A 55,480-nucleotide genomic window follows, 5' to 3' on the forward strand; every position below is an offset into this window, starting at 1 on the left:
TCTATTGTTCTATTATTCATGTTTAGTCTAGAAAAATAACTGAAGCTAAAGAGGACTTTAGCTTCTCCCTTGTTACTACCTTTGTAAACATATTTGTTGGATTGTCATCTATATGTATCTTGTCTAGCTTTAACTATCCATCCTCCAAAACTGACTAAATGAAATGGTACTGCAACTGTATGTGTTTGGTCTTTGAATGCAGAGCTAAATTCTTTGCAAGGTGAATGGAAGTCTAGCTATCTATAAAAAAATCATTATCCCTTTGAGGGTGTCTCAATTCTTCCAAGAAGAACTAAAGCCATATCATATCCTTGGCTACCCCTGTAGCAACTATGTACTCTGCCTCTATAATGGATAAAACATTAACCTGTTGTAACCTAGAAACCCAACTCATGGTTGTCCAACCAACAATAAAGACATAACCTATAGTACTCCACTCAATATCCCATGCCAAATCTGAGTCAACATGGCCTTGTAATTCAGTAGTAGAGCCCCCAAAGTGTAAACACTTATTGGATGTTCCTCTCAGATATTTGAGAATCCATTTGACTACACTAAGTTCTCCTTACCTTTGACTACAAATCCTTGTAGCTGAGCCATATATATCTCTTTATCCAAATATCCATGAAGAAAGGTTGTTTTAACATCAAGCTGCTCTAAATGAAAATCTCCAGTAGCCACAATACTTAAAATATTAAGGATAGAAGTCATTTTAACAACAGAAGAAAATATCTCATCAAAATCAATTCATTTTTTCTTTGTAAATCCTTTTACAACTAACTTGGCTTTAAATCTTTTCTTAACTCCTTCCACTTCTTTCAACCTATAAGCCCACTTATTGTGTAAAGACTTTTTACCTGCAGGTAATTTACATAAATCTCAAGTCTTATTTTTCAGCAAAGAGGTCATTTCTTCTTTCATTGCATACTCCCACTAAATCTTAGTATCCACCTACGCAGGTTCATTATACCATTAAGATTCACTAGCATCGATAAGTAAAATTGAATACAAAGAGGGAGAGAATCTTTTTGGGGGTCAAATTTTCCTTGTTGACCATCTAACATTCACTAGTGTGTGTGGTATTTGTTGTTATGGTTATTACACATCATAAGGAATGGCTACAACATCAGCTTTTGGAGTATCATCTAGCACTACATAATCATCTTGTTTCTTCTCATGTTGCTGCAATAGATCTTTGTACACACTTTCTCATTGAATATGACATCCTTGCTTATTACAATTTTCTAATTTTCAAAATCCCAAAGCCTATAACCAAACTCATTAATGCCATATCCAACAAATACACATTTCTTTGACTTAGCTTCCAGCTTGGTTCTATTTTTAGAATCTATGCTCAATTAGGGTCAACTGTATTCAATTGCTTTGGGCATAGCTCATGGAATTGGGTATTGGCACCAAAATTGTAGCAGGCATTGTTGGGTGTGTATGTGAAGCCCAAAATTCCTTCATTTATTACTTTCATTTATTATTATTTCACTCCAATTTTTGTCTCTTCATTTCTCTTGAGGCACTATATATGTGTATTGGAGGTTCATTATTTCATATTGTATTCAAAGAGCTAAAGCTACAACTATGATCTAAAGTTCAAACTTTAACATTAATAAGAGATCTTCCCTACAGTGTGGACATAGCCACAATTTATGGTGAACCATGATAAAATTGTGTGTTTGTGTTTCTCCTCTTTCTTTTTGTTCTGTTCTTAGTTTTCACTTTGAACAAACTTCATAATTGGTATCAAAGCTTGGCATAGTCGCTGGAATTAATTTTAGTGTTTGAAAATCTAGAGTCATGGAAGATTTGCAAATGCACAAATTCTCAGGATAGAGTTTCAGTTTGTGGAAAATTCAGATGCATTCATCGCTAGTCAAGCAAGACTTGGTTGTAGAAATGGACAAAAAAGAAAAGAAACCAACTACAAGAAAGGATGAAGATTAGGATAAAACTGATAAAAATGAAAAGGTGATAATATTTATTTCAATATCACAGAATGTTTTATTCAATGTACACAATGAATCTACAACCAAGGAAGTTTGGGATAAACTTCAAAGTATGTATGAAACAGCCTCAACTACAAATAAAATATGCATTATAAAGAAGCTCTACAACCTGAAAATAAAGGATGGGACTATGATGCCAAATTATATAAATGATTTGAACACTTTATTATGTCAAGAAACATTTGTTGGCATGACACAAGATGATGAATCTAAAGCTATCATCTTGTTGTGTTCCTTACTTGACAGTTAAGATCCAATTGTTACAATAGTTAGTATTTCTAATTCCTCAAAGAACAAGCTACTATGAAATGAAGTAATGGCCACTCTACTTAGTGAGGATATGCAGAGAATCAATGAGAAATCCTCATCCAATGAAGCCTTGGTGGTGGTCAACATTCAAACTAGAGGAAGAAGCCAAAATAGGGGAAGAAACAATCATCATAGAAGATCAAAATCAGCTAGACGCTCAAAGTCAAGTGAAAGGAAAGGAGGAGACTATTGGTTTTGTGGTGAAAGTGGTCATGTGAAAAAGGATTGTAGAGGTTATAAAAGAGCACAAGAATGAGTGCAAGAAAGTCAAGCCAACATCGTCTATGACAAAGATGATAGTGTACTCATTTTATCTATAACTGGGACTACTTCAACCTCATGGGTTTTGGATTCTAGCACATCATTTCACACCTCTTCATGTATGGATTACTTCTCAAATTATCAAGAAGGTAAGTTTGGTGAAGTATACTTGGGTGATAATAAAGCATGTAAAATAGTAGGCAAAGGGATCCATGTTAATTGTGAAAGGAGACAAGATTGAGAGTTTATATATTGTAGGAAATATCAATGAAGTGGGGGCTGCCATGACAATTGAAGATAGCAATTTAAAACTGTGGCATCAAAGGCTGGGTCACATAAGTAAAAAGGGCCTTGTTGTTATGCATAAAAGGGAGTAATTATTGGAGTTGAAATTAGTTGACATACAATTTTGTGAACATTGTCTCTATGGAAAATAGAAGTGGGTCAGCTTCTTAAGGAATGGACATGAAATGAAAGGCACTCCTTTGGCACTTGTCTATTCTGATGTGTTCGAACCCACCAAGGAAAGTTCTATCAGAGGAGCAAACTTCTTCCTCACTTTCCTTGATGATTGCAAAAGAAAGTTATGGATTTACATATTGCATAAGAAATTTGATGTTTTCAACAAGTTTAAAGTTTTTAAAGCTTTAATTGAGAATTAGATTAGTCACAAAATAAAATGTTTGCAAATGGATAATGGCAGAGAATTTTTCTCATTGGAGTTTGATTCATTTTTTGCAGATAACGGTATCTATCAAATTAAGATTACTCCATTCATTGTGCAAGAAAATGTAGCAGCAGAGAACATGAATAGAAAATCCTTGAGAAAGCTTGTTGTATGCTTTCTAATGCTGGTTTAGGCAAGGATTTTTGGGCAGAGACGTGTAATACAATAGTCTACTTAATCAACTGAAGTCCCTCTTCTCAGTTGGATTTTGGCATACTAGAGGAAGAGTGGCTGGGAAAGAAAATCTCATATTCTCACATCTGGGTGTCTAGATGCAAAGCTTATGCACATGTTCCAAAAGAGAAAAGAAGGAAGCTTGATCCAAAATAACAAAGAACCATATTTGTGGGCTATGGTAAAGACTAGTTCAGTTTCAAAATTTAGGATATAGTTGGGAAGAAAATTATCAAAATTAGAGATGTCATCTTCAATGAGAAGGTATTTCCAGCTCTCAACATAGAAGAAAAATATGTGAGTATATCTATTTCTCCATTTTTTATAATATTAATCTTCGTAGAAATCAAAATCTTATCACTCCAAATGTATTATCTATTAGAGTAAAGTGTTAATTTAATTTAATTTATTAAATTCACTTTTCCTTTTTAGGTTACCCTTTTGGGTTTTGATCTCCTTTTATAAGGATTGATCTTTTGTAATTGTTTTTTATCTCTTCCATTTTTGAGAGTACATTTACATAATTTTTAGAGAAAAACCCTTACCTCCTCTAATCTTTTTCTTAAGTGACAGGTTTTTTCGCATGCAAATGTTTGAAGGCTTTTTGGATTTGTATTGATCAAATCCTTCATGGTATCAGAGCTACAACTATGTAGCTTGTCCATTATTTGGAGAAAAAGGAGAATAAGGATTTGACAAAACAGATCTAGAGTTTTTTGTGTATTTTTGTGAAAAGACGGGGGTCACTAATTTTTGAAGTAGGTTAAGACCAAACAAACAATAGGATAGATCCATAACGTGTCAAAACCCTTGTTTCCATATAAAGTTTGTCCATTTTTGATAGTGTTGATCCAGTAGGAAAATTCTTTTTTCCCAAAAGGTCATACGACCTCTTGGACATGTTATGAGATGATTTTTAAAAAATCAAAAACACACAAAATTATGTTTTCTAGCTCGCATGCCCTTACCAGTGCTGAAAAATCCTTTTCTGATGTAGTCTTGGCCTTGACCCGGCTCCAGCGCTCGCTTTTTCAAACTTGACATTGGCTTTCCTTTTTAACTGGCCACCCCAGCTTAGCTCCACTACTCCGCCACCAAGAGAGATGCTCTACCACCACTGGCCAGATTTTTTTTTTAAAGTCCTTTTATGATTTAAAAATAATAATAATTTATCTTACTTTTGAGGGCCTATTGGTTTTTTACAATAACTCGAGCATACAGGGGTCTTTTCTGATTCGAAAGAAGCATCAAAAAGTTGGTTTTGAGACAGAGATAGTGGAGAAGAAATTTTTAGGATTTTTTTCTAGATTGATACCTATTTTGGCACTTGAAGTCTATTGATGTCTTCTATCTTCACCATAACTTTTTCATTCTAGCTCTATTTTCTATTATAATTAAAGTGTCAGAAAGCTCTTCTCAAGAACTTTCCAAATTCTCAGTCAATTTTTTATTCATATTTGAAGCTTTTTTGCTCTTATCTCATTTACGCAATCTATTTGTAAGTTGGGGTCCAGTTTATTGCATTCTGGGGGCATTTTTATATTATTTTCTGTTATTATATCATTATTTTATAAAACATAACAAACCCTTTCTAAAACAATGGCTAAGGTCATATCTTCTCTAGAACTTCTGACCCCTCACAATTATCACACCTGGAAGACCTCAATGAGTTGACTTCTCTGGTCAAAAGGGTTATGGTCATGTTTAGATGTTGCCCAACCTATTTTTCAAAGGCCTTTTGAGATCATGAAACATCAAAACAAAATAGATGAGGCAAACAGATTGATTGCATTATAGGTATTAGATAGTTTATAGTTTCATTTCGATGGGTGCAATACTCCTCTAGATATGTGGACCAAACTTCATGGCTTGTTTGGTATAGTGAATGAGTTTAGGGCACTTCAGATAGAGACAAATCTTACATCACTTGTATTGGATACCTTTCTAACTTTTGATGACTTCTTGATGAAGTTTACTCAATAGAGATCCTTGTTATAGGGTTGTGGAAAGATGAAGAATGATATTGAGTGCATCTATTTGATTCTCTCTAAGCTTTGAGGAAAATTTTGAATATTTTCTTCCACATTCTATTCCACCAAAGATCAAAATCACACAAAATTATTCTTAATTCATTCTTCTAGTTTTATGATTGTAAAATAATAATCTATATGTCATAATGCTACTAAATTTTATTTAGATCGGTAAATTGCAATCACTTTCCTTTAAGGTTTAATTGTGGGAAATCAACTATGTCTAGTTCTGCTCTTATGGCATAGTAGTATGCACTTGTATTTGCTTATAAGAAGCTATTCAAATAACTAATTTATATAGGATGTGCATACTGATCTTAGATGATTTTTTGGGGTGCTCTCATTTCCCTTCAATTGGTATTGAGCTTAGTTTTGTGAATTGCATATTGCTTGCATGTGAGGATTCACAAAATTTCTGATTTTGGGTATTTCTTATGTTAAGATTTCTTCATTTGTAGAGCTTGAAGAGTTCTTTTGAAGAATTTGGCTAATAAGTAATCCCTCGATGACTGGAAGTCTTGTAGTTGATTTATTTTTTAGGAGACAATAGACATTTCTTGAAAGATGGTGAAGATAGAGAAAATAGAGTTGGTCATGTTGAAATGACATTGATCTAGAGTTCTTGGTTTATTATAGAATGATTCATGATGCATTGGTATTGGAAGATGTCTCTTTTGTTACCTAGAATGCATAGAGGTTATGAGTTTATCATTAGATGATCTAGAAGCTTCTGGATAGCCTATCTCTCTTAGATGCATGTAGTAGTAGTGGTTGTGGAATTGGTCTACAAGTGGAGCTAGAGTTCTAGTACTATGTTTTTCCTCTTGGATGCATACATGCATGGCTTGGATTCTTGTTCGTTGGATTTGAGAGGTTTATAGATTTTCTTGAAAAATCTATGGTGATGTTCATCTATGATAATCCATTATTCTAGGTTCATTTGTTTGGTATTTTTTCAGACTTTGAGTCTTCCAGATGAGAAGTGGGTATGGATGTGCATGGGTGTTCTATATACACTATTTTTTGTAGGTTTGGCATGCTTAAATAAAAATTTGTTTTTTTTGGTGGATCTATAGAAGAGCTATTTTCTTGACCTTTGTTCCTTTAGAGTGGTACCAAATGAGATAGTTGTAGTTCTACATGCATGCATTCTTTGTGCATGGTGAGAGGAGGTGTATTTATTACTGTACATGGATATGTTGGTACATGATTAGTCACTCAACATCTTTGTGGTGATGCTTTGTTGGATTCCTACACTATGGTGATTGATGTGGACATGATTGGCAAATCAGATTTGTGCTTGATCTAGTGTTTGAGTCATATTGTCTACATGATTATTCTTTTTGATCTCATTTGTATATGTCACTAATGTGATAATGGGTTTACATGTTGCAATGATTCGATCTACAAGTTATGTAGTCAGGTGGATAGGCCACTGATTTAATTGGAGTGGGATAACTTGGATGTAGACTATCTATATTCACCAAATTTTATTCAGTGTTGGTGCAAACTTGTTAACTGGCCTTTTTTGTGGTCACTTGTGCATTTGTGTGGTCTCTTTGGGATTAGAGGGTAGATGATATTTGAGTACTTGGATAGTCAGTTATGGAGTTCTAAAGCATGGTGAATTTCCTTAGTGTGGAGATTTTGGTTTTACTCGGTATGATGTGTGGGCTTGGATGATTTTCAAATTTGGAGGATGGTGTGGCATATATGCTTAGATAACTTGGTATCATGTTTCAATGGGAGTTTTGGCAGTGCCTGTATTTTTCCATCATATAGTGATGGATTATATTCTTTAGTGTTTTAGATGTTGGAGGATGCCTTAGATCCTATTATTGTAGAAGGGTCTTTCACATTTATTGGTTCACTAGTTGGAGATGGTATCTTCATGTGATTGGAGATGTTGACATCTTTAGGATTCAAGGGGTCCTTGGTAGAGATGTTGTTTATGCTTTTATTTGATATGTTATCATGGTGGCTTTTATATCATGGTTTTCTCTTTATTACTAGTTTAGAGTTGTGACATGATATTGTTATTTGATATGATCAGATGAAGCATGTTATCTTTTTGGAGGAGATGGTTTAGAGCATGATGTCATGTTTATGTTCTTAAATCCATGGTTGGAGCTTTGACATTGATCTTGGTTTAGTTTCTCGGTATTGAGTACTTTGATCATTTACTTGATACTCCATGATAGTTCTATGTTGTAGTGGATTTTTGCATGGAGTGATTGATTACAGGTGCTTGTGGATACTTGGAGACTTAGGTGAGGCTAGAGTTCTCTTGACATGAGAGACATGTTGTTGAGATGTATACTCTTGATGAGATTTCAACAAAAAGTCTAAGGAGCCTACACCTTTGTTAGATGTGAGTTCAATAGAGACCTATGAGGAGATTATTCTTGGATAAGTCATAGGGTGACTTGCATATCTTAGAGGAGAATTCTCGTTCCCTATTCTTAGTTTACTCAGTAGCTTATCATGTGAGAGGTATTTCTGAATGTTACTTTTAGGTGCTTTATCTTTCCTTTCATATTCATGGATCTTGAGCTATAAATAGATGGTTTCAGAGGATTCGCTATGAGATAACATGATTATCTCCTTGAGGTTTATTTTCATTTATGATGACAATAGGAGATGGTAGTGGACTGATTTCCTAAAATGGGAATGGAATTGTTTGATCTTCTTTGAGAGGCTTACATCCATGTAGATTCATGATATAATGTTATGTTTGATCTCTTGAGGTTGAACAGTTTCAGATTTTGTTGTGGCTTTTCTCTTGGGGTTGTAAAGGAGGTGATACTTGGTATAGTTGACATTTAGAAGTGTTTGTAGAAGGACATTCTAAATGCTTATGATTTACAATTTCCTTCTTTGGTCTTGGTTATCTTCTTGGATGTTTTGTTTCACATAACATTGTTTTTGAGATTTTTTGGAGCTACTGTGGTCACCCTTTTGTGGTCATTTGTTATCACCTGTACCTCTTTTTTTTTGTGATGACAAGGTGGTTCATTTATCTATTTTCTTTGTTGGATGTGGAGAACACAAGAGAGTTGTGGAGACTAGATGAGAGAGATGTTTCTTGCAGTATTTTTGCTATAGGATATACATGTCTTTGTGGATGGTCCTTGGTACTAAATGGTTGCACTTTCTTTGTATTATTATTAGTAGACTTAATATGCTTTTTATTTCTCAAATTTGACACCACCCATATAGTGGGAGTTCTTGTATGTGTTTGGTCTTCATCGATTGGTTTGCACATAGAGCTTGAGGTTGCAGTTCATGGGTTGGTTATATTGTTGGCATGAGTTTTCTAGTGTTGGATACCTTTTGAGGTATGGGTGATTGGATGAGTTAGAATTTATTGTGGATGCTATTTTTAATCTCGTGGGTTTATCAATTGGATTGGATAGATCAGTTTTGTTATTGTTTTGGTTGATGTTTTATCTTATTTTAAGGAGGACGAGTTTACAATTTTGATGTGCTAAGAAGTTGATGTTTTTTATGCTTCTATGTAGCTCATTAGCACAATGGAGCGGTGGTATTGTAGTGTAGCCTTTGTTATCACTAGGATCTTATGCTTGTGTTATTTAGATAGGTGTATAGTTGGAGCATGAGAGTATGTGTTAAGATTTATGTGGTTTCAGGAAAGGCTGTGATGATATAGTTTCATTAGCTTGAATCTTATAAGGTATTTTTCAAGTGGGAGATTTTTGGTATAAGGTGACTAAGCATTACCATGATTTAAAGATGGATTCTTCCACAAGAAAAGACTTGGAGTATAAAAATAGAAAGTTTCTATTTTGTGTGATTTATTCTCTTATGCTTTGTTTTTATGCAAGGGTTTGCATAAGGAAGTTTCTAAAATAATTTGTAGATGCATTGAATGTAGATTCTTTAGAAACTATTTCCTCATGTATGAAAACTCCATAAATACAAAGCATTGTTGTAGAGAATTAAGAGAGAGATGAGAAGTTATTTGCACATGTTTATGCTACTAGATTTCTCTAGAATGGAAAAAGATGTAAATCTCCATGTGAAGGCTGAAAATGTATTGTAACATGATGTTAAATAATACATTAGCTTGATGGTTTGAAGGGTGTGGTTTTTACTTGGAAAGATTTTCTCCACATATATCTATGTTCTCTATTCTATCTCATTCTTCTATTTTTATGATTGTAAAACAATAATCTCTATGTCATAATGCTGCTGAAATTTGTTTAGATTGGTAAATTTCAATCACTTTCCTTTAAGGTTTAATTGTGCGGAATCCAACTTCATTTAGCAACTTTCCAAGAAAGAACAAATAAAGCAATAAATCATGGTAAGGTTGAGTCACCTTATCTCAACACTTTGACCTACTAGTCACTTGTTTATTTTCTCCACATTCCCTTTTCTACCTTTCATTCAGCATGTGTTTTGAAAATTTTGGTTTTAATTTGCATCCATCTATGCCAGGATAGGAGCGAAGAGAGTAATCTACCAAAACAATGGAAATAAACTATTCTATAAATAGATTTGTGAATAGGTGAAGCCAAACTGGAGGAACATAAAGTTATGTGGGTTCCACGAGCCATCATCCCCAAGTAGTTGTAGTGGCCAGTTAAGCCCAACCCAAATTTGACTATTTTAGAATGTCTTAATTATTTGACTTTGGATAAAAAAAGTGTAATTAGAATCATGGTGCATCTTGAGCACATTTAGATAACTTAGTATTATCTAAATAATTGGCTACATAGCCATTGCCTTCACTTTTCTTGATCACCAGATAATTAAATCATAAATGCTAACTCATTTTGATTCTAATGAAACATCTCAGGATTAAGCCTCTCTAATATTGAAGAGCCTCTTACCAACAACAAATATGTAGCAGTTGTGAATCAAGCGGTGGCTTGTGTGGGTTTACTATTCCTTTTTCTTGGTAGTTTCTTTTCTTTTGTGAAGTTTTACACCAACAAAATACATTTTCATTAGGTACTTGGCTCAATTCTCTTTATATTTTCTTTGAAACATCAAATTAAATTTAGTTTCCTTACAATTGGAAAATGAAAAATACAAAATTGAATTATCTTAGCTTCATTCTAGAGAATCATTATTCACGTCTACTTACCATATTTAGATAGGAAAGAGATAAAGACATGGAAGAAGATCAAGTCATGAAACTATCAAGCAAAGCTATAGTAGGTAAAGACTAACCTTTATGTTTGAATTTTAAAACTCTTCTAGTTTTCTTGTGGTGTAGTAGCTAATTAATCTATATTACTATGCTTGATTTCCAGGATTCGCTATCATGGCAAGTGCTCACATAATAATAGTAGCATGAACTCTCATAGTTGTCTACTAAAAGATGTCCTACTTCTTTAAGTTTAAAGAGGTCCAAAGTTATGTTCCAATCGAACCTATGAATATATTGACGATTGGCAAAGTGGAGAGTTTCCTCTAAAGTTATAAACATCAAATGCCCACCAAATATTCATTCTCTTAGCTAGAGAATATCACCAACAACTTTGCAAATAAATTGAGAGAAGGGGGATTCAGTGTGGTTTATAAAGATAATCTTCTAGGTGGCAGTTTATTGGTCATCAAAATTCTTGATCAATCGAGATAGAGTGAGAGGCAGTTCATGAACAAGGTTACAACATTGGGAACCATTCATCACATCCATTTGGTTTGCCTCATGGGTTAATATTTTGAAGCCTTTAGGAGTGCACTTGTATATGAGTACATGGCAAATGGATCCCTAGAGAAGTTTCTATTTGCAAAGAAAGGAAAAGAGCAAGTACTCAATTGGGGTCAACTGTAGTCAATTACTTTGGGTGCAGCTCATGGAATTGCATATTTTCACCAAGATTATAGTAGGAATTGTTGGGTGTGTATGTGAAGCCCAATAGCCTTTCATTTATTATTTACATTTATTATTATTTCCCTTGAATTATTTGTCTCTTCATTTCTCTTGAGACTCTATATATTTGGAGGTTCATTATTTCATATTATATATGAAGAGCTGAACCTACAGATTTGATGTAAAGTTTAGACTTTAACAATTAATAAGAGATCTTCCCTACAATGTGGACATAGCCAAAATTTATGGTGAACCACAATTAAATCATGTGTTTGTATTTTTTTGCTTTCTTTTTGTTCTATTTTTTTCTGAATTTGCACTTTCAATGAACTTCACAATTGGCATCAGAGCTTGGCATAGTCATTCGAATCAATTTCAATGTTTGAAAATCAGGAGTCATGGAAGATTTGCGAGTCTACAAATTCTTAGGACAAAATTTTAGTTTGTGGAAATTTTAGGTGTGTTTATTTCTAGTCAAGAAAGACTTGCTTATAGCAATTGATGGAAAAGAAAAGAAACTGGTTGCAATGAAGGATGAAGATTCAGATAAACCTAATGAGAAGACAAAGGTGACAATCTTTCTTTCTTTATCACAGAATGTTTTGTTCAATGTACACAATGAATCTATGACCAAGGAAGTTTTCTATAAACTTCAAAGTATGTACTAAACAACCTCAGCTACAAATAAAATATTCATTATGAAGAAGCTCTACAAGTTGAAAATGAAGGATAGGACTGCGACACCAAATCATAAAAATGATTTGAACACTTTATTATGTCAAGAAACCTCATTTGGCATGACACAAGATGATGAATCTAAAGCTATCATCTTGTTGTGTTCCTTACCTAATAGTTAGGATCTCATTGTTACAACAATTAGTACTTCTAACTCCTTAAAGAACAAGCTAGTCTATGATGAAGTAATGGCCACTCTACTTAGTGAGGATATGTGGAGAAGCAATGAGGAATCCTCATTTGATGAAACCTTGATGGTGGTCAACATTGAAACTAGAAGAAGAAGCCAAAATAGGGGAAGAAATAATCATCATAGAAGATAAAAATTAGCTAGGCACTTGAAGTCAATGAAAGGAAAGGAGGAAACTATTGATTTTGTGGCAAAAGTGGTCACATGAAAAAGGATTGTAGAGGTTCTAAAAGAGCACAAAAATGAGTGCAGGAAAGTCAAGCCAACACTATCTATGACAAAGATGATAGTGTACTAATTTTATCTACAACCGAGATTACTTCAGCCTCATAGGTTTTGGATTCTAGCACATCATTTCATGCCTCTTCATTTATGAATTACTTCTCAAATTATCAAAAAGGCAAGTTTGGTGAAGTATACTTGGGTGATAATAAAGCATGTAAAATAGTAGCTTAAGGGATCCATGTTAGTTGCAAAAGGAGACAAGATTGAGAGTTTATATATTGTAGAAAATATTGCTGAAGTGGGGGTTGACATGACAATTGAAGATAGCAATTCAGAACTGTGGCATCAAAGATTGGGTCACATGAGTAAAAAGGGCCTTGTTGTTATGCATAAAAGGGAGTAATTATTGAAGTTGAAATCAGTTGACTTACAATTTTGTGAAAATTATCTCTATCAAAAATAGAAGTGGGTTAGTTGCTTAAGGAATGGACATGAAAAGAAAGGCACTCCTTCTGCACTTGTCTATTCTGATGTGTTCAGACCCACGGTCCAGGAAAGTTCTAATGGAGGAGAAAAATTCTTCCTCACTTTCCTTGATTGTTACACAAGAAAGGTATGAATTTACATATTGCATAAGAAATTTGATGTTTTTAGCAAGTTTAATGTTTTTAAAGCTTTAGTTGACAATCAGATTGGTCACAAAATAAACTATTTTCAAATGGATAATGGAAGATAATTTTTCTCATTGGAGTTTGACTCATTTTGTGCGAGTAATGGCATTTGTCGAGTTAAGATTGCTCCATTCACCTTGCAAGAAAATGGAGTAGTGGAGAAGATGAATAGAAAAATCCTTGAGAAAGCTTGTTGTATGCTTTCTAATGCTAGTTTAGGCAAGGAGTTTTGGGTAGAGGTATGTAATACAAAAGTCTACTTAATCAATCGAAGTCCCTCTTCTTGGTTGGATTTTGGCATACTAGAGGAAGAGTGGCTGGGAAAGAAAATCTCATATTCTCACAGAGTGTTTGGATGCAAAGCTTATGCACATGTTTCGAAAGAGAAAAGAAGGAAGCTTGATCCAAAATCACAAAGAAGCATATTTGTGGGCTAAGGTGAAGACCGGTCCAGTTTCAGAATTCAAGATCTAGTTGGGAAGAAAATTATCAGAAGTAGAGATGTTGTCTTCAATGAGAAGGTATTTGCGGCTTTCAACATAGAAGAAAAATATGCAAGTGAGTATATTTGTTTCTCCATTTTTTATAATAATAATCTTGGTAGAAATTAGAATCTTATCTCTCCAAATGTATTATCTGTTAGAGTAAAGTGTTAATTTAATTTAATTTATTAAATTCACTTTATTCCCTTCTTAAGATTTTACTTTATGTACTTTTTTGAATCTCTATTTAATAATTAATTAGTAATTATTAAATAGCTTTTCCTTTTTAGGTTACCCTTTCGGATTTTGATCTCCTTTTATAAGGATTGATCTTTTGTAATTGTTTTTTATCTTGTCTATTTCTGAGAATAGATTTGCATAATTTTCAAAGCAAAACCCTTGCCTCCTCTCATTTTTTTCTTCTGTGACAGGTGTTTTTACATGTAGGTGTTCAAAGGCTTTGTGGATTTATATTCATCAAATCCTTCATGTTATCAAAGCTAGATTTGTGTAGCTTGTTCATTATTTAGAGAAAAAGGAGAACAAGTGTTTGACAAAATAGATCTAGAGTTCTTTGGGTATTTTTGTAAAAAGAGGGGGATCACTGATTTTTAGAGTAGGTTGAGGCCAAACAAACACTAGGATAGATTTAGAAGGCATCCAAACCCTTTTTTACATATAAAGTTAGTCCATTTTTGACAACTTTGATCCAGTAGGCAAATTTTTTTTGCCTAGAAGGTCATACAACCTCTTGCACGTATTACAAGAAGATTTTAAAAAAATAAATAATACACAAATTATTTTTCCTGGCTTGCAAGCCCTTATCGATGCCAAAAAATCCTATTTTGATACTGTCCCAACTCTAGCAATCACTTTTTCATACCCAACATCAGCTTTCCTTGTCAACAAATCATCCTAGCTTAACTCTGCCACTCCACTGATCTGCCACTGCTAGCCAGTGGTATTTTTTTTATAAAAAATATTAGTAGAAAGAAATTCTCTTACTTTCGAGTGCCCTATTTCCATTTTGCAATAACTCAAGCATATGGGGGTCTTTTTTTATTCGAAAGAAGTGTTGAAAAGTTGGTTTTGAGATGGAGATGATGGAGAACAAATTTTTGGAATGTTTTTAAGATTGATATCTATTTTGGTACTTGAAGTCTGTCGATGGTTTCTCTCTTCCATATAACTTCTTTTTTATAGCTCCATTTTCCATTCTAAAAAAAGTGTCAAAAAGCTCTTCTCAAGAACTTTCTAGATTCTTAGTCATTTCACCAGTATTTGGTACCAAATATTTTTTATTCATATGTGAAGCTTTTCTGCTCTTCTCTCATTTATGCAATCTATTTGTAAGTTGGGGTTCAATTTATTTCTTTGTGGGGGCATTTTTATATTATTTTCTATTATTATATCATTATATCAAAAAACATAACAAACCCTTTCTAAAACAATGGCTAAGACCACTTCTTCTCTAGAACTTCTAATCCCTCATAATTATCACACCTGGAAGACTTCAATGACTTGTCTTCTATGGTCAAAAGGGTTGTGGTCATGTTTGGATGTTGTGTAGCCTATTTTTTAGAGGCCTTTTGAGATCATACAAACATTGAAACAAAATGGATGAGGCAATTGGATTGATTTCATAACAGGTATCAGATAGTTTATAGTTTCATTTGTGCAAGTGCAATACTCCTCTAGATATGTGGACCAAACTTCATGGCTTGTTTGGTATAGTGAATGAGTTCAGGGCACTTAAGATAGAGATAGAGCTTACATCACTTGTGTTGGATTCCTTTTTGACTATTGATGACTTCTTGGTGAAGTTTACTCAATAGAGATCCTTGTTATAGGGTTGTGGAAAGGTGAAGAATGATAATGAGTGCATCTATTTGATTCTCTCTAAGCTTTGAGCGAATTTTTAGATATTTACTTCCACATTCTATTCCACCAAGGATGCATTGGGGAATAGATTTGTTATGCCTTCTTTTGAGGTCTTTTGAGATTACTTGACTAAAGAGCAGTCGAAGCTCACACAATTGGATATTATGACTAGTTCTAAGACAAAGGCATTGGTAGCTCAATCATCTATAGGAAAGCCAAAGTAGAAATCAAAGAATAAGATAGATTTAGTATGTAGTGAGAGTTCCTCCAAGCCTCATCCCAAATCAGCTCGAAAGCCCTCTCAAAAGGGTAATACTTCTAAGTTTGGTGAGTCTTGCTCCAAGAGTAAGAAGTATATAGGTGAACCTTGCAATTTTTATAGCAAGAAAGGATATCCAATTTCTAGGTGTTGGAAATGTCTTGAGGCATTAGAGGAGACCATGCAACATTCCAGTATTTCTTCTCTAAAGCCTCCACCTCCACATATCGGGAAAGGACATGCTCTTTCTATACGAGCATTGTCTTCTCCAGCTCCTTGGATTCTTGATTCCAGAGCTTCCCATCATATGATACACTCACTTGATTTGGTTAGCTAACTTTCTTAAAGTGTTACTACATAGATTGTAGTTGGTGATTCTTCACAGCTTTCAGTCACAGGTTCAAGAACTATCTCTTTAGAAGATGGTTCACTACAAGATGTTCTCTTGGTTGCAACCATTTCTATGAACCTCTTGTTTGTATTTTAGATTTGTCATTCAGGCTCTAGAAAGTTGGTTGAGTTCTCACCACATGATGAGGTTACTCAAGACCTCCATGATCCTAATTTGGTTATTGCTACAGGGAGTGTTGATCTTCAATCTCACTTATATTAGCTTGATGGATTTGAGAGCTTTGATTCTATAGGTATTTCTCTCATTGCTCATCTATACATAGTGAGAAAGCTTCGGCATGAGAATTTTGGCCATGTCAACTATAGATATCTACAACAGATGAGTACGCAAGAGCTAGTGATTGGATTACCTTAGATCTCTTGTATTAACGGTGTGTATCAAGGTTGTGTACTTGGCAAACATCACAGAGATCCTTTTCTAACAGGTAGATCTGCATATGCTAAGGCACCATTGGAGTTGATACACAATGATCTTATGTCATTTCCCACTCCATCTTTTTTAGGTGCTCGATATGTGCTCGCATTCATTGATGACTTCCCCAGACGCACATGGGTGTACTTTTTGAAGTACAAGTATGATGTCTTTGATTCATTTCAAATCTTTAAGACTTTTGTGGAGAAGTAGTATGGTATTTTAGTTAGGTGTGTACACATTGAAAATGGGGAGGAATATGTGAATCAGTCTTTCAAATATTTTTGTAGTGAGCATGGTTTATAGCATCAATTCTTTGTTCCCCATACACCTCAGTGGAATGGGGTTGCAAAGAGAAAGAACAAGACATTAAGGGAGATGGCCAATTGTGTGATACATTCTTGTGCTATGAGTTCTTAATTTTGGGCTCAATCTATCAATTATGCTAACTATATTCAGAATTAGATGCCTCACAAGGCATTGTGACACTTGATTCCTAAGGAGGCTTGGACTCATGTCAAGCCCAATGTTTCTACTTTCTACATTTTTGATAGTAAGGCTTGGGCATTTATTCCAGATGCTCAGTGAAAAGCCATGGAGAAGAAGAGCTAGCCACTCATTTTTGTTGGCTACTATGAGGATGTGAAGACATACAAGTTGTTTGACCCTAATTCTCGAGATGTCTTATTTTGGCGAGATGTTCAATTTGATGAGCATTATTCTCCAATGAATCTTCCATCTTCATCTTTTTCTTCACTACCCAGTACTTCCTCTACTCCTCTACAAGATTATGCATCCTTTGAGGAAGATCTTGATATTGATCCCACTTCACCACCCCCACCAAATGTTCTACAAGTGCCCAAGTGGGATCATGATACTATTGATGCAACTAGACCTTTGGTAGGTGATCCTATAGATTCTCATCATACTCGTTCTTAGACTGCAAGTAGTGGGTTTTTGAGTCATGCCATTTCAGATGTTCCTTAGAATTTTTCGCAGGTGACAAGACACTCAGAGTGGGATAGGGCTATGGATGAGGAGTATTCTTCTTTGATGAAGAACCACACATGGGATATTTTTCCTCTTCCAAAAGGAAGAAAGTTGGTTTGGTGTCGTTGTGTGTACCATACCAAGTATGTTGCAGATGGTTCTATTGATAGGTACAAGGCACGTCTTCTCACAAAGGGATTTTTATAGATTGAGGGTATTGATTACTTTGAGACCTTTGCCCCTATTATAGAGATGAATTCTATTTGCCTTGTACTCTCTCTAGCAGCTTCACAAGGATGGACAATTTTTTAGATGGATTTGAAGAGTGCTTTTCTACATGGAGATCTTCATGAGGAGATCTATAAGAAGCAACCTCATGGTTTTGTGCAAGACTCTTCATTGGTATGCCAACTTCAAAGATCTTTATATGGTCTCAAATAGGCCCCTAGGGCTTGGTATGAGAAGATGGATTCCTTTTTGCTTGCTTCATGGTTCACTCAGTGTCATTCTGACCTATAGTTTACATTCAACGTCATGGAGGTGACTTATTGATACTTGTGCTTTATGTTGATGACCTCGTCATCATAGGAAGCTCAATCTCCATCATACAGGGTGTTCAACAAGCATTGAGAGAGCAGTTTGAAATGACAAAACTTGGAATTCTGCACTATTTCTAGGCCTACTAGTTGTTCAGTCTTCAAATGGGATAGCCATACTCCAGCAGAAGTATGCTCTTGATATGCTTCAAAAATTTGGCATGCTTGATTGCAAGCCTACCCCCACACCTTTTTAGTCAGGTGTTGTTTTATCTACCACTTTCTCTACTCTTATAGTGGATTTTACTCTATACAGACAGCTTGTGGGTAGTTTGTGGTACTTGACACACACAAGTCTTGATATTTCCTTTGCAGTTGGACTTGTCTCTTGATTCTCCCACAATCTTCCTAAGAGTCATTGGCAAGCATCCAAATGTATCTTGAGATATATTAGAGGTACAACATGTTATTTCATTCACTACACATCAAGAGATCCTCACATTGTTGGTTTTATAGATTCAGATTGGGTTGGTGACATTGATGATCGCAAGTCTACTTCTAGTTTTGTATTTTGTCTTGGTTCTAGTCCTATCACATGGTCTTGCAAGAAGTAGCATGCTCATGCATTATCATCTATAGAGGCAAAATATGGGGTAGTTGTATTGGCTAGTTAGGAGGTTTTGTGGCTTTAAAAGTTGATGAGAAAGTTTGGATTTCCTCCTAATAGTCCCACCTTCCTATGGTGTGACAATTAGAGTGCTCTATATACATTTTGCGCAACCTAGTTGAGCATTAGTAGACCAACACATTGAGCTTCACATGCACTTCATCGGGCATCTCATTTAGGATGGCACTGTGAGCTTGGAGTACATTCTTACTATTGAGTAGGTTGTAGACATCTTCACTAAACCTTTTGCATCCTTGTGGCATCTTCAGTTGTGTTCTATGCTTGGGGTGAATGAAGTTGTCCTTGGGGGGTCTCGGTGATGAGTCCTTCCTTCCCACTGGGTTTTGTCTATTTCTCCATTTCATAGAGATTTAGTTGTGATTGGGTACCTCATCAGACCTTGTTGCCAGGACCCAAGTTTTCTTTCAGCATTGCATTGTAGTTTCCTTGCTCTTTTTGCATTGTTTGTAGCTACATTATTGCTCATCCTAAGGGGGGGTGTTAGAGTAAAGCATTAATTTTAATTTTATTTATTAAATTCTCTTTATTCCCTTCTTAAGATTTTACTTTATGCACCTTTTTGCATCTCTATTTAATAATTAATTAGTAATTATTAAATAACTTTTCCTTTTTAGGTTACCCTTCCAGGTTTTGATCTCCTTTTATAAGGATTGATCTTTTGTAATTGTTTTTTATCTCTTCCATTTCTGAGAATACATTTACATAATTTTCAAAGCAAAACACTTGCTTCCTCTTGTCTTTTTCTTCTATGATAGATTTTTTGCATGTAGGTGTTCAAAGGCTTTGTGGATTTGTATTGATCAAATCCTTCATTATCTGCCACCTTATTCTTAGTCCATAGTAGCATGTGGAGTCACTCCATTACTACTGGTGAATAGAGTATTGATGAATTAGGCAATCACAGTCATGAAACTCTAGTTTCAAATTTAAATCAAAATAGAGATGATAATCCTCTATCTAAGTACAGAGAAAATAGAAAATATACTAATGAAGTTACACTCCCTACCGATGCATTTAGTCACAGGCATGTTAATGCATAGCACATGACACTCATAGGCAAGGTGGACTCCACATAGGAGCCTCAACCATGGTCTTCCCTACACTACACCAAGCATAGGCAAAGACTCCTTCATGGTGTACCATCCACCTCTATAGCCAGTCACATAGGAGAAGTTCATGCAAACCATGTAGAGAATACACAAACCAATCACCAACAACATGTTCAACAATTTGAGTCAAGCTTGCCTATGGTTAGAGGTACACGCCATGACCATTGCATAAGGATCTCACATATTGATAGGGAGGAAATCGTCGACAGGGATGATTCTAATGAATAGTCGTAGGTTCATTGTCTCATCTATCAACATGGTCCCCATGCGAGTCTAACAATAGAACCTAATACACATTTTCAAAATAGCATGACGATTGTTCTTGGTAGAGATAAGGATGAATGCCACTGTTTCAACTCCCTACATCATAGTGTCTTTGATCAATTTCTTTGTAACATTCAGCTATAGGTTCCCCATTACCACACAACTCTCCTTAGCCATAAATTGGGTGATATTGCTATTAGATCTACATATGAGTTGGATGACTCCCAATCTACTTCTAATGTTGGTCCAAGTCCACCCATGAGTCAACATGAACTGCACTACTGCAGCACGTCAGGTCACCATAAAGCAATTTCTCAATCTGAAAATGGGAAAAGTAATTTACACAACATCAATTCAAATATGGGGATTGTGCAAAAAATTATTAATTACACTAATGCTAAGAAGAGTTATTTCACATCTTCTAAAGGTAGTGATTATGAATTACTAAGAAAGACTTCTCATGACATTGACAAGGGACATGCTACTGATAGTATAAAAAATGGGGATAATTTTCAGGGATTGAGAAAATCTGCAAGATAGAGAAGACTTCCTGTCTGATTCTCTGATTATGAACTCTTGTACTCTGAAGAAGTAGAGCCTAGACTTTTACTTTCAAACCAAGTTGAACTAGTAAGCTTCAAAGAAGCTTGCAAAACATCATATTCTCACAAATGGGAGGTAGCAGTGTGGGAAGAGATGGATTCTCTATTGCAAAACAAAACTTAGGATTTGGTTCCTTTGCCACCAAATCACAAAGCACTCAAAATTTGATGAATTTATCAATTGAAATATGAAGGCAAAAATTAGAAGTGTTACAAAGCCAAGCTAGTTGTTAAAGGTTTTGATCAGCAAAAGGACATAGATTTCAATGAAATCTTCTCACCTGTGGTCAAGATGACTACACTCTAGGCTATTCTTTATTTAGTTGCTACTCGGGATCTTAAACTTGAACAACTGGATGTAAAAATGACATTTCTCCATGGTGATCTGAATGAAGAAATCTACATGATGCAACCCAAGGGATTCATTAAACATGGTAAAGAAAACTTATATTGCAGATTGAGGAAGAGCTTGTATGGTCTCAAGCAAGCTCTGAGGTAGTGGTACCTCAAGTTTGATTGATTCATGACTACAAATAACTTCATTCGGTGTGAATCTCATCCATGTGTCTACTACAAGAAGTTACTTGATGGTTCCTTTATTCTTTTATTACTCTATGTTGATGACATGCTTGTACCAGTTCATCTATGAAGTTGATTTCAAAATTGAAAGAAAAAGTTGTCACAAAGGTTTTCCATGAAGGACTTAGGGGTAGCAAAATAGATACTTGGCATGGACATTATCCATGATAGACACAAGAGGGAAATAAAGCTTTTTCAAGAACACTATGTTCTCAAGGTATTAGAAAGATTTGGCATGGCGGATGCCAAACTAATCAACACTCCTCTTGCTGATCATTTTAGATTATCTTCAGCCATGTGTCCCAAGACACAAGAAGAACAAAACTACATGAAGAACATTCCATATTCTTCAGCAGTGGGTAGTCTTATGTATGCAGTTGTTTGGATGCACCCCGATATTGCCCAAGTAGTGGGGGTTGTCAGCAAATTTATGAGTAATCTAGGTAAACAACATTGGGATACAGTTAAGTGGATCTTAAGATACCTTAAGGGAACTCCTAATTTTGTATTGTGTTTTGGTGGCAAAAACACTTCACTCAGAGGTTATATTGATTTAGATATGCCTAAAAATTTAGATAATAGAAGATCTACTACTAGTTATTTCTTTATTTTTGCTACAGCAACAATCGGTTGGGCATTGAAGTTGCAACAAGTGGTCTCACTTTTTACTACTAAGACTATGCCCTCACTAAAGGAGCAAAAGAGTTAATTTGCTTGCAATGTCTATTTGGTGATTTTGATTGTCCTCAACAAGGATCAACCTTGTATTGTGATAGCAAAAGTGTCATTGCCTTAGCCAAAAAAACATTTCTTTCATAGCAGGACTAAGCATATTGAGGTATAGTCTTTCATTTATTATTTTCATGTTTCCCTTCAATTGTTTCTCTTCATTTCTTTTGAGACTCTATATATATGTATTGGAGGTTCATTATTTCATATTGTATTCCAAGAGCTGAAGCTACAACTATGATGTAAAGTTCACACAATAACATTAATAAGAAATCTTCCCTGTAGTGTGGACGTAGCCACAATTTGTGGTGAACCATGATAAAAAAATGTGTTTGCATTTTTCCTCTTTCTTTTGTCATGCTCTTTCTCAGTTTGCACTTGAAGTTCATCGTTCATTTTTACATTAAGCCTAACAATATATTGTTGGATGCAGATTTCACACCAAAAGTAGCTGATTTCAGTCTTGCTAAGCTCTCTAAGAAGGAAGAGGACCACATATCAATCACGCTAACAAGAGGGATGCTAGGATATGTTGCACAAGAGGTGTGGGATAGAAATTTGGGAGTTGTAACAAACAAATCAGATGTTTATAGTTTTGGAATGATGTTTTTGGAGATAGCGGGAAGGAGGAAGAACATTGACGTGCAGGTGAGTTGTTCAAGTCAATTGTATTTTCCGAAATGGGCATTCAAATTGATACAGAGTGAGGAGTTGGAGAAGAGATTGAGAGAAAGAGTGAGAGGAGAGATGGGAGTGGAAGATGAAGAGAAAGTGAGGAGAATAGCAAAAGTAGGACTTTGGTGTATTCAATACAATTTCAATGGCCGACAGCCAATTAGCAGGGCCGTACAAATGCTCAAAGGATGCGGTGATGATGTAAGCATTCCTCCACTACCCTTCAACCCCTCCAGCCCACCACAGGAAGCACGATTGTCATCTTCCACTTAAATATCCACGGTACAAAGATGTGAAGAAGACTTGGGATGATTGTCTATTTAGAAATGGAATGATGTAGGGAGCCATCTTTATACTATGTGAACCTTGTAGGTTTAAGGGTCACCGTGAACTATGGACAATTATTCAAGCTTGCTGTTGTAAAGCGAATTTACTGTAAATGTGAAAAAAATTCAATTTGGTTGCATCTTGTATCTCAGTGTTTATGTATTTCTTGTGACTACTTGACTAAGAAAAAATATTAGCAACTATCCTTATTGATCTAGTTGTTTCTGGAAATCTACTTGTTAATTGAACATCACAAATAATATCCTTTATGATCCATTACTACTGCCTCTTAGGTTTTAACTATTGGAAGCAAATACTGTTAGAAGTACCTGTATAAAATCCTACATTTAGGCTTTGTTCCCTATTGTCTTTTATAACTTACGTTTAAATTTTCCTAATCAAATGTTCAATTAAATCATGTGTTTTAAGATTTATAATAATAAATAATTAAAAGCAATTTTTAAAATAATTTTAATTATCTTGTAGTTTTCATTAAACTAACTTAATATGTCAAATAATGCTGCAGACTTAATTTGCCAAAATTATGTCTTATTGTTAAATTTTAAATTTGATTGTGTTAAGTATTTTTTAGCAAAATACATTCACAATTAACAATAGTACTTGTCAAAGTCAAAGTGAAAATCATGGACGTTAGAAATGGTCAAAGACAGAACCAAAGTTAGGAATGCTCCAAAATCGAGCATTCATAACCAGTTCTTCTTGAATAAGTCAAAATTTTAGAAGGTTGGGTATGCGTGAAAATGACGCGGACATAACTGAGGCGATTCTAAATGCTCCAAATTTGAGCATTCCTAAGTTCCTCTCTTCAAGAAATTCTTATGTTTTAATCTTCGGTGAGTTTCAACTTTACGTCTTTCCTGAAAACAGATTAAATGATGCTCCACCCAAATTCGTCTTCCCTGAAAACAGATTAAATGATACCCCACCCAAATTCAATTGCTCGAAAGTTGATAAACATGGGTTAATAGTTAAAGATTCCCGATGATGGTGGGTATGAATTAATCTCGACTGTCTACGAGAATCCTTCAAAGTTTCTTCATCGAATGTTATGGGTGATGAACATGAACCGTGCGCTCTGTATCAAAATCATTGTCAGATTGCACAGGAGTTGAAATGCACATGCAAGACCGCGACTGTGAACCCGAGAGCCAAGCTCAATGAAGGCTCACGTTGACTGGAAGAATATGGAAGGATGAATTGTGCCTCTTCAGATAAAGTAGCGCTCAAGGCGGAGAAACAGTCTTGCTATACACCGGAATTTTGAAATATGAAGCCAGCTCAAACAAGCTCAAACACGAAGCGTTGGTCTCAGATAAAAGAATATGACAGTAGCTATATTCTTACTATACCAGGTATAGTTATTGGGGCAAGTGCTTTAATAATGACAGTAGCACTGTTTCTAATGGTTCTTTATCGAAAGAGGTCGTTCTACTTAAAAGGACTTCAACCTTCTGTTGCAACGGAACTTATGAATTCAGGGTCTGTCGGGAGAGTGGAGAATTTTCTCCAAAGTTATATTCATCAAATGCCGACCAGATATTCATTTTCTCAGTTAAAGAAGATCACCAACAACTTTGCAGATAAATTGGGAGAAGGGGGATTCGGTGTGGTTTACAAAGGAAAGCTGCGCAGCAGTTTGTTGGTAGCCGTTAAAGTTCTTGATCAATCGAGACAGAGTGAAAGGCAGTTCATGAACGACGTTGCAACTTCGGGAACCATTCATCACGTTCATTTGGTTCGTCTCTTGGATTACTGTTTTGAAGGCTTTAGAAGCGCACTTGTATACGAGTACATGGCCAATGGATCCCTAGAAAAGTTTATATTTGCAGAGAAAGGAAAAGAACAAATGCTCAATTGCGATAAATTGTATTCAATTGCTCTGGGATCTGCTCGTGGAATGGCTTATTTCCACCAAGATTGTAGCAGGCGCATCGTTCATTTTGACATGAAGCCTCATAATATATTGCTGGACGCAGATTTCACACCAAAAGTAGCCGATTATGGTCTGGCGAAACTGTATGGGAAGGCAGAGGACCACATATCGATGACGGGAGGAAGAGGGGCACCAGGATATGCTGCGCCAGAGGTTTGGTCCAGAAATTTTGGAGCTGTGACGGACAAATCGGATGTTTACAGTTTTGGGATGGTATTAATGGAGATAGCGGGAACGAGGAAGAACATTGAACTTCAGGCGAGTCGTTCGAGTCAATTGTATTTTCCGGAATGGGCGTTCAAAGTGATAGAGAGTGGGGAGTTGGAGAAGAGATTGAGATAAAGAGGCAGAGGCGACATGGAATTGGACGATGAAGAGAAGGTGAGGAGAATGGCGAAAGTAGGACTGTGGTGCATTCAATACAATTCCAGGGACCGGCCGTCAATGAGCAGAGTTGTAGAAATGCTGGAAGGATTCTCTACGAGTGGTAGAGAATCCTCCGCTACCATTCAACTCCTCCGCAGCACGTCAAGCGCCATTGTCATCTTCCTTTGAAGAATCTTCATCTATGCTATGGAGGGTGCCGCATACAACTAGGACTTTTGATCGTCGTGATGTAAGGAGCCATCCCCATTCTATGAGGATTAGTCACTTTACATTATTTTTCTTGATAGGAGATATGATTCCATGAGCCATATTCTTGTCAATGGGAGCGTAGATTTTATAACATTTTATTAGTTTCTGTCATAGGCTGGAACCTCTAGCAGGGAATGCTATTTTGTTTTTTTCTTCAACTAATCAAAATATAGAATTTTTCTCATTCTTTGTACTTTTATAATGTTTCTAATTTTCATATCTCTAGTGAAATTTATTAAAAATCTTTTATTTATCTTTTTATTGGCCAGTATAATAAACAGTCATGAGTGGAATAGTTTGTAATATTTACTTTTCTCAATGAAATATTTTTTTCCCAACTTCAGGCTTTTCTATAATAAACTTCTTAAAAAAATATACCATTGGTTGGTGGTTGTAATTAATGTTCCATCATATTTTGGAACATTCAAGACAATGTTGAGACAAAATGAAAAGATAATTTATCAGGTTAACTAAGCTGGGAAACTGTAGAGATGTGTATGATCAATGCATGTTGTAGTGTGGTGCTAGAGATAGAGATTTTCTTTTAGTCTCAATTTTTAGCTTTGGAGATGCAGATTTGCTTTCAATTTCAGCTTTTAACTTTGTATGCTAGGCACATTTCAATGTATTGGGGGTCTTGTTGCAGCTTGGTATCTTTCTTTTTGAAGCAACGTGGTTGGTTTTGATTCAGATTCTTCTCACCGCTAATGGAATTACATTGAATCATATTACTGCATTGTACTATGTTGCCCCTTGTTGTTTTTTGCTCTTAAGTATTCCTTGGGTTGAAGTAGAGTATCCAGTTTTAGCAGCCTCTTCTTCCTTTTATCTTGATATCAAGCTCTTTACCACCAATCGTCTTTGTGCCTTTCTGCCTAACTAGGCAGTGTTTCTTCTTGTTTTATAAGGTAATTCTTATATATAAAAGTGTGCGACTATAATAGAATCTCCATACAAAGAGAAAGAAGTTGATTATGCAATAAGTAAATAGAGATGACTATTGATCTACATATTTACCATATTTCATGGCAAGTGTTTGCATCACAAGATTGTTGATGTTTATATACTATGATAAATTGCTAAAAAACTTACAAATTGTGAACTGAAACCCCTTATAGTGAGCATTGTCGCTTGGCATGGCAACCAAATCTACGATTTGGCTAATGCAGTTTGCTAGTTTTCGAGTTACTCATTAGATTTTTCTATAACTTGGAATTAAATTTTAGTTTTTCAACAACATGGAGTTGATTATAGAGCTCTTCAATTAGTCTATTTAGTTTCAACTAGACCTGAAATATGATGGTTGTAATAGTCATTTTTAGAAGGAGCTAGAGCTCTTAGATGATACTGGTAGGTTAAGTTTCAACAACTTCAATCATATAATTATTTAGTTTCTGGTACAAGGTTTTCTACTTTGAATAAAAACTTCAAATATTTTCTAACACTACCATTATTATTAAAAAAAACATTATTGAAACTTCTTAAATATTGTGTTGGATGCATTGTGAAACTTCACAAAATTCTCCATTAACGTGTTCTATTTTATTAGTAGTTTTTTTTTTTTGAAACACACTTAAGGTTTTAGTTTTTCAAAACGATGGACACTGAAATGGAAATATATATATCAGCATGTGTTATTTGATGATGTTAATTTGAACATTAGCAATGAACTATTATTTAAAATTTGAATGAATTATAAATTTGTTTACGAAATTTGCAACCATGGACAATTCTAACTTTGTGCTATGATAGGGTTATAGGGGTTAATTTGTTGGGTTTTTTTTGGCTTTTTTGGGTGTTTGTTTTTACAATCATTTGAAATTGCAATTGCTGAATGGTAAGCAATCTAAGAAAAAGGTTTTGGATGGAGAAAAAGAGGCAAACCGTTTACTGGAAGAAAGCCCTAATTCTCAAAGTGAAGGCAATCATGGTGATAGAAATGTTTAGAGACTGTTGGATGGTTTGTTTATATACTCATCAGATCCTCAATCGACAGCTTAGGGGTAGAACACCATGTTTTATTTTGTATATCGACGGACCTCAATGCCATAATTTTGGGGTTTTCCATATGGGAAACTAGATTCTTTATCCCTAGTAAGCAATCTATGTTTAAAAATGTATTTCCCAATTTTTTATTCAGTGAACTATTGAGTATTGCATTTGTTAGTTTTACATTGGTTGATTTCAACTGTGGACTCTTGGAGATTAGAGTAGCTATAAATTTTGAATCTGAAATTAATATAGATTATCCTATTTCACTAAAAGAAATTTACATATAGGTGCATTGTGTGGTAGAGATTGCAATTCATTATAATGTGCTCTTTGTTTAATGAAGCTGCAAAATCTGAGTTTGAAAATTATGTAAGGTTCTTATTCCCATTTAACTATAAAAAATTAGGCTTTACAATGTAGTGTTCAAGTATCAATTTATATAAAGAGCATCCATGGCAAAGATGGTAGAGGATTATGAGAACGTAATGAAAAGGTGCTCTTGATTATAAGAGCTTCAAAATTTGAGTTTGCAATAACAGAGATTTCCATGCTTTGGCCAACATTACCATTTTCTCCATCTACCCTTGGTTGTCCTCTTTCACCACATTATGATCCAAGATTTTTGAAAGGTGGTTGTCATTAATGGTAGATAGGAAATGTCGGATAAGCACTATGGAAGCATAAAATTGGATTTAGGCACTACTTTATTAACATTTTCAGTGCTCATGGAAAATAGTGTTGGTTAAGTTCTAATACAATGCAATTTCTTTCAAACTAGTTCAATTTCTATACTGAGCTCGCTGCAATTGAAATTTGATTTCTCATCTGATGTATATTCATGCCCATCTCATCTTTATATTTAATTTGCATCAGTCATAATAGTAAGGTAATGCAATAATTGTATTGTGATGATCTTAAGTGTTTTGTATTATATTTGCAACAATGATAATATGTTCAATTTAATGTCTGATACCTATTTGATTCCATAGTTGTTGTAACACTTCTAATACAATCTAATTTATGTTAGTATACATTTTTTCTATCATATGAATTTGTGGCATTTATCCTTATATCTTTAATATAATGCAATTAGAAGTAATACACTTTTCAATGTTGCAAAATATCTGTTATCTAATGAAATGTGAACTGACACTCACTTGATATACACAAAGAAATGGCAACTATTGTAAGGATATATCCAATTCTCTGTAATGGTGACTACCATTTGATTTGTCCATAAAATTTGCAGCATATTAATAGCTTATTAATAAAATTCATTGATCTAATGCACTGTACATGGATACCCATTTGATTTCTTGACTAATGTCTTTTGCAAGGTATACATTGAATCTCACGTAAAGTATTGTGCACACATACAAATTATTTTTAAAAAAAATTTACAACATTTATAATAAAGTATTTTATCAAATATATATATGTAGTGGCATCTATCTAATTTCTCTACTAAATTTGTAGTAGTGTGGTAATTTATGTAGTTAAACATGATATATGCTCATATCCATTTTATTCTTTGTAATTATGCATCTAATCCAATAAAATGTGTATGGATGCCATTTTTAATAATTTATCTATGTTGTTTATAAGGGCTATAAGTAATTTCTAATGTCAATTCTTGCAAAATGCATCTACCAAACCATTACTTAACACTTAAATTGGCATCTCAATGGTGGAAAAGGAATCATTTTAAACAAATAAGTTGTAACAATTAATTTTATCTTAACACTAAAAGCTTCAATTCTAAATACACTACGGCAAGAACTAGATGCTTTGCGTCCTTGTTTTTAAAGTGGTCAAATTAGTTGATAATTATAGGTCATTAATAAAAATTAATCTGTGTTTCAACTATTTTTATTTGTATAATGGAGTTTTTTCATCTTCCATCAAAGAATCCATATTCATATTTTAAAATCTTAAAGAGAATTCTACTTTATTTTAAAATCTTAAAGCGAATTCTACTTTATGTATCTATTTAGAAATGAGATAATTTAAAGAGATATACTTACTCTACATTAATAATTTTGTTAAAATAAATTATTCATCTAATTTTTACTCTAATAGAGTTGGGAATTAAATTTTATTTAAAATTATAAATATAAATATTTAGATGATAGGGAGAGGGCCCTAAACTTGAATACAATAGTCACATACTAGTAGAATGAAAATGCCACAACTTAGACAATTAGAACTAGAAACAACCAACTATCATGCAAAATAATAATAAAATAAACAAAGTTATTTGATCAATACCATATCCACTTATATTACTTCTACCAACACTATTATCAACATTGAAAGTCTTAATACTAGCTAACCCCATCTACATATTAGCAAATCTAGGTTAAAGTCCTAGAAAACATTTTTTTTTAAAAAATATTTAGAGTATCAACAAAGATAGAAATATTAAGAAAAACACAAAATAATGGCATAACGACTGCAAGCCCCTTTAAAAATATCATTTATTGCTAGCAATTACCCACTAATTCCTTGTGAGGTATTTGATTTCCTTCTTCTAGTTTTTAGAGTCTTCTTCTTACATTGGATCATCATCAGTACCATTTTGTTATTTCTTTGAAATCTCTTTTTCAATATGCTCGTGACCATTCCAAGCATAGCTTTCATCACAAGGCCATCCAAAATCTTGCACAAGAAGGTGAAAGAAGAGTTAAATTCATCAGTAGAGACAGAATTCAGAATAACATGCTCGAATGTGGTAACTCTATTTTGAAGGGCCCTAATGTAGTTCATAAAGAAAACTTCATTGAGGTTCTCCATCTTTTGGATGGTAGGATTATCCTTATCTTTAGCTTCTTCCTCAAAGATAGGGGAGGTACTAGAAATATTCACCATATCATTTAGATTAATAGTGAGCTCAGTAGAATTTTTCTTCTTTTTGTCATCTTCATTTTTGGCCTCCTCATAGTCCTCATCATCAAAATTATCAATTTCCTCTATCTCTTATGGCTCAAGCTCCTGGTCCACTTCCTCCATTTTCTTTTTTCTTCCTCTTTAGTGTTAAGCCAGAGAGACCTCTGTTCACCATAGATTAACTTATTTCTCTTATCACTGGAGGAGTCATCCATTTTCTCTCTCTGATAACTGGAATTTATTTCTTCCCCAAATTCATTCTTGTCAACATCAATGCAACTATTTTTCTCTCCCTAGTTAGTTTTACATAGTTTCAAAGTAGAAGACTTATTTGAAGGGGCCTTCTCTTATGAGAGATGGTATCAATAAGGGTTTCCTCATAGGAAAGAGAGGATAAAGGTTCATCTTTAGTCACAGAGGTAAGGTTTTTTTGCATCATTTAAGGCTTAGGATTCTTCCTTGAGTTTCCTAGGAGTAGTTGAATACCAAGTAGGCTCAATTCTCACTAAGTTAGAAGGAATTTTTCATGGCTAGGTGTTGTGGTCCCACAACGTACACCCCATTTTGAGTCACAAAATAGGGACTCCCTATGAGAAAATTTCCCTATGAGGCATCTAGTCTAGAGCCTTGGCCATTTTAGACCCTCTTCTGGGTCTATGTTAAACCTTAATCTCTGACCAAGAAGGGTCGGGTAGTTAGACACAGGCAAAAATCAAGTTTTGGATTCTACTTGTGCTTTTAAGTGTATAAATGTACACTTGCACACATGCACACTTGCGGATATGCACATGTGCACCACATGTGCACATGTACACTTCACCATGCTTTAGGGATGCTCACATGTGCATGTGCGCACCCTTGAAGGTGCACGCAAGGCACCCCAGGAGCCTATATAAACCACTTGACCCTCCTTCCATTCTTACCATTTGCTCTTGCCTCTAGTCTGAAGCCACGCCTACACACCCTTTAGCTCTCTGCTCATGTACTATCTCCCCTACATACACAAACACTTTGGTAAACACCTCTAATAGGTGTTCATATGTGCACCCTTTAGAGGTTTGCATGCACATGCACCTCTAAAAGAACCAAAAACACTAAAAAAACTAAAAGGATCCCAAAAAATAAATACAACTACCCCAAAGAGTTGCACATATGCACACCCCCAAGATGTGTGCATATGTGCACCTCCCAACATAAAACTCAATAACAAAGTCTCCCCCTTTTTTAATCACTTGTGTTAATGTACATGTGCATAATTGCATAGCTTATGCACCTTCACAAGGTGTACAAATACTTTCTAGGGTGTGCTAGGTGTACAAGTGCACAAAAATAGCTAATTTTGGGGGGGGGGGGGGGGTGGGGGGTGTGGGGGGTGGGATGGGTGAGGGAGATTTCACTGTTTTGCTAGTCAAATTAGTTTCTACCTATTTTCTCATCAGTTTGAGTCCCATAGAGTTCTCTTTGGGATCTTTCCACATAAGGAGGCTAATTATTTGCTTCTTGTGTGCAAATAAAATGGAGTCATAATCATCTTCCATGACTAAGAAAATAACACCAAAACCCATTGCATTCAACTACCAAGGAGCACCTAAGAAATCAAGATTCCAGGATGGACATGTAGAAATCTGAGATATTAAACTAGGCCATATTGATTAGAACACTTTCTTAACCATATGCAACAAACCAAAGAAGAGTTTAGCAATGATTTTTGCATTGATCTGAACTGAGTTTGTGAATATAGCATCACATGCTACATCAATTCAATCTTCTGAACTAATATGACATTGGTAGAGCACTATGTGATAGAGGAGAAGGTTGTAAAGAGCATCACAAAAGAGGTATTTCTAGACCTCTGACCTCACAACATTGAGAAAGTATTCCACTTCCCAATGGTAGACCAGTACCTCCATCTATACCATATGATGGATGAGAAAGGTGGTAGAGAGAGAATGAGAAAAAGGAAAAATAACTAGTGCAAACATCGTTCTTGATTGCCAAGACACCTCAGGACTGAAGAGTAGGCAAGGTGGATATAACTAGAGGATATATGAAAGACAACAATGGATGCTCATTTTTCCTCCTTAGTAGTGTAATGGGCCTTCCTATAGTGGATCACTTACAAACGTAGATGGTTAACTTTATTAAAACCATAAGGAACACAAAGGTGCCCAATTATTGGGCCACTATCCTAAGTGACAACTTGGATGAGAAAATAGTCACTATCAAAATAGACCCTCTCCTTTACATGGCATCATACATGGTGTACTTTCTAGGAGCCAAAACCATTGACTATCTAGAGCTATATAGAAAGGGAAGCATGCAAGATGCAAATGCTTGGCCCTATGTGGGTTATCCACAACTAGTGAAAAAGAAGCTCCCACTATAAAGTGTGGAATACAAAGCAATCAATGATGGGTTCATCTTTGCCATCATCAAATTCATTGAAGGAGATTATGTGAAAAGAATATCAATAGAGGTGGCAGTTAGAATCATTGAAGTAGGAGCCTACTATGTTTAGTTCAAGACATTCATGTATCTTCAAGTAGCTAGTACTCTTATGTGCCCCAAAAAGCTCCCAAGATACCGTTTAGATCAACTGATGCTCTTGGAGATAGCCTGCCAACTCACTTTTGCATATGACAAAGTGAGGAAATAGCACAAGAAGACATGGATCTAGCCAATCACAATTGGTGCATTTAAGGAAAAGAAAAAGCATGATATTGCTACCTTTGATTGAGAATGGGATCAGTATCCTTTGGAAGAATACAACTCTCCTTGCTCATATTTCGACAACATTGGGATGGTCTAGCATTTGGTACAAAAAGAGTCCATACATGTTGAAGCCCTAGAATATCATTGGATGAACACAAAATATTACTATGATATCCAAATAAGGCACTATTATAAGAGGACTCTCTATCTAGTAGAGAATGTGCTAAAAATGAAGATTCCTCTAAAGGTTGTAGAAAATGATGCCCCAAAAGTCATGGATCCTTTCTATAAAAAAAGACAAAATCTATCACAAGTCAATCATGAACACAAAGATAGGGAGAGAGGAAAATCATGACATAGATCATTAGGCCAGACATGTGCTTGAGCTAACAAGGGAATGGATGTGGAAGCCATTTCCAATGGATCTAGTTCCCCATGCCATACTTCTACAAGCTACAGCTAGACCTCTGAAAGGAAAAAGTGTTAAGTTCACCATACCAACCTACCCCTCTCAATCCCTAGTAAGGCTGGAAATGGTATATTAACATGAGTAGGAGGTAATACTTCGAGGAAAATAAAGGTAAAAAGAGGATGAGGGCAGCCCCTAGGAAAATAAAAGAAGCAATCGAGGCCCAAACAACACTAGCTTAGTAAGAGCTAGAGCTAGCGGACCAACCTCAAGCTAACCAAGAGAAACCTCTAAAGAAGAAAGAGGAGGAAAAACTAGAAGATAAAGTGGTCCCACTAACTAGAACTTTAGAGGAAAAAACCTCCCTCTCAGTTTTAAAGAGAGCGAGAATAGAAATAACTATACTAGGTGCTTAGAGGAGGAAATTGATGAAGAAGAATACTCCTTCACCATAGGTTCCAAAGACCATCCCTAAAGCAAAGGATGAGGAAGAAGGGGAACAAATAGAGTTTTTCCCCTTGAGCTAGAGAACCCACTTGACGAAAGTTGCAAAGGAAGAGAGAAGAAGAAGCTCTACACAGATACATCCATTTGCTCCAATAGAACCTATCCAAGTAGAAACTTCAGAAGATGAACAATAGAAGTGGATAGAAGAGATGGAGGGTTAAGGGACTAATTTCTTCACCCTCTTAGACTTTTTTTTTATGTTAGTGGGTACTAAGATGGTGAGTGAGAAGATAACAAATACTCCTATAAGTGAGCAATTAGGAGAGGATTAGAATCAACTGCCTCCTCTTCCTCAAGGACCTCTTAGAATTCAACCACCACCACCACCATAGGTTATGAGCACCATTCTGGATAAAGGGTTAGTAGCTCAACCTCCTCTAGTGATACAAGAAAAACCACAAAGTCAAGGAACTGAGGAGGCAGAATACCAACAACTTCATGCCAATAAAGTATCTAAAGAGGGGAAGATAGAAGAAACTCAACAAACTCCCCTAGATACAGAGGCCAAATCCTTAGCCTAAAAATCAAAAGAAGCTCCTTCCAAAGACCCTCCTTGACATGAGAAGACTCTAGAGAGGATAAGGGAAAGGATCTTATTCCAAGACCAATTTCATTAGCCAAGTACATCTCACCTATGGGGACCATGCCATAATGGCTAAAGAGGGAAGTCATGTTTTGACAAAAGAAACCATTGGAGCTAACAGAAGATGAGGGAATGAAGGAATCAATCAAAATGATAAAGAAACCTATGCTACCAAAGGGTGATGCTATAACACTTCCCTTCATCATGAAGTATCAAGATCGGGACCTTCTGGCTCATATCAACATTCCTTCTCCTCATGCCGACACTAAAGAACTAACTCCTATAGCTTACCAAATAAAGGAGGTTATTTTAGTGAAGCCCATGGTAGATACAGCCAAAGTGATGATTATTACAAGCATGAAGGAGGTGTTTTGACACATGGATTAGGATGAATCAGAATTGATAACACTATGAAAGAAGAATGTGCTACTCAGAGGCTACCTCAATGAAGTAGTGGGACTTATTGACCTAGAAAATCTAGAGGTCTCTCTTGGAGCTACATTGTAAAGGAAACAAACAAGCCCATAGATGAACTCATTTTTGGAAGCATGCTAGCAATAGCATGAAATTTTTGAGGAGAGGGGAGTGCAAATAATATAGGGAAATTTGAACATGTTGCACAACATCTAGTCAAATGCTGACAAGTTGGTTTCCTTTGTAAACTAATATTTTGGGTTGATGGATGAAGTACATACCTAGGCACCATGATTTACAAGCACTTAGGTCAATAAAGGGCCAATCATATCAGATGTTAATTGAATTATATGTTGCAAAGGAGATCGATAAGATCGATGACTTGATAGAGAAAATATCAACGGGTAATAAAGTAATGGATGGATTACATGAGGAAATCTGACGGATAAAAAATAAATGTCAAGAGCAATTTTTGGAAGCAAAAAGGTACTACAACATCACTAGCCTTGAGATTTTTGAGGATGAGTCAAAGACGAAGCTTTTAATGGTGCAATCAAAAGTCCAATAATCTAAAGGAACATTCAAAGAAGCTTCATTAGAAGATGATATAAGACAAGCATACAAAACCAAAGAGGTAATGTTGGAACTAGATAGCAAGATTGAGGAATTTGCAAAGACTCGAATAGATGTTAGTACCTACTAACAAATAGCAAAGAATAAGTTTGATTCTTTAGATTTACCAAAATCCATTCAAGTTATGGAGATAATAGATAAATTCAAGAATAAACATTGAGACATCATTTTGGTGAAAAGAGAGAAAAAAACTAGATGCTAGAAATTGAGTTTTGACACTTAGAAGATTTTTTGGATTTTTGAAACTTGTAACCAAGGTGCACAATTGTGTAGGTGTGCTTTTCATAGAGGTAGACTGATAATTTGGAAGAAGAATCAATGCACCAATAGTTAACTATCCATGCACTAGAAACACTTTTTGACAGCAGAACTCAACTCCTAGAAACATATAAAGAAGCTCAAACTTCCATTTTAAGAGCTCCCAAAGACTTCTAGATCATCTCATAGCTTCCTTCTTCTTATCTTCTTATTCTTTCATTCTTTTGTGCCATGTAAAACCACCAGGTACTCATTAATGGATAAAACAAGGGTGGAGACCTACTTAGCACTATTTAGAGAGTCAGTTTGTATATAATTAGATTTGTTTTATTATTTTTTAGGATAATTTTGTATTTAAAGAGCTCTCATTCCCAAAATAAAAGGTGGAGATGATTTCTTATAAGTACATTGATGTAATAAGTACTCTAGATCATTATTTTGATGCAATAATATATGCTATTGGTGCTCTCATTTTGAGTGTAGTTATTCTTGTTAGAGTGTGTTATTTTTGTGAGTTCATGTTCATGAATAGTAATGGAGCCAATGGATTTTTATTTTTTTTATGATTGTTCAATCTTTTAGTTCTGGTGTTTCCTTATGTTAGTGAATTCCACTGTTGTGACAAATTGGAGAAAGGATCACCTTTGTTCTTGCATAGTGTCTTATTTTGTGTGAGTGCACTTTTCATGGCCTCGCAATTTGATGAAATGTTAAACATATTTTGGTCATTATTGAAGCTCCCATCAATGATTACATCAGTGGACTTGAGAAAGCGTTGCTCCTAGTTTCATTGGTTTCCTACCTTATCCTTTTGATAATTTAATTCGTAGACGTGTTGTTACCTTGGTTTATGTTCATTAGGTATTTCCCTTTCATTTATTTTCTTTAATCTCTCATTACTTTATATTTGTTATTTTCTTTTCAAACATTTGGTAATAGGAATTCATATAGTTGCATTGATAAATTGCATTCATCATAAAACAAAAAAAATACAAAAATATATCGCTTTTTTTGTTATATTTCAAATAGTAATAGATTGTGTGAATTGGTTTGAACCAACAAAGGCCTCCTCATGAACATACACATTTATCTTCAATTTAGTTACCCAATCAATTGAAAAACCCACCTAGAACCTTGGAATTGGTCCTTGATCATCTTTTCAAGAGAGGGATTTGATAGGATCTCTGTCATTCAACATCATGCAAAATGGTAGCTCAACAAAAGTGACGCTAGAAGGACAACCTCTTAAAAAACCAATTGGATTAAGAAAAAAAAGTAGTTGTTTGAAAATTTTGCAATTTTTGGACATTCAAAAAAATTTCCATCACTACTAAAAAGGTGAGCGGGTGCACTTTTTGAAGAGGTGCACTTTTTAGAGATGTGATTTTCTACAATCAAAATAAACTAGAAGATCATAATCCACCATCTCCATTTTAGTATGCTTTATGGTCTTCACCTAGTGGACACGAGTTCCTAGAACTCAGTCATTTTCACAAACCTCACAGTGATAAGGGAATACCCAAAATTCTTCCACTTCCATTCCAAATGTCGTAATCTTTAGCTCCACCTGAAAACCAAACTCTACCTATCATTCCACCTAATACTCCATCAATTGCCTTCTTTGCAAATGTAGTAGATTCACCAATCAACTTTTAAGGTGCACTCAATGAGCTTCCCAAGAATCCTAAGAAATTTTTCCCTAGGTTCTTCTATGGAGAGACACAAATAGTTGAGGATCATATCAAGGTCTTCAAAGAAATATGCAATAAGAAATAGATTCAACAAGGGAATGTGCTTCTCCATTTATTCCCATACACATTGGGAGAAGATTCTTTCATCTAGTACATGAATTTTCTGCCAAGATGTATCCAGAACCGGGTAGCCTTTGAAACATTGTTCCTAGATCAGTTCAAAACATTCATCAACCTAGTTGTGATACATCAATAGTTTATATCAATAAAGAAGGACCCATCAGAGACCATTTCACATGTCAATCACCACTTTCCACTAGTACATTTGACCCCATTTTTAGACCAAAATTTTTGACCATGTATTAAAATGTTTTAGATTGGTCAAAATATGCAAGGAAAAATATCTTTTCTTTAAAATCCATGCCCAGGTTGGTAAAAATTTTGACCAACACAGGCTTCATCATGTTAAAATGAAAAAGGTCAATTTCACCCTATTTCATTGTTATGATAACACTTATTCTCAAGACATTTTGAGAAAACTTGTGAAATATTTTCTGCAACTGGGCTCCCAAACCACCAAGTTGCTTGAATAGTTGCATTCTCTCACACCTAAATCTGTGTTTTATCTTAGGATAACTTTTAGGTAAGGTATTATTCCCATGTGAATTGATCATCTAGGTTATTGTGATAGATTCTAAACTTGGATGAATATACATTGAATTTTAATGGGGTTTAATGCATAATCCGGCCCTCGGGCTTTAGTAGGTTGATCGGTCTTCAAGTAGTATTGGATTGCTTTGTTGTATTGTTCTTGGAATCTTTTTTGGGTATTGTAATTGCTTTGGAAATCCTTTCTAGGTATTGAGATTGTGCTCAGAGTTTCCAAATTGTGTCATGACACTCTTATGGGGATTGATACTGCGTTGGGAACCACTTCTGGTTAGTGAAATTATATTTGAAACATTTTCCAATTATCAAAATTTCAGCATGAGCCCCTAGGTGTTGAAATAGTGTCTTTACTCTTTTAGACTTTGAAGTTGGTTTTGGAAGCCCTATTGGTTATTGGTATTACAATTGATTTGGATCCCATGTATGACTTAACTGAAACTACTTTCTGTTCCAGCTTAAATATTAATATGATTGTTTTCAAAAGATTGGATTGTCTTGATTTTGATGATGAAGTATGTTATATATTTATAATCCTTGTTATATTACCCCTTCCCATTTAGTCTAGAAATGTGTCTTTTTTATTCGTGATACACATTGCATGTGAGCACATATGAATTGATTCTTACTCAGACTATAAATATTTTCTCCCCTATTTACTGTCTAAACTTGTTTACACTTTCTTACTATTTTTCAAATTTGGCAAAATGAAGTGGTCATTTTTCTTCCATTCTTCATTGTCTTTTCTAGTCTAAATTATTCTTCCAGAGCATTTGTTGTCAAGGCTAGTTAAGACCTTCTTCTTCCCTTGGGTTTCATCCAAGTGCCCTCTCCTCTGTGCAAGACTTATTTTATCACTACTTTTGGTAGAATTTTGGTCTTCATTAGAATGTTTTTGAAATAACTTTTGTGATATTAAATTTCTTTGGAGACCTCTTTCTGATCTTGAAATAGCAGTGAGGATCTCTTCTGAGTGGCAAATGAATTAGGGCATTTATTGCCACTTAATAAGCCCTTGAATTAATGTTCTTAGTTTTATTGTGTTTTGAACCATGGGTAGGATGTATGTAATTGCAACAATATCTTATTTGATCAATCAATTTATCTAATTTAATTGGAATTTGATTTTTGTTATGGAAAACTAAGTGGGGTCATGCAATACTTGAAATCTTGCCAGTGAGAATTTTTGAATCTAATATTAAGGGCTGATATTACTATTGGTTAGTAACATGGGGAGATTGTTTTTGGTACAGTTAAAGGGGTGGATTTATGTATGCGAGTCCTACAATAGTCATCTTGAAAATATTGATGAGGTTGTCTCTAAGGTAGGCACCTTGTACTTGTAGGTTGAATTTTGAGTAGAAATCACATTAATCTATATTTGATTTGGGCTTTAGTCAGGTCAACTGGAGAGGCGTTCAAGACTTCTTTAAAGTGGATGACCATGCTTTTGATTTCTTATGTGTCTAAGTTGTCAAGTATATTGTTTGGAATAATCCCATGCATTCATTGATTTTGGACTTTCACATTTGCTAAGGTTATTTTACTTGTGTGTTTTTAAAGCATCTTAATGCAACCTCCACAACTAGTCATTGAACTAAGACATATCTTCCTCATTTATGTTGGTATTAAGGAAAAAGGGACCTGCATGACACATAGTCATTTTGTTGGTAAAAAAATTGTTATTTTATATTATTACTCTTTATTACCCAATTAAAAACAATATCTAATCACAAATAGTTGGAAATCCTCTTGTGAATAATTTAGCTTTCCTCTAAACTGATAGGTACAACTCCCTAAAACAAATTTGTAATGAATTTTGTTTTCTTCCTAAATGACTTTGTGGTATGTTCTTAACTCGAGAACACTAGAGGAATAACCAAGTTAGACCTAAATTAAATCCAACTTAGGCAGATAATAAATTCTCAATACTGAAATAGATTCATGTACCCATACATCTTATGAATCCATAAATCCATTCGCATAATCAACTGATGCTAAACTAAGTCAAACTCAAATCTGAATAACAACTGATGAATCAGGAAAAACTAATAGAATCCTTTCTTCAAATGAATTATAACAATACTAATTACTTTCATTTGTATTCTGGAAAACAAGGGAAATGAAACTTTGTTCTTCCTTAATTCTCTACGATACAGAAAGGAAATACTAACTAATCACAATATGTAATGGAATAGAAAATGATTTGAAATAAAATACCATTCAATTATCTCTGCAAAAAATCGTACTTCACACCAAATTTTTTTGCCAACCTTTCATTAATCATTCAACTTCATACATATAGATTTTGAGAGATGACCGTTACAATAGGAATTTTAATCAGCTCATCTTCTGAGGAGACAAATGGCAAGATGTCAGTTTGTCATATTGCAATATTTACAAAATTAGTTGAAGCTATGAAAGAAAGTGAAAAGGAGGCATCATCGAATAATTTAGACTTCTTCCCCTTCTAACCTTTCACCCTATATGCCTTAGCAGAAACTATAATGGGAACTAATTCCTTATGACTAGGAACATTTACATTAGTGAATCTTAAGAGCCAATTTGAATGTTCTCGAGCAGACTCTTTTACATAAATACATGGAGAAGTTGTTCTTCATTATCTCCACTCCAATAAGGGCTCTCCCTTGACTGCTAGTTTATGGCTCAGTGTGTACTCCTTTCATCAATTCAAATGCCCTATCTTGAGTTCTCTTCACTTTATCTTCTATTTCTTTGAGTACTTTTTCAGCTTCTTGAATCATTTCTAGCTTGAATTGCATACCCTGGAGCCATTCAAATAGGGGTTCAGTTCCTTTCTTCAAAATTTTTACTTCAACTGCCTCCTTTGCCTTCATCTGGATAATCATTTTCAGAAGAGAAATACACTCATCACATCTTGCTTTCTCCACTGTTAGAGTGTGTTGATTAGATGAGATATTATCTTTCTTAGTCTCCAATCGAAGGATAATAGTCCCAATTTGACCAATTAGAGAAGCTCCATCTGCATTGAGTTTATCAATCCACTCTTTCCAAATCCGACCAAAATGTCTATCTTCTTGGAGCTATGAGATGAAAGCTTGCACTTCCTCTTCTACAGGATTTTCAGTAGTAGGCACACTAGTAATGGTTGCCAATGGAACAACTAGCTACCTAAAGAATCTTTTGAGTTCCCTATCTTAGCTTTCATCATCATCTTTGATAATTTGAGGTTTTCTAACTGACCTTCTATTATCTCATTGCTCGATCTCCATAAGCCAACTTTTGTATCATGCATGGCCTCTCCAAGATCAATTGAATGTAGAGTGAATTCTTTAGAGTCATATCCTTAATCCACCCTACTTTATTTGGTTTTGCAATCTCTATAGTCAAATGTCTGGTCTCTAGATCCTGCCCAAGTATGGATAAAGTTTTCTGCTTCTTAGCTTTTACTATAGCTGACCCAGAGCATACCACTTGAGACACAACATCCTTTGTAGGAACACTTTCATCTTTCCTCTTTCTTTTTCTTTCTAAGGTACCAATCACCTTAGAAGCCATTCCAAGTGACTCTATGCTGAACATTTTCTTCTTTACTGGAGTCATTTCTATTGTTATTGTAGAGAAGGGGTTCTTTGGATCTTGAGAGAGGAGCCGAGATGAACTTGAGACATTCTCTTATTCTTGATTTCTCTTTGTAGCTTCATTAGATTCAGTGGACTCATTGTAGCTACTCTTATCATCTCTAATCTCTACTATCTGGATGGGAGAACTAGTTGGCTTCAAAAGAGAAGCACCTGCAGATGGAGTAGGGCTATGATGAGGAGATGAAACTAGGGTAACACGGGGAGATGGAATTGGAGTAGCATGTGGAGACAAAGTTGGAGTGATGTGAGGAGGCAAGGCTAGAGTGGTGGTTCCATCTTTAGGCTCTTCTATCCCTTTTTCTTCGGTACCAACCTGAGCTCCAATCACTAGTAGAGAACCTCCTTGGAAAGTTGGAGCTATTGAAATATTCTTCTCTAGGATTTGATCACCTCCTCATGTAGATTGAGCCGGCCCTTGAGTAGCCAAAGTTGTAATACTGGGTGTGGCACTTTGAGAGGAAGTGGGAATAGTAGTGGCTGGACAAGCTTCAGTAGTCTTGCTCCTACTCCAGCTTTTTTTTCTATCCACTCAACCCATTTCTTGGTTCTCTTGATGATCAAAGCCATCATAACAACAATATTTTCTTCTATATTTACACATGGCTTGGAGCTGATTGGGATGTTTCTCAATTTTTTCAAATATGTATTACTATACATATTTTGACCATCATCTTCTAGCCCTTCTACATCCAACTCAATGCCATAGGTCTTTATTTGATCTACTGTGAGTCTAGCAATGGCACGGTCTCGACTCTCTAGCTCATCTCTGCAATCAACCTAGTAATCTTCTATAGTAGTTACATGTTTGATGACGCTTCCAATTTGAAGCACATCTCTAGCATACTCATTTGGATCAAACATGGGCCTTATCATTTCATATTCCTCTAGTCTGTATTTGTTCTCAAATGCTTTGAGTATGTTCTTTGCATCAGATGTGGATTCACAACTATAAGCTCCAACTTTTATGGGGAGTTCATACCCCTTCTTTCTCAAATTGGTGCTCAACACATTTACTTGGATTTCTTGCCTAACGATCTCAATGAGCACAATCATATCATCTAGATATCTAGGCATCTTCAAGGGAAATTCATCAAACGCTGCAAGACGCAAATAAGAGAAAGATGAGAATTGAATAAAATAATAGCCAAACTGGCTGATGACTGCCATTTCTTCTGGGCTAAACCTCCACTTCGCACACCCTTGGAGTTCCCTCCAGATTCTCATAGTGAATGCATCATTAACTCAGATATACTTCGCATAGCTATTCTATAATTGCAACCATGGATAAAACTCATAGCTTTTTAAATTTTTGGGAAAATTATCTATTCTGGGGAGTCCTGGCCACAATTGTAGGGAAGCCAACATATATATAAAGAAAGATGACATATAAAATATATTATAAAACTTGGCTACACTAAGAGCCCTAGAAAGATGTTCACTAACTTCAAATGCCCAGTCAACATATTGTGTGTCTGAGCAGATAATTTGCACCATAAAGAAGTATTGTTCTATAAAATTGAGTGCTTTTAATTCACCTTTTAGTCAATGCAAGAGGACAAAAATATCCACAATTTTGGGCTTAAGATCCATGCAAAACAAGGTTTTAGGGACCTTACTTTTTGCTCCCTTGGGCTTTTGGAACCAGGAGTTCATGATCTCCTTCCACCACACTATCTTCCTCAGGGAGAATTTAGACATGGCTCCTCCTATTTTTAGCTCAGAGAACTCCTCTCATTCTGGAATTCATAAAAAGTTCACCACTTCTTTCCTATCAATTGAAATCAATACCATTTGATCAGGCAATAGAATCTGCTTGGTGTTTGGGTTGTAATGATTGATACGTTCCACAATTAACTCTAGAGCTTTTACTATGACAGGAAACTTGGCTACCTCCACCAACCCACTTCCTCGAAGTTTCTCTGTTATATGGTGAATCGACTCAATTCTCAGCCTTCTCTAAAAATCTTGCATATCAAAGAAACGTAACGAAGTATCAGAGATACTCTGCCATGTTGACTTGATTCCACCCAGCCCATCAAAACCAGAGAATCTTGATGCCATCTTGCTCGATATAAAATGATAAAAACTCAACAATTGTGATAATGTAAAGGAATGGACCCTAAAATTTGAAGTTTTTTGGAAGCACTATTCAATATAATATTATAACAGTAAAGTAGTGATCTGAAATTCTGTTAGGTTCTTCTTTATATAACAACCCTTAATTAGCCTATTAAATTCCACAATCCATGCCACACAAGAAAATTTAAGGATAAATCCACTAGATTAGTAAATATAAGGGTTCTAATATATTTCCCCTTTTCATTTCATTGTTTCCATTGGCCCAATGGTAACTCTCCTTTATTGATGACTTACCTTTCCATTTCCACCCAGTTTCGAAAAAACAAGAATGGAGTACTCCCGGGGGAAAAATCTGCTTGGCTAGATTCCGCTCAAAATATCCTTACAAATTTAACTAATTTGCTTCCATTTCTGTCCCAAACACATCTAGTGATCAATTCAAACACTTACCATGCTTGCAGTAGCCATTTTTCATTGGATGCAAAAAATTGTTCTCGAGGGTAGAAAACCCGCAATGGAGAAGGCGATTTCCATTTTTCCGCTTACACTTTTGTTTTACCTTTTCTGCCTTAAGCACTTTGCTATAAGCCTTCGAAAAACATAAAAAGGGCTTCACAAGTGAAAAATGGGGTCCACTAGTAACTTTACCCTTCTAGTTAGGCCTTTTTGGAAAACTTAGTTCTTGGTTCAAAACCTGCCAAAGGAGAAGCTATTTCTGAGTTTTTCGCCGATGCTTATTCTAATCATCCTGGTGAGTTCTGAGTGATTCCCACTATGAAAACATGATAATACTTGAATGATTCATCCATATTATGACTCGCCTTTCCTTTTTTTAGCCTACAAATCACATTTATAGATCTCTACGGAGTTTCACCTTCGGGGTGTGAAAACCCACTAAGGAGAAGAAGAAACTTGATTTTCCACCAATTCAACTTTCTTTATACTCGGATCAAATGAGCTACAAGTAAATTCATCTGAGGTAGCATTTTTCAAGAATCTCCATCGAGTAAGGATCTAGAATACCGACATGACTCAAAACTATAAGGAACACCCACCTGGCTATATAATGTGGGAAAAGAAGAAAAAAATGGAAACCCGACGGAGAAACTTAACACTTGAGGAAGGAAGAACCAACTCGACTGGCCTAAACACAATATGAGTTAGATCCTAGAGCCTCCACTTTGCAAAATTGGACTATGTTAGAAAGTGGGGCAACAGCTGGCTTTGACTGGGGACTTGGGTAGAGTATACCCAAGGGAGGAACTCAAAATCTCTGGTTTTGCAAAAGGATATAAAAGGTGGCAACACAACAAAAACTAAAACAAAAAGAAAAAGGGAACAAGGAAAAGAGAACAAAAAGGAAAAGGCTAACTAAGGCACACACAAGACACTAGGTTTAACTATAGTACACTATAGGGGTTACCTATTTTCAATTTGAAACTTGATAGAGCTTCAAATCCTGACCAATGTAAGTTAGGGGAAGTACTTCACCATCCTCATAAGCCAATTTGAAAGATTTATTCTCAAATGTTTGGTGAATTCTAAATGGACCTTTCCATAGAGTATCAAACTTCTTATGCATCCCTTTTAGAGCCTTTCTTTTCTCCCAAAGTAGCGCACTATCTCCCAACATGAATTTCCATGGTCTTGTTCTCTTATCAAATAGTTCTTTTACTCGCATCTAATGCTGTGTAATATGGTCTACAATTTCTCTCCTTTCTTCTTCAAGTTTTCTCAAATATAGGATCCTCTTCTCTAAACCATCTTTATAGACATCATCCTCAATTATTGTTCTAAGCTTACTTGTCGCTAACTCTAGAGGTAGAGGTAGATTGGCTTCAGTTCCATAAACCAATTCAAAAGGGGAAATACCGATTTCCCTTTTGGGTGTCACTCTATCTGCCCAGAGTGCCTCATGAAGTTTCTTGTGCTAGGTCTTCTGATTATCTAAAACTAGTTTCTTTACAATATTATTTAAGTTCTTATTACTAGATTCTACTTGGCCATTCCCTTGAGGGAAATAATTAGATGAATGACCAATGGTGATCCCATACTCAAAACAAAAATCAGTAATTTCAATTGAAGAAAAGTAAGATGTGTTATCCATCACTAGCTTAATAGGAACACCAAACTTGACCAAAATGTTCTCTTTTATGAATCCACACACCACTTGAGAAGTAGTCTTCTTTGTAGCTTTAGCTTCTACCCACTTAGTGAAGTATTTGGTTTTTGTTATTATATATTGATGGCCAGCATTGGATGTTGGATTAATAGGACCAATAAAATCAAGGCCCCATTGTTGAAAAGGCCCTTCTATGATAACAGGTCTCAATGGTAGGGCAGCTAGTTGGGGATGTCTAGAGAACATTTTGCACTTTTCACACTTTGCTACCCAAGCATATGCATCTTTAAACATCCTAGGCCAGTAATAACATTGCCTTAGTATTTTAAATGCTATGACTGAGGAAGAGAAATGTCCACCACAAGCTTCATCATGAAATGTCTTCAACAGCTTTTCTTGCTGCTGCTTATCTCCACACCTAAGAAAAGTGCCATCAATAGATTTTTTGAAAAGCTTACCATCCTAGATCACATATTTAGTTGTTTTCAGTTTAATGTCTCTTCTTTGTTTTATATTTAGGCCCTCTAGACATTCACCATATGTTAAAAATTAAATGATGTGTTCAAACCATGGATCGTGGAGACTTATAGCTAACACCAATTGTTTCTCACCTAGTTCTTCTGACTCTCTGGTGATTTTTTTCTCTGCAATTGCCTTACATAAAGTATTCCCTCTTATCAAATTTTTAGGTTTAATCTCAATATCGTATTCCTGTATCTTTGCTACCCACGCTCCTCTAACATTGCAATCTACTTCCTATTGTATTAGTACACTTTTTACTGCTACGTCTAGGACAAAGATGACATAGTGTGAATGTAAGATATAAAATTGAAAATTCTTAAGTGCTCTAACTACTACATAAACATGCTTCTCAATTTGTGAATATTTTAGTTCATGATTTTTCAAAGGTATGCTCATAAAAGCTATAGGAGCTTGTACCCCTTCATCATTATCTTGCATTAATATTGTAGATAAAGTATGCTCCGAAGCATAACAATAAATAAAGAAATCTCATCTATAATTTGAATGACTCAAAAGTAGGGTATAGGCAATAGTAGTTTTTATATCTTGAAACACTTGCTTTCCCGCCTCATTCCATTTAAATTTTGAATTTCCTTTCATCATATCTACTATATGTTTAGTAGTTTCTGCGAAATCAGGCACAAATCTTCTAAGAAAATTTCCCTGTCCAAACAAAGACTTAACCCTTGTTTTTTTTTAGGGTAGAATTAATCTCTGAATAGCCTCTACTCTTTCAGGGTCAATTCTAATGCCTTCCTGGGACACTATATGACCCAAAAGCTTTCCTTCTGTCACACAAAAAATTGACTTCTTTGGGTTAATAGATATTCCATGCTCTCTAAACCTTTGTAGTACTTTCCTTAAATCTTCCATATGATCTTTTCTTTTTCTTGAGAACATGGTGAGGTCATCCAAATATATGACTATGATTTAGTCTTTCAAATTAGTGAATGTCTTACTCATGCACCTTTGGAATGTAGCACCAACATTAATAAGCCCAAAAGGCATTCTGTGATATGCAAATGTACCCAAAGGGGTAGTGAATGTTGTCTTATGTTGATCTTTCTCTTCTACTTCAACTTGATTGTAACCTGAGAATCCATCTAGCATAGACATCATTTCAGATCCTGCTACCATTTGTAGTAAGTAATCCATATTGGGGAGAGAAAAGCTATCTTTTAGAGATGCCTAGTTCAAATTGTAGAAAGCAACACAAACCCTTATCTCTCCATTTTTCTTTCTGACGGGTACTATATTGGCTACCCAGGTGGAGCGGTCAATGGGATAAATTATCCTTGCCTTCAACATCTTATCTACCTCCCAAAAAATGGCATCTGTAACCTATTGCCCCACTTTTCACCATATACAAATTTTGCAAAGTGGAAAATGAACTAATGTCATGTTTTGTCAAGTTGGGTCAATAGGTCTTTCCTCTTTAGATGCTAAGTTTCTCCATCGAGTTTTCATCTTTCCCCTTCTCCCATGTCACATATAGCCTGGGTGGGTATTTCTTGATTTTTGTGAGCCTTAAAGGGTAGTTTAGAACCATACTCAATGGGGATTCTTGAATTGTGCTACATCAATTGATTTTCTTGTAGCTTGTTTGATATGGAAATAAAGAAATTGGATTGGCAGAAAAGCAAGTTTTGGCTTCTCCATAGTAGGGTTTTCGCACCCCAAAGGTGAATTTTTGCAAAGGCTGGCGAATGATATTTGTAATTTTTATTGAAGTAAATGAATCGTGTTATGAAAAGATCATTCAAATGATGTCATGATTTCACAATGAGAATCATTTTAAAGTCCGAAAAGTAACCAAAATAGTGATTAGCAAAAAATCAAGAAAGAGCTTCTCTAGGGCAGGTTCCAAAGTAAGAAATTAGTTTTTCAAAAATATGTATGTAAATGAATAAGGAACACTAGTGGGCCCCACCTCTCACTTGCGAAGCTGGTTTTGTTTTTTTTGAAGGCTTAAATTAAATTGGATAGGTCAGAGGAAGTAAAAAGATGGGCATTGGCGAAAAATCAAATTTCTTCTTCACCATAGTGGTTTTTCGCACCCAGAAGGTGAAACTCCGTAGGGATCCATAGCTACTAATTTAGGCTGAAACAAGGATAGGTAAGCTACATTATGATTAAATAATTCCAATATCATCGTGTTTTCATAGCAAAAATTACTCAGAACTCATTGGGATGAGTGGGATAAGCATCGGTTGAAAACTCAGAAGTACTTTCTGCTTTGGCGGGCTTCGAACCAAGAAGTGAGTTTTTCACAAAGGCCTAAATAGAAGGGTAAAATTACTATCGGGTCCCACTTTTCACTTGTGAAGCCTCTTCTATATTTTTTGAGGGCTTGTAGTAAAGTTCTTAGGGTAGAAAAGGTAAAAATGAAAGCTTAAGAGGAAAATTGGAAATCAGCTTCTCTGCCGCAAGTTTTCTACCCTCGAAGGTCATTTTTCGCATTTGAAGAAAAATCATTCCTGCAAGCATGGTAAGTATGTGAATTGATTGTAAATTATTTTGGGCAAGTAAATAGAATAAAATCAGTGAATTGATAAGACTTTTGCAAGCATAATTGACTTAAGCAGATTTTTCCCTAGGAAGTTCTCCATTCTATTCTTTTGAAAGATGGATGAAATGGAAAGTAAACTAGTAATTAATGAGAGTTACTGTTGAGCCAATAGAAACAATGAAAAGACAAAGATAAATCTGTTAGAATCTTTACATCCACCAATCTAATGGATTTACCCTTAATTTCGCTCGTGTGGCACGATTTATGAAATTCAACGGGAAAATCTAGGGTTATTTTATAAAGAGGGAAGTAACAGATTTTCAAACTACCATTTTACTGTTATACTGTTGTATTGGCTAGTGCTTTCAAGTAATTTTCAAAGTTACAGAGTTTTCTTCTTGTATCATCTGCAATTATTTGAATTTTTGCTATCATACATCAAATAAAATGGCAACAAGATTCATAGGTTTTGATGGATTGGGTGGAATTAAGTCAGCGTGGTCGACTATCACAGATACTTCACTCCATTTTTATGATATGCAAGATTTTCAAAGGAGATTAAGAGCAAAGCCAATTCATCCCATAATGGAAAAACTTCGAGGAAGCGGATTAGTAGAAGCAGCTGGGTTTCCTGTAGCAGTACAAGCCCCGGAGTTAATTTTGGAATGCATCAATCATTACAACCTGGATACATAACAGATTCCATTGCCTGACCAAATAATGTTGATTTCAATTGATCATCAAGTAGTAGTGAATTTCTTGTAAATTCTAGAATGGGAGGAGTTCTCTGATTTAACAATGAGTGGAGCCATGTCTGAGTACTCTTTGAAGAAGATGGTTTGAAGGAGGAAGATCATGTAGTCTTGGTTTCAAAACCAAGGGGAGCTAAGAGTAAAGTTCCTAAAACTCTTTTTGGCATAGACCTCAAACCAAAAATAGTTGGCATTTTGGTTCTGTTGCATCGACTCAAAGGTGAGGTAGAAGCTTTTTATTTTGTAGAGCAGTACTTCTTTTTGGTGCAAGTTATTTTCTCAGACACAGTATATTGACTAGGCATATGATGTTAGTGAGCATCTTTCTAGGGCTCTTAGTATAGCCAAGTTTTATAATTCATTTTATATATCCTCTTTCTTGACATACATGTTGGCTTCTCCTCAATTGTGGTCGGGACTCCCTAGAATTAAGAATTTTCCTAATAATGTAAAGAGTTATGAGTTTTATCCATGCTTGCAATTATAGAATAGTTATGCAGAATAAATTTGATTAAATGATGCATTCACCATGAGGATTTGCAGGGAGCTCCAAGGGTGTCTAGAGTGGAGATTCAGTCCAGAAGTGATGGCGACCATCGGTCAATTTGGCAGTTATTTCATTTAGTTCTCATCATTTTCTTATTTGCATCTTGCAATGTTTGATGGATTTCCACTGAAGCTGCCCAGGTATCTAGATGATATGATCATGCTCGTGGAGATAGTGAGGCAAGCAATCGAAGTGAACATGTTGAGCGCCAGCTTGAGGAAGAAAGGGTATGAATTCCCTATAAAAGTTGGATTATACAGTTGTGAAACTAGATCAAATGCAAAGAATATACTCAAAGAATTTAAGAGTAAATAAAAATTGGAAGAGTATGAAGTATTAAGGCCCCTGTTTGATCCTAATGGATATGCTAGAGATGTGCTCCAAATTTGAAGCGTAATCAAACATGTGACAACCATGGAGGATTATTGGGAAGATTGTAAAAATGAACCAGAGAGTCGAGATCATACCTTTGCCAGATTTACAATTGATCAGGTAATGATATATGGTATAAATTTAGATGTGGAGGGATTGGAAGATGATGGTCAAAATATCTATAGTAATACATATTTGACTAAGTTAAGGGATACTCCCATTAGTTTTGAACCATATGTTGACATAGAAGAAGACTTCGATGTCATGATGGAAAGAATTCTCAAAAGGACTGGGAAGTGGGTTGAGTGGATAGCTAAGAAAGGTCGGAGCAAGAGTAAAACTACTCAAGCTTCTCTTGTTGCAACTACTCCTGCTTCTTCTCAAAGTGCCACACCCAGTGCTACTACTACACCTGCTCAAGGCCTAGCTCAATCTGCAAGTGGAGGTGATCAACCTCTAGAGAAGAACGTTCCAATAGCCCCAACCTGTCAAGGTGGACCACTACCAGTCATTGGAACTCAAGCTAAAGCTAAAAAAGAAACAAAAGAATAGAAAGATTAATCTCTTGCTCCAATCTCACCTCCACATGCCACTCTACCTCCATCTCCTCAAGCTTCTCCAACTCCATCTCCTCATGTCACCCCTGTCTTATCCCCTCATCATACCCCTACACTATCTGTAAGTGCTCCTTTTCTAAAGCCCACTAGTTCTCCTATACAAATAGTAGAGATCAAACATGATAAAAGTAGTAATAGAAAATCCACTGAGTCTAATGAAGTTGCAAAGAAAAATCAAGAAGAGGAGAAAGCTCTAGGTTCATCTAGGCTTCTTTCTCAAGGTCCAAAAACCCCCTTTTCTGCAACTACAATGACAACGACTCCAGTGAAGAAGAAAATGTTCAGCATTGAATCACTTGGAATAGTCTCCAAAGTGATTAGTACAAAGTCTTGGCTCAAGGATACTTTGGAGAAGAAGAGGAAAAGAAAAAATGAATTTTTTCTTTCAAAGGATGTTGTACCTCAAGCAGTTTGCTCAGGATCTGCCATAGTAAAAGATAAAAAGAAGAAGACCTTGTCAATATTGGGACAAGATCTAGAAATAGGGCACTTAACTATGGAGGTAGCAAAACCAAACAAGGTAGGGATAATCGAAAATATGATGCCAGAGGACTTCACTCTACATTCAATTGATCTTGGAGAGGCTAGACATAATACAAAAGTAGGCCTATGGAAGTCAAGAAATGAGATGATAGAAGAGAAACTGGAGAACCTCAAGTCATCAAAGATCAAAATGAAAGCTGAAATAGAAGAGTTAAGAAGGTTCGCCAGGAAATTAGTTGTCCCATTGGCAACTATTAGTGGTGTGCCTACCACTGAAAATCCTTCAGTAGAAGAGGTACAAGCCTTCATATCACAGCTCCAGAAAGATAGGCATTTTGGTCAGATTGGAAAGGAATGGATCGAGAAACTCAATGTAGATGGAGTTTCCCTAATCGATCAAATTGGGAATATTATCCTCCAACTAGAAACTAAAAAGGATAATATTACGTCTAACAGTAATACCTTGGTTGGAGAGAGAGTGAGATGCATAGAATGTATTTCTCTCCTAATGATGGTTATTCAGATGAAAGCAAAGGATGCAATTGAAGAAAAGATTCTTAAGAAGGGAAATGTACCTCCGAATGAATGGCTCCAAAGTATGCAATTCAAGATGGAAATGATTCAAGAGGCTGAGAAAGGACTCAAAGAAATAGGGGACAAAGTGAAGAAGAACCAGGACAGAGCATTTGAGCTTATGCAAGGATTACACACTGAGTCACAAACCAGTGGACAAGGGAAATCATTTATTAATATAGAAGTGATGAAGAATAATTTTTCTATATATTTAGGTAACCTGTCTAGGATAGCTTCAAGCAGTCAAAACAGGGTAATAGAACTGCAAACACCTGGTGGATGCATGCATGTGGCTACTGAAGAAGTGGCAAGTTAGCTAAGTGAAATAAAAGAATTAGCTCTAGAGAATTCAAGGTGGCTTTTGAGATTTACCAACGTACAAGTACCCAATCATAAAGAGTTGATTCCCATCATGGTGGTTGCTAAAACATATAGGACAAAAATTGAAAAGGGGAAGAAGTCCAAGTGATTCAGATTCCCCCCTTTTCATTTTCTATTGTAAATTTTGAAATCTTTGTTAATATTTTTATGTGGTAAATTGGCATCTTGCCATTTGTCATCAAGAGAAGATGAACCAATTAACATTCCCATTCTAACAGTCATCTCTCAAATCCTATACGTATGAAATTCAATGATTAATCAAAGGTCAGTGAAATTTTGGTCTGAAGTACTATTTGTTGCAGAGACAATTGTGGCACTTCATTTCAATCATTTTTTGTTCCAGTAGGTATTGTGATTAGTTAGTATTTCCTTTCTTTGCTATAGAAAACTTAGGAAGAACAGAGTTTCTTTTCCCCTATTTTTCAAAATACGAATTAATGTAATAAGTATTGTTATAATTCATTTGACGAAAGGATTCTGTTAATTTTTCCTGATCTATCGATCGTAGTCTAGATTTAAATTTTAATTAGTTCTAGTCTTATGTGAATAGATTTATGGATTCATAAGAGGTGTGGGTACGTGAATATATTTTAGTATTTAGAAGTATTTCTTTCCTGAATTAGGTTCTAGTTAGGCTTAATTTGGTTTGCCTCTTCTGCTCTCGGGTTAAGAGCATACCCCAGATTAGTCTTAGGAATAAAACATAATTCCTTGAACATCATTCACATAGGGAGCTGTACCTCAAGTCAGAGGGATACTAGATATTCTTGGAAACAATTTCCCAATTGTTGTGTAAAGTTGTTCTTCATTATAAGTTTGGGCACATAAAAAGAGGAAAAGAAGAAGAACAATCTATTTACTAACAGATTTTTGGTGACTCTTCTAGGGAGATGAACAGTCACTTGATCAAAAAGCCTTTGTCATGAGGAAAGATGGTACTACCTCATGAAAACATAATCCTAGTGCTCCAACCTAACCTTGGTTTTCAAGATGACCAAGAGGACATAATTTCATCTCTTAACACATTTGTTTGGAGGCACAAGAGGAAAACTGAACATTATCGAAATGCTAGCCAAATATTAGAGGAAGAAGAAAGAAGAGCTGAAGATTTTGAAAGAGCTATTCAAAGGAGAGATATTCAGAGAGTAGAAAGACAATTAAGATAGTAAGCTTAGAGTTAAATTGCACCTAGCATCCTGGAACAATTTAGGTTCCTTAGAAGTACCAAAGAATAGGGTGGGAAAGATTTCACCTTTGATAAACTAACAGAGCTTGGTTTTCTTATTCTAGAAGTTCCAAAGTGGAAAAGTGAAGGTAAAAGTCAGAGTATACCCCCTTCCCCTATTAGAGATCAAAACACCAGCACTTCGCATTCCACTTGTTAGGTGTTAGCATTTCACAGAGTTACTGCACCTCTAGTTGTTAACTTTCCACCATATATTGCTAGAACAATCATGGCTGCTCCATGGGCTGCGACAACAGGGCCATTAGCACTAAATGCTTATCATCCACTCCCAGCTAGTTCAAGGAAGAATTTCCCTGAATTCTTAGGTGATGGGAAGGTTACTATAGATGAGCACATTAAAGCCTTCTTTGCAGCTACCCATATATTAGGGGTGGGACATGAAGATGTTGATGTAAGGTTGTTCGTGGAGACCCCTACAGATAGTGTAGTAGACTAGTTTTATCATTTAGCTGATGGTTCAATAACTTATTGGGACACGATGAGAACTGAATTTGAAGCTAGATTTAAGACTGTGGAAGATGAACATGTCTTGCTAACACAGTTGACTTCAATTAAGAAACAACCAACTATGAACATGAGGGATTTCATTTCCAATTTCAATAAGATTAATAGTAGAATTCCTACTACTGATAGACCCACACCCAGCAATTTAAAAACTTTCTTTATTAGTGCTATGCCTCCAGATATCAATTATGATCTGAGAAGAGCACGCCCTACTGATCTAGTTAACGCAGAGAAGAAAGCTATTGAATTTGAGGATGACTTAATTTCTGTGGGAAAATGGAAATGAGAACTTCAAACTAAGGGGAGTACTAGTAATACCACATCATCAGAAGAGATGATTCAAAAGTTGTCTAACGAATTAGTTGCACTAAAAAAGAAATTACCTAGATTCAATAACTCTTATCAACAAAATTACCAATACTCATCAGGAAGAAGCAATGAAAGTAGATTTTCGTAGCTTATAGGTTCAAAACCTAGGTTGCAAATTGAAGCAGCACTGAAAAAGTGAAATATGTACATCTTTCATTTAACCACAGATCATGACAGCAAAATTTTTGTAGAGATTGTTCGTATGATGTAATTGCTCTCTACTAATGAATTAAATATTGCAGCTCCGTGTGTAGAACCTGATTCTTGTTCAAATGGGGACTCTGGAAATTTATTTTTAGAATATAAAT

General features: G+C 35.4%; 3 pseudogenes; all 3 read left to right on the plus strand.

Annotated features, from left to right (window-relative positions):
- The first annotated feature begins 10,660 nt into the window (after positions 1 to 10,660).
- Positions 10,661 to 23,075, plus strand: LOC149571657 (rust resistance kinase Lr10 pseudogene; annotated as a pseudogene).
- Positions 23,076 to 24,417: 1,342 nt separating this feature from the next.
- On the plus strand, positions 24,418 to 25,774 carry LOC149571658 (rust resistance kinase Lr10 pseudogene; annotated as a pseudogene).
- A 377-nt stretch (positions 25,775 to 26,151) lies between these two features.
- LOC149571659 (putative sugar phosphate/phosphate translocator At5g25400 pseudogene) lies at positions 26,152 to 27,666 on the plus strand (annotated as a pseudogene).
- The last annotated feature ends 27,814 nt before the right edge of the window (positions 27,667 to 55,480 follow it).

This window comes from Cupressus sempervirens, chromosome 2 (genome assembly GCF_028749045.1).
Source record: "Cupressus sempervirens isolate cs-2001-9-10 chromosome 2, ASM2874904v1, whole genome shotgun sequence".
Lineage (NCBI taxonomy): Eukaryota > Viridiplantae > Streptophyta > Pinopsida > Cupressales > Cupressaceae > Cupressus > Cupressus sempervirens.